Source organism: Mytilus edulis, chromosome 9 (genome assembly GCF_963676685.1).
Source record: "Mytilus edulis chromosome 9, xbMytEdul2.2, whole genome shotgun sequence".
Lineage (NCBI taxonomy): Eukaryota > Metazoa > Mollusca > Bivalvia > Mytilida > Mytilidae > Mytilus > Mytilus edulis.
In genome coordinates this window covers 50,479,367-50,551,455 of record NC_092352.1, presented here as the reverse complement: position 1 = coordinate 50,551,455, position 72,089 = coordinate 50,479,367, and the positions used below count along the sequence as shown (strand labels likewise).

The following is a 72,089-nucleotide window of genomic DNA, read 5'->3' as shown; positions in this document are numbered from 1 at the left end:
AAAAAAAACGTTTCAACTATACTTAGTAGACCATCGTTCTTCAATTCTTTCTTAAATTTAGAAATAGAGTCGACACTGCGAATTTTTGGGTCAAATTTATTCTACCCACGTATTGTAGAGCGATAAGCCGATTCAGTATCAAGGGAAAGTCAACAAAATGCAACAATAATAGCATGACAATTTCGCTACGGATAGTGGGTTGTACTTTGCACACATTGAGGTACAAGAGTTTTATTATTATTATTAATTTTAAGTGTATACAGTGTATTGATGGTTCAGTAATTACCACATTATATTGTTTTTTTAGAAACCAGAAGTCCTTTCTAGGAGGGAATATTTTTTATAAAATTTAAATCGATAATCTGCATATTACAAAATAGTTCCCAATTAACACATGAAGACATAGTCACTTTTTTTATAATCCTACAAAAATAATGTATAGAAAAGTAATAGTTGTTGTTCTTTTGAGATTTATCTACCAATTAATTTTCAATATTGTCGGGTATAGAACTGGCATCTATCTTACTTTTAAATCTATTTCGAATTGCAGTTAAAATATCATAAAACTCCACGATATAAATATTGATAAAAAATTTTTTTTAACTTATCATACATTCTATGAAAATTAGGCATGAATCAATATATTGTAATGGTAACATTTTGAAACTTTTCTAAAATGTTTGCTCGTTAGAATTACATTTGGCTCATTATACCTGTATTGGTGAAATTTTAAAATTGTTATAATGATAATTTAATCTTAATAATTTAAATAGAAAAATATTTGACATTGAAATAATGATATTTGAATTATTATATTTCAAGGTTGGGGTGGAAGAAGATATTATCGAGGAACCCGTTGGCCAACAGTAACCCCTGTCGCAAACCCTGCCGCAAACCCTGCCGCAGCTGCTGCCGCCTTCCTTAGTATGTTTATTAAAATGATATTCATATAATAATGTAGTGTTAACATTTTAAATTGTTAGAATAATTGTTCAATCTGTATTATTTTGATGGCAATTTATTTGCCCAATTAGAGTTTTGTTAGAAATATTATATTTTTTGGTAACATTTTGAAATTGCTAAAATAAGAGTTCAATCTTGATACAATCTTTACAGTTTAGTGAAATTATTTTGTCATTGTGAAAAAATTAATGGCATTTTTCTATTTCAAGGAAATGATAGAAGAAGAACTTTAGCTGCAGCCTGTGTCGCAGCCGCTACCGCTGCTCAAAGTATGATTAGTAAAATGATATCTAAATCGTAATATTTGTTTTAATAACATTTTAAAATTGGTACAATAATAGTTCAATCTTAATAACGTCAATGCTAAAACTTACACTCTACTAGAATTATTTTTGAAATTTAATATTTTTATAATGATAACATTTCGAAATTGTGTGAACATTAGTTTAATCTTCATAGATTTATTGACAACATTTTTGATATTGTAAGACTGATATTTAAAATTTTCTCTTTGAAGGTGTTTGTCTTCCAAATGCGTTGGCAGTTACCCCTGCCTGTGCCGCAGCCGATTTACGTGCTCAAAGTATGAATATTAAAATGATATTTGAATCGTAATGTTTCTTGTAATAACATTTTAAAATTGTTACAATAATAGTTCAATCTTTATAAATGCAATGATAACAGGTTTGCCCTATTAGAATTATGTTTGAAATGTTATATTTCTATTAGTAACATAATAAAATTGTTAGAAAAATAATTAAATCTTCATAAAATCTCTATAGATTTAATGAAAAATGATTGACATTGTAAGAATGATATTTGAAAATTTCTATTTGAAGCTGTTTGTGGAACAAGAATTTAAGCTGGTGTTCAAGGTATGTTTATTTAAATAATATTTGAATCGTACAATTGATAATGGAAATGGGGAATGTGTCAAAGAGACAACAACCCGACCAAAGAGCATAAGGCCGAAGGCCACCAACATACTTAACACAATGCATATGTCTGAGCAACACGAGACCTTCATCATGACTTTTAAACAAATAGTTTCATCTGTGCGAGAAGAATTTTATAATAAAAACTAACGATCAACAAAATTAGAAATATATTTCACATGAACAAATATCTTAAGACACATTCAAATCTCATATTTTTAAACATAGTTATATGCATACAGGAGGAGTTAGTTTGGGAGGTTAATTAGGAGGCGGTTTAGGATGAAGTCTTAAGGGAAATGCTGGAGGAATTTTACATAAAAAATGGGGGATGAAACATTAAAATTAAATTCATTTAATTTGTACAATTAAATAAAATATCCATATGAATACATTGTACAAGGATTCCCAATTACCAGTAATTACTATTACTTTTTGTAGAAAATAAGATGCACACACATGAAAGCAAGGTCCAAAATTTAGAAAATGACCTTGTCATTTGACCTTGACACCATTATTCTTTAGGTGGACCAATGACCCCAAATCAAAGTACCCTAGATGGATCGAATCCATAATGCACCAGCTGTGTTGATTATGAAAGTAGAGGACCATAGAATAAATTTGTAAAAAACTATGGAGTTATTAAATGTATAAAAAATATTAAATTTTCAAAGAACTTATTGTTTGAAAAAAGGGACTTTATACCGCGAGGAACCGCATCACAAAATGATTTTCGGGATGTGGTAATTTACAGAAAAATGAATCAAACTTCGTACCCCGAAAATTTAACCACACATGTGAAAATGTCTCAGCTTCGAAACGAGCTATCATACATATCCAAGTTTACAATATGGACTGAGCTACAGAAGAAAATGTTAACATTAACGCCTATGGAAAATTCATTAAGCCTACTGACCCAGATCTCGATCACTTACGCTTCATGGGTGTATATACCACTCATGTCAAATACTAAAGGGGAAATAACTGTCATATAGAGTCTCGTTATCGTTTCCACTAAAATTTGATAAAAACATTTTGAAGATTTAACGAACCATTTGTGAAAATAAATTTGTCGATTTCTTTAACGGTTACGAACTTAAACTGCCTTGTTGTTAACAAAACAAAACATGATCATACACCTTCTTTGAATACATCTATCCGACTTTGTTTTCTGTATGCATTTAAAGAGTAAGTCCAGTCCTTTACCAGTAACACTTAATATGTCCTAAAACTTAATATGTCCTAAAACTTAATTTGTTATTTTAAATTTATGAAAATTATAGCATCTCCATACAAATAACTCATATCTTATTTCGTTCATTGCAGGTTTGCCTAATCACCATGACGATAATGAAAAGACAAGAAGAACATATCGTTATAATAAATCTCAAACAAAAATGTATACTTGTAAAGCATTATTTTCTGCCAAATCCCATTTCATCCGAATCTTTGTCTACTGATTTTATCGGAACTAAATAATGAGGAGTTGGACAGGGGTAAGGGGACGTGGGAATGACGGGGAAGAATGTAAGAGATTGTAAAGAGGGGGTTTGAATATTCACAAACATGTCCAATCCTGCCTAGTTCGACATGTGGCTGTGAAAAAATCATTAGCATGATTTCATGCATGATTTCATGCTGCAATCAGGTTGTCGTTTTCTTGTTTTGTACTATATTTGCTTTTCGTTTATTTCATACATAAATCAATGACACGCCGTTGATTTGGTCGTTTGAGATTGTTTCCATTTGTCATGTCGGATCCTTTCATAGCTTTTAATGTGATATGAGTTTTTTCTTATAGTGAAATGCCATTGGTGTGATGTATATTTGCGTCTATGTCATTCATGTCTTTAGTGGATACTTACAACATTCGTTATAATACCACATCTTCTTATTTTGATTGTATAAGTATGTGACTGGCCATTTGTCTGGACCATGTCAATCATATTTAATAAAACTACAGTTTTTAATATTCACCAGCACTATTCACATGCATCGATCAACGTTCACTTATATACCATTTTTTTTTCAGAACATTATATGTAATAAAAACATTGGCATGAAGCTGTGGTTATTGGTTTTCTCAGATGTTAGTTCCTGTTCATTGACTTAAGGTCACCTTAATTTGTGGATTTTAATATAGCATATGTATGTAATACTTGTGTCTGTCTATTCAAAACAGCCTAAAAAATATGGTGAACACTTTTTAATAACCAGTATTCTAAATAAACTTTTATTAACACACTTTGATGATATTAATGTTTTAATATACTATACGTTTTGCAAATTGCACCCTCACAAGTCATGTTATTTGTTTTCAGATGCGTCTTAGACTCTTTATAGAATCATAGGTGTAACGGCTCAGGAGAAAGTTTAATTTATCAACCACATGCGGAAGGTCAGAAGTGGTTTTCCCAACTAAAAAGGCTAAGACTGATATTCATTATATAAATAAAATACCCTTGAAAGGAACGATAAATACAAAAAATAAAGAATAATATCAAACGGTAAATTATGACGTTGTGATTTGTTTAACGCATTCACGTGATGACCCTTCTATGGATCCGTTTAGTAAAGTTCATATATGGTTCATGCCGTCGCGTCTACTGATTATGGTGGCGTCATCTATTGATGCTGGTGTATTTCATAATTTGTTTTCTTCAAATCGCAGCAAAAAAGTCCGTCGTGCGATAAATTAGTTAAGGTAGCACTACAGTCTAACAGTAATTTTTTTAAGATATTTTTTTATCACATAATTTTAAAGTAAGTATTATTCTGCACAGTTTGTAAAAATCCTAAAATCATTATCATATCACAACAGGGAGTAAATTGATAATGAAATTATGTAAATAAGTTAAGGCACATGGTAATTAATCTAAATATATAGGCCTTTAGGAGGGGCTAATATGTCAATCATCTGTTGATGCCAGTGTCCAGCTGTTAATCACTGACCACAAGAAAAATAGTGTGGTCTTATCTCATTGTATCATGTGTATTGCAACAAAGGTAATTCATATAACTTTGAAGTAAACAGAGAAAAGGGAAAGTTATTAAAAAGGAGAAAATCTAAAGGGAAAAATATCTTACCAAAATGAACAAAACTATATATAGGATAAGAGTGTGAAAGTATCTTTGAAAGCCTCTGACAAACTTGAAACTTTTAAGGTTCTTACTACTAACAAAAAGTATATGTCTCTGAATCTGTCTTTTGTTAGGAGTTTCAGGCACTTTAACCAATTTTAAGTTTATTTGAAATTTTTAAATTCCATAACACTCAAGAATCATGTGAGGCAATCTATTTTCAGCAAGGGGATGGTCTTGATCTTTTTTTTAAACATTTCTTTTATTGCACAATTTTAATGTTCTAGCTAATTTCACAGTATATTTCTTTTTAAAATACAAATGAAATCATTCTTTATAGTGAATATAATGATGTTAAAAATTGTTTATATGTAGCTGGTCATTCCTGTTATTCTCTTATCTTAGACTGTCTGGATAGACGCGGAGCTTTGTCTATATTTAATTACTACATCACAGATGTTGGTCAAATCTGTGACGTCAAACTCCCGCCAAATGCTAAGTTAGTGTTGGTCAGTGCACATATAATTCAAAATTTACAGTATAAGAGCATCAAAGACACAAAGTGTGTGGTTATATTGATAAAATAATGGTGTCAGAACACTCCTGTGGTGTTCTCAGTGGAACTTTTGTATTAATGATGCATTTATAGGGGTTCTAAGGGGGATATTCAGTTTTTAGGTAATTTCTCTGAACAATTTTTCATGAGAATTGTTAGCAAAAAATGAAAATTGAAACTTCATTGGTACCCCTTTTGGTTTGACTTTGATATATGTGATTAAAGGGAGTATTTTCAACAACACCGTGTCCAAGTTTTTGGATAATTTGTTTCTAAATGAATTTATAGTTGTCCAAAGATGAAAGGTGAAATGAGGTTTGGTACCCAGCAGTTAAATCAATATATCTTCTTACTGGAGGCATATATAAAAAATAGACACGGTTTTGTTTATAGTGTATGGTTGATTAAAGCGATGACAACAAATTTTCACTACCATTTGACCTGAATGTGTCATTTTCATCCGAGTTGGATGACCACTTTTTAGGCAATAAAGAGCTATAATTTGAGATTTATCATATCAAAAATTAATTTATCTACAGATTAAGAAGAATAATATTTCACCTGTATAATGAGCTAAAGATTTTAAAAATCCATTGAGTAGTTTTGGAGAAATTAATCTTTAAAGAGTGTTGGTTGGAGTCAGAAAGTTCTGACTGTAGTGCTACCTTAAATGGTTCTCTTCTCAACTCATAAGGACCATAGAGGGTAAGTGAAATCCAAATGAGATTCGGCATTACGCTTTACCCCCTATTGATTTCCATAACCTCTATGGATCAGAACGGGGTCAGTAGCAAACCATAACACTTATAGTAGGTGGTATATTTTTTTTCTAGTGATGTGTATATAACATAATGTGAATATGGTTTTTTATCCAACGCAATCATAGGTTTGAACGTAGTTTTTAATTTAGACTCGTTTATATATTTTCGTTTGGGCTTGTATCATATTTTCCCTCCGGTTTATATGATCCGTTCATCCTATATTGACTCTTAAAATTCATGAGTCTATCTTAAATTAAGGGTACATTTTATATGGCCTTCCAAATACCGTTTCGATCCCCAACATCACTGAAGAGACATTTATTGTCGAAATCCGGATCTGGTGTACAAAAAAATGATTGACACCTTATCTTTGTGGCATAACATCGTGGCCACAAGTTAATTGTTTTCTGTTTAGTATTAAATTTACATTAATATCCATTTTGTTACATCTTGTGATGATCAATTTTATTTGGCAATCGCCTATGACAGTCAGCATGGTTAAAGAACATCAGTTGTTGGACCTGTTAGTCAAATGCGTTTTGTTTAAATATACTTTTTCACTATTTTTGTCTTGTTTTAGACCCTTCTACAACGAAATTTGTTTTACATGCACACGTATAAAAATTGCGGTTTTTATCCAACGCAATCATAGGTTTGAACGTAGTTTTCAATTTAGACTCGTTTATATTTTTTCGTTTGGGCTTGTATCATATTTTCCCTCCGGTTTATATGATCCGTTCATCCTATATTGACTCTTAAAATTCAAGAGTCTATCTTAAATTGAGGGTACATTTTATATGGCCTTCCAAATACCGTTTCGATCCCTAACATCAGTGAAGAGACATTTATTGTCGAAATCCGGATCTGGTGTACAAAAAAATTATTGACACCTTATAATTATCTTTGTGGCATAACATCGTGGCCACAAGTTAATTGTTTTCTGTTTAGTATTAAATTTACATTAATATCCATTTTGTTACATCTTGTGATCAATTTTATTTGGCAATCGCCAAGGGCAGTCAGCAGGGTTAAAGACCATCAGTTGTTTGACCTGTTAGTCAAATGCGTTTTGTTTAAATATACTTTTACACTTTTTTGGTCTTTTGGAAAATGTTGTTTGTGCTGTATTTAGACCCTTCTATAACCAAAATATTTTTGCATGCACATGTATAAAAATTGCAATTTTTATCCAACGCAATCATAGGTTTGAACGTAGTTTTTAGTTGAGACTCTTTTATATTTTTTCGTTTGGGCTTGTATCATATTTTCCCTCCGGTTTATATGATCCGTTCATCCTATATTGACTCTTAAAATTCAAGAGTCTATCTTAAATTGAGGGTACATTTTATATGGCCTTCCAAATACCGCTTCGATCCCTAACATCAGTGAAGAGACATTTATTGTCGAAATCCGGATCTGGTGTACAAAAAAATTATTGACACCTTATCTTTGTGGCATAACATCGTGGCCACAAGTTAATTGTTTTCTGTTTAGTATTAAATTTACATTAATATCCATTTTGTTACATCTTGTGATTAATTTTATTTGGCAATCGCCAATGGCAGTCAGCAGGGCTAAAGAGCATCAGTTGTTCGACCTGTTAGTCAAATGCGTTTTGTTTAAATATACTTTTTTCACTTTTTTGGTCTTTTGGAAAATGTTGTTTGTGCTGTATTTAGACCCTTCTATAACGAAATTTGTTTTACATGCACAGGTATAAAAATTGTGGTTTTTTATCCAACGCAATCATAGGTTTGAACGTAGTTTTTAATTTAGACTCGTTTATATATTTTCGTTTGGGCTTGTATCATATTTTCCCTCCGGTTTATATGATCCGTTCATCCTATATTGACTCTTAAAATTCATGAGTCTATCTTAAATTAAGGGTACATTTTATATGGCCTTCCAAATACCGTTTCGATCCCCAACATCACTGAAGAGACATTTATTGTCGAAATCCGGATCTGGTGTACATAAAAAATGATTGACACCTTATCTTTGTGGCATAACATCGTGGCCACAAGTTAATTGTTTTCTGTTTAGTATTAAATTTACATTAATATCCATTTTGTTACATCTTGTGATGATCAATTTTATTTGGCAATCGCCAATGGCAGTCAGCAGGGTTAAAGAACATCAGTTGTTCGACCTGTTAGTCAAATGCGTTTTGTTTACATATACTTTTCACTTTTTTGGTCTTTTGGAAAATGTTGTTTGTGCTGTATTTAGACCCTTCTACAACATATACATTGAGCTGCAAAATATTCAAGGCAGCTAAATTAAAGTGCAACATAGACATTGAGCCGCAAAATTATCTTATTTTTAAGGCAGCCAAGTGCAACATATACATTGAGCTGCAACAGTTTTTCATCATCAACATCCGATTTCACCTGGATAGATGCACGCTTGATAAAGCTAGTTGGTCTAGAGAAATATTGCGTTTAGTTTCATCATTTTGTAAATATTTTAATCATTCTTATATTTACATACTAATTAGTGTGTTAAAATTACGTTGTTAGGCAATCTATGATTTTATTTGTGTAATTGAATTAGTCTTTGTACTGATTAATCCACACTCCCATAGATTTGTATGTCATGTGCTGCTATTTATAGGCACTTATATATATATATATATATATATATATATATATATATATATATATTTGGATAAAAACACTGGTTGTCCTCCATCCAGATGGCATCAATAGAAAGAAATAATTAAATTTACAGTCTAGTGTTTATATTTATTATTATATTCAGGATTTTGGATTAAAATCAATCGACCAAAACTTACCTGTATTATTACTGATCTATGTTTACACCTGATACATTATATATCATTATTGTTAAAACTTTTGTCACCGAAGAAGGCCATTTGTTGAGCCGAAATATTTGCAATTATTGTATAATTTATATCATTATAGATCGCCATATTGAAATACACCCAAGCTTAATGCATATCGATCAGCAACACCCCAACTTAGCTAGAGATCATATAGTCTCTAAAGACATCGGTTAGCATCTCCACGGACAAACTCCAGAAATCCCGATTATTTCAGACAACGGTCACCTTCACCAGGATACGGAACAAATCAAAGTGCAACCCCAACAATAGAGTCTTTAAACACAAAGGGTCGGGCCAATAAGCCAACACACGATTCCAAAGTCTATTGGCCATAAAACATCACCTCGTCACAAAATCGAAAAGAGGCCCACGGCCTCGTCCGATATTGTCATCAGACGCACCATTTGAAAGAGCTTATCAGTACGAGGTACTATACATGACCAGAATGTGAGCATGATTGTGGACACTGCTGCAATGATAAATGAGAAATTAATTCCGGCGGAAAATGGAGATTTTAAGACCGTAACGCTACGTGGTTTGGGTTAAGTGCTTGTTATTGGGAAGATTATAAAGAACGACTCTCGACATTTACAGAGGAACATACAATGGGATGTGTGCAAATAGCCATTAACAGAAGATGTTATACTTAGGCTAGATATTCTGGACACACTGAGCGCAGCAATACACCAGAGTACTCCCACAAATACCATCAACAATAAAGTGATAAATGCGGCATTTGTTAACAGTGGAAACGAGATTTCAACTCAACAAGTTTGCATAAATGAATCATCAGAGTTCCGACAAACTCAGACATGACTGTTACCATTAAAACTATTAATTATTACTGTCCAGGAGTGAATTTTAGGACCGTGCTCGCTGAATAGTTGCGAATTGGTTTTGCACGTAGTTGGGAAAGGAAATAGTTGCCCATAACCATTTTAAATGATGGAAATCGTCTAATCCGCATGAAGACTGGTACACCTATAGATTACATAGAATAATTTGACGATGTAGTTGGTACGGCAGATGAAAACGCGACGAGTGACGTAAGGCGTGGCATTGAAGAGACACACAACAAGGTGCCCTCGGCACTGCCTCAAAGTTCAAATGAGTTACCTACTATTCCATCTCATTTAACCGACCTATCGACTCGTTTCAACCTATTTTATTCCAACCATTAAAACTGAAAGCGTTCAATAACATGTAACATACTGATTAACATTTTGAATTTAACTATTTGTTTTTGTATATATATGCTGCCATATTTGCAAATGTATGTGTTATAGAAATAACCAACTTATTTTGCTTATATTTTAAAATTAATTGATAACAAATTCAAGAACATGAAGTCCATTTTTAAAGAATCATTACTTTAATTTCCGAAATTATATAGATTACCTCGATATTTATACCGTTTTTCCGCCATCTTGAAAATGGTAGTCATATTGGATTTTTCAGAGTGGGTCCATAGCTGACATCAAAGGGTGTATAACCAAGAACTACTATGCAAAGTTTCGTGCTTTCCTCATCAAGTGAGCAATTCTGCTCTATATCTGCACCAATCGGTCGGACTATCAAGACAAAGCAACAAGAACCTCACCAAAAAACTTGGGGTGATCTCAGGTGCTCCGGAAGGGTAAGCAGATCCTGCTCTAGAATTGGCATCACACAGTTGAAAAAACAAGTGGATCGTGTTTGTGCATACACATTCAATAAAGACAACAGTAGTAGACCGCTGCTGCTTGTCATTAATTCACTCGTCAAAAATTTAACAGAAAGAAATAGATGGATCTATTCAAAGCATTATTTTGTATCTCTGCCCATGGCGACATGTACTTCTTGGACGAAATCAAAGAAAGGGCAACAAGGTTCATCAAAAGTAGTATAGATCCCCTTTTTATGTTCATGTGAGTTTTAGTTTACTATTCTGTCTGGTAAACGTATAAAGCAAACATGTAAAGTAACATTATTAGAACTATTCAGTGTTAATGCTAATCATAAAATCTGGCGTTATTGTGTAAACATTCTTCACCAGTTTATTAATTAGATCGAATTTTGTCGATTTAATATTTTGTGTATTACTATATTTCAATTTCATGTCACTGAAAGCTTATCGTAGGTTTAATCAGAGTTATCGAACTTTTTCATCAACCCATGTGATGACAAACTATCTCGGACAATTTATCTTGGAATTTCCATAAGCTTTGGCTGACCCAGGCGCGGATCCAGAGGGGGGGTTGCGAGGGTTGGAACAGCCCCTTTTTTTTGGACGATCAATGCATTTGAATGGGGACATGTAATTGGAACCCCCCCCCCTTTGTCCTGGGTTAGGAACCCCCCTTTTTAAAATGGCTGGATCCGCCCCTATGACCACAATGTAAGAACCTTTTTATTTACTATAATATGAGCTTATAATACTGTTCAAGTAATTTTTGATACAAGTTTAATGATTATTTTCTCGCATTTTGCAATGTTTATGTCGTTGTATGGTATGTCGGTTTGACAATCAAAATACATTGTTTTGTAAACAATACTTACCTGGTATGATACTTACGTGGTTAATACTTACCTTTTTTCCCTTTTTGTAATTCCCTTGACCTGATATTCCCATTTTTTCGGGTTTCCAGTTGTTTATTCTATACCCCCTTTTTTTCGTGTGAAAAATTGTATGGAACGCATTTCGTGTCATATTTGTAATTTATTATTTTTTGATAATTTCATATAACAACTCGATATGGCTGTTATGATCATGTTTTTGTATTATATTTTGTATTAACATTTTTTATAAGTAGTTATTACTTTCTTTGTAGCTCTTCACCACTCTATCTTGTTCAGTCTACATTGATGAATAAAATGGTTTAAACTGTCTGCATTAGTTACATTATTTATTGGCAGAACAGTGAAGAGATTCAATACAGCAATGAGTAACATGGATCCATTAGAACAGAAGAATGATCAGATGTCCTAGGATGGTCTCGAGTTAGATAAGGAAACCAGATTAAGGACATTAACCGAAAAAGCTCAAATTGAATATGACAAAACGGTTACAAACTACTTTTCAAAACTTTCAGTATTGAAAAGAAACGTGGATTATGAAATCGGAACTTATAAATCTGAAGATCAAACAAAAGAATCAATATCCGTGTGCCAAAAAAGGATAGAAATTTCACTTGACAAATACCTCAATATGGCAGAAGAAATCTCACAATATCTCAAAAGGAAAAACACGGCAGATAGCCTTCAAGAACTTGAAAATCACGAATCGGTGTATACTAATGTAGAACTATCCGCAGACGAAGTATTTCGAGATATACAAAGGATACAACAAAGGACTAAAACAAAATCTGTTAAATCAGTTAGATCAAATGGACGATCGTCAGTAGCATCATCAACCACGAAAATGAAAGCTAGAGCTGAAGCAGCAAAAGCATCATTAGAATTCGCAGCTAAGGAAACCGAACTTAAGAAGGCAGATGCAGAAATACAGCGAAAACAGATGGACATTCAAGCAGATCTAGAATTTCTTAGTAAGTAAAAGAAGCAGCTCTAGCATATGCAGAGTACAAAGCAGCTATGGAAGACGATGATTCACAGCATGATGCCAAGTCATTACAAGGAATACCTAAACAAGACGAGTTAGATCGAACTAGACAGTACGTCGAAAGTCATAGAAATGTTACATTTAACAGTCAGAACTTCCGTGATAATCCGGTTCACAGCAATACTCACTTGGGCGATCATACTAGTGCTCCATTTATCCCAAGTACCCACCAGGATCAAATGCCTGTATCGGGACCTGTTGAAACTCATGATACGAACAACCCTAGTTTGAGCGAATTTTCGCGATTTCTATTAAAGAAAGATCTTTTGATGTCGAGATTTAACCGTTTCAATGACCGTCCAGAATCGTATGCACTTTGGAAATCCGGTTTTAAAGCTATTACAAAGGAACTTGAAGTGACTGCTGTTGAGGAAAGTGAACTTTTAATTAAGTGGCTTGGACCCGATTCATCAAAGTTTGGGCAAAGCATCCAGACATCAAACTTAAGTGATCCGTCGATAGGATTACGAAAGATATGGCAAAGGCTAGAAGAACTTTTTGGTAGCCCGGAAATGATAGAAACGTCACTGAAGACAAAGATCAACGAATTTCCTAAAGTAACATTTAGAGAAGTGAAACGATTACAGGTTCTTTCGGAAATATTGTCAATTAAAGAGAATCCTGTATATGAGAAGCTTCTAAGTTACTTCGACTCTTCAGTAGGAATCAACCCGATAATGAGTAAATTGCCACAATCGCTACAATATAAGTGGAGGGATAAAGCAACAAACAACAAGAAGTCAAAGAATGTTCCGTATCCGCCATTTTTGTTTTTTGTTGAATTCATATCCGATCAGGCTAGTAAGTACAATGACCCAGGATTCAAATTTGAAAGTGATCAAAACAACAATTCACCACAAGCACGGGATAAAGAATCCGGACGTTCATCTCAGAGACCACGCTTGAGCGCGAGAAACATAAATGTTAGTAAGACAGAAATTGCTACTTCCACAGAGGGTATTAAACCAATTAAGCTTAAATGTGCTATTCGTAAGACTAATCATTCGTTAAATGATTGCAGGTCGTTTTTATCTAAGTCCATAGAGGACCGTCGTAAGATAATTAAGGAAAACAGTATATGCTTCAAGTGCATCAACTCGAAAGATCACCTCAGTCGCAATTGTCCTGAAAATGTTCAATGTAAGGAGTGTGACAGCTCTACTCATAGTTCAGGAATGCATATTTACGAACAACAGAAAATGCAACCTTTGGAACCCCATGGCGGGGAGCAATCTGAAGACACAAGTAAAGTTGTTAAGGCGTGTTGCATGGACATATGTAATGGTAAATTTTCTGGAAAGTCATGTGCGAAAATACTTCCGGTATTTGTTTCACATGCAGATGATCCATCCAAACGCATCAAGACTTACATTATATTAAACGAACAAAGCAATAGGTCTTTGGGTAGGAAAGAACTGTTTGACTCATTTGACATTGTATGTAAACCAGAGGAGTATACATTAATGAGTTGCTCGGGTCGGACAAGAATGAATGGTCGACGTGTGTCAGGATTGTTACTCGAATCTTTAGATGGGTCAACAAAAATGCAATTGCCAAAAGTCATAGAATGTAAGGAGATACCAAATAATCGCGATGAGATTCCGACTCCAGACGTAGCTAATTATCACGATCATCTTCGTAGCATTTTACATGAACTTGAACCTTTAGATGAAAATGCAGATATTCTTTTATTGATAGGACGAGACCTTCTAGAAGCTCATCACATAATTGAACAACGAATCGGACCAGCTCATTCTCCATATGCACAAAGATTAGCTCTGGGTTGGGTTATAATCGGAGATGTTTGTATTGGAAATAGACATGTCACAGACTCTGTCAAGTCTTACAAGACATACATTCAAGCAGGTGGACGCCCGTCAATCTTAAAACCGTGTCCAAATGTAATCAGTGTACGGGAATTGCTGAAAACTCAAAACAAACTTGATAATATTGACTTTGATGAAACAAAATTGGGAGACGGTGTATTTGATCGCACTGAGTTCGATGACACACCTGGAAAGTCTATAGAAGACAAAATATTTCTTGATATAATGGAGAAGGATTTCCACAAGAATGAACATGGAAATTGGTGCGCACCATTACCCTTTAAACCTAATAGAGAACGATTACCAAACAATTTTCCTATGGCTTTACGTCGTGCTAAAACACTTGATAGAAGTCTTCAGTCTAATAAAGAAAAACGTGAACACTTTTTAGAATTTATGCACAATCTTATACAAAACAATCATGCAGAAATAGCACCAAAACTTGATGAAGGAGCAGAATCTTGGTACCTACCTGTCTTTGGTATCTATCATCCAAAGAAACCTGGAAAGATCCGTTGTGTTTTTGATTCCTCTGCCAAATTTGGAGATGTGTCACTCAACAATGTATTGCTACAAGGACCAGATCTAAATAATTCTCTTCTGACTGTCCTCATGCGCTTCAGAAAGAATCGTATTGCTGCCTCAGCTGACGTTCAGCAGATGTTCTATTCGTTTTCTGTTGATGAGAAGCATAGAGACTTTCTTCGTTTCCTATGGCACGAAGACAATGACCTTGATAAACAACTAGTAGCCTTTAGAATGACCGTACACGTATTCGGGAATAGCCCCTCGCCAGCGGTTGCAACATATGGACTACGAAAGTGCTCAAATTTGGCTGAACCAGATGTTAAAAATTTTATTTAGAGACACTTTTATGTTGACGATGGCCTCATATCATTAGATAGCAGTCAGGACATGATAGATCTGCTAACACGAACTCAGAAAACCTTATTGGAGGAAGGAAATATACGCCTTCACAAGTTCGCATCAAATAGTGATGAAGTAATGTCCGCTCTTCCACATGAAGATCTTGCTCAAGACTTGAAGAGTATAACGTTGCGCACGCTGTTCCTACAAACCCTAGGATTTGTAACACAATCTTCGAAATTTCCTCCGCAAAACAAAATAAAAATGTTAGCAAACACGAACCACTATAAATCAAATTCAATATATGTTTTAAATTATGTTTTTATAGCTCTTGATCATATACTAAGTAATATCTAGTATATTTGAGGATTAAAATAATTAAAATTAAAACAAAGCTATGTGAAAAAAACGGATGTCCAACGTTACATTTATGAAAAACTGTTTTGACTCTTATGTATAGTGATCATATTTGTTATTCTCTGATCTTCCGGAAACTTGGCAGGAACAACGGTATGTGTCGGTTCTTTGTGGCGTTAAAGTCGTTATTTTGCCAAATTTCATTTGACTCGGTGGCCGCATATTAAGCTTGAATAAGAAAAATGTCCAACGACGTTTTTCGGTAACTTAACGACTGAAAGTGAATTTTATAAGTAGATATAGCGGAAAACGAATAAAAAGAGTAAGACAATAACAACATTTACCAAAAGTACAAATATTTACCTCATTGTTCGTGAGTTCAAATATTGCAGATTTTATAAAATCTTCTCTACACAGTCGTTTTTCAAGCGGTAGCCATTTTGTCCAAGTTGATATTTCATTTTTCAAAGCAGTTAACGCGTATTTTTTAACTGATATTTCAATAAGTTATTTATAATTGATCAAAACAAAAGTTAGATACACGAAGAGTACAAAATGCTAAAATTCTTTTCTTATTAACTACATATTTGGGTCTTTAAGGAATAAATTTTTTCAACACATTACAAAACGGTAGCCATTTTGTCCAAACGTCGAAAAACGTCGAAAAATCCGAAAAACGCTAATTTCCGACGTTACATGTCCTAAAGTTTCAATTAAATGTTCATGATAATTAAAACAAATCGTTTGGTGAAATTTGGAAAAAGATGTTGATGGCTGCCGAAAAAAAAAAGAATAGTGCATGTTGCTACATGTATAGACTCCGACCGGGACATAGATTCGACACAGGTTAAATTTTGCAATTGTTATTGATCGTTTATAGCTTTTATCGATTTATTTAAAAGAATCGTGAAAAGAGAAATTAAATCGCATTACATGAACTTCGTTCAACTTTTGCAAAGACAAATTGGAAACACCAAGACAATCCTCTAAATGTAAAATGCGAATTTTAATTTATGTTGCGGAAAGGACTTCGAAATAGATCTTTTAAAGTAGTCTCTTCAGTAAGGTGCATTCACCAATTATATTAATAGACTTAATACAAGTCCACGGAATGTTTTACCTTGCAATTTGTCCTGCTATTCATGTTATAACTGAAAGTTATTCCTGTACTACATGTACTAGCGAAGCCGGAACTTTTCGTCAATATTAACTTGTGCATGAAATTGATGTAATTGAAAGACAAATCCAAAACAGCGACGAAAACCGTTTCATTGAATTAATAAAACCCGGGATTATATTAGCCGTTTTTACGGACAATTCAAGAGTAGATTACGTTATCTTAAAATGTATATCAGAAGTTAAACAATTTAAGCAAGCAACTTTAGAAGACTTGGAAAATAATTCTCAAGCCAAGATTCAAGAAATTGAAGGGGTGTATTTCGACAAATTATGTGCCAAGAAAAATACAATTCTATTCAAATTAATCAAGGTTAAAAATGTTTCGATTTACTTGCAAAGTGTCAGATATATTTGTATTGGGGTTGAATTAAAATATAGAAATTTTACAATAACAGATTATATGCACCATGAAAGTTAAACATCCTATCATAAAAGTTTTGCACATTATTTATGAAAACCGTATACATGTACTTCCGTCCAATTTTTCCTTCCTACATTACTTGCGACAGTAAGCACTGCATTTAAAAAAATTAGGTGAAATAACTTAAAAGGTAAACATTATTAAATCGATTTCCACAACTTGAAGTAATTTATGATAAAATGATATCACAAAAAGAATAGAACCAGAATCAACCAACAACATATAAAAAAAACGAATAAAACTTGCAAAAATTAATCAAAGTCAAAAACCATCTTTAACGCCGCATTTTAGTGTAACGTCGTGTTGTAGGAACATCGTGCACAACGTTTATAGACTTTGATTCAGATAGTGTTCCGCTACAGAGGAGTTTAGGGTTGTACTGGGACCTAGCTACAGACTGTTTTACCTATCGAATTTCTGAAGAAAGCAAACCTTTTACACGCCGTGGTGTATTATCTACACTTAACAGTTTATTTGACCCGCTAGGCTTTGTCGCTCCAGTCATAATTAAGGTAAAATTATACTGCGTGAGCTTATGGCGCAATCTGTTGATTGGGACGAACCCCTGCCGGAACACAGCAGATCGGAATGGGAAACTTGGAGAAATTGGCTTAGTGCACTTCAGAACATTACAATTCCACGCATGTATGTAAGTTCTTCATTAAGTAAAAAACCTACCTTTGAACTTCATGTCTTTGCTGACGCATCTGAAAAGGCTATTGCAGCGGTATCATACTTACGAACAATAAAACCTGATGGCAACTTTGAAACTGGATTCATTTTAGGAAAGGCAAAAGTCGCACCTCACCATGGACACACTATACCGAGGTTAGAGCTGTGTGCAGCTGTTTTGGCGGTTGACGTAGCAAAGACAGTTGTTGAGAACTTTGATGAGACTTTCGATGTTGTTAAGTTTTACACCGACAGCAAGGTGGTCCTGGGATATATTTATAACCAGACACGTCGCTTTTATGTTTATGTGGAACATAGAATCGAACGCATACGTAAGTCTACGGTCCCAGAACAATGGAATTACGTTCCAACAGCAGTCAATCCTGCAGATCAAGCTACAAGGTCAGTTTCGTCAGAAGATATTGGTTCTAGTTGTTGGTTGCAAGGACCAACTAAGTTTCTATGTGGAGAACTACAAGCTTCTGCATCTACTGAAACTCTAACGACACTAGTCAATCCAGATTTAGATAAAGAAGTACGACCTATTGTGACAGTTACAAAGACTACAATTGAAGTCAGTCATTCTATTGGATCTGAACGATTTCAAAACTTTTCATCATGGAAGTCACTGGTAAATGGAATAGCCGTTCTACAAAGATTCATTCAGTCGAGATTCAAAAAGGTTACTTTACAAGACATCGATGTAGTTAAGTCGCTCAATGAGTCAGAAATATTTATAATTAAGACAATACAAAGTGAAGTTTATAGTTCAGAAATAGACTGCATAGTAAATGGACAAAATCTTAGGAAAAACAGTAGTATTATATCTTTAGATCCATTTCTGTATAGTGAAGGCATTTTGCGTGTTGGTGGAAGACTCAATAAATCAAATCTGCCATACCAAGAAAGAAATCCACTCATTCTTCCAGGAAAATGTCATGTGTCAAAATTACTAGTGCAACATTTTCATGCCCATGTCAAGCACCAAGGACGACATTTTACAGAAGGTGCTATTCGTGCAGAGGGTTACTGGATTACAGGCTCGAAACGACTCGTATCATCAGTTATACACCATTGCGTCCCGTGTCGTAAACTCAGAGGTTGTTTGGAGGTTCAAAAGATGGCTGACCTCCCTACAGACAGAATAGAACCCACTCCGCCATTTACTAATGTGGGGGTCGATGCATTTGGTCCCTGGTCTGTTATTCATCGCAGGACTCGTGGTGGTTGTTCAAATTCTAAGAGGTGGGCTATACTTTTTACATGTCTCACGACACGTGCAATACATATAGAAATAGTCGAAGAGATGTCTTCGAGAGCTTTCATCAACGCCTTACGCAGATTCATTGCAATCAGAGGAAAAGTGAGTGTGTTTAGATCGGATCGCGGTACTCATTTCATAGGTGCAGTGGATCCTTTACACATCGAGGCAATTAACGTTGAAGATGACAAAGTTAAAACATTCATGCATGAAACGAGAACGATTTGGATTTTCAACCCTCCCCACTCCTCTCACATGGGAGGAGCGTGGGAACGATTAATAGGCGTAACAAGAAGGATTTTGGACTCAATTCTTACAGATTCAAACATAAAATTTCTAACTCATGATGTTTTAGTATGATGCTGAAGTAGCGAGTATAGTGAATCATAGACCGATAGTTTCGGTTTCTTCTGACACTGATAATCCGTTTATACTTTCACCGGCAGTGCTTCTTACTCAGTAGACAAAATCTACAATCGAAACCGATTACATTGGAGAATTTGACACAAAGGATCTTCTCCGTGCCGAATGGAAGCGTGTAATTGTTCTTTCTGACATGTTTTGGTCAAGGTGGCGCAAAGAGTATCTGAACAATCTTCAATCAAGGAGAAAATGGCATAAGGATGTTCCAAACATAAAGGAAGGAGATGTCGTTTTATAAAGAGACAAAACTCTAATTCGTAATGAATGGCCTCTTGGACTTGTAATTCGTGCATTCGCGAGTGATGATGGAAAAGTAAGAAAAACAGAAATTCGTGTGATAAGAGATGGCAAACCAACAGTTTATGTGCGTCCAATTACAGTAACTTGTTCTTCTTGTCTCTGATCGAGAACAATGCGTTTGAACTTTAAATATAAATTGTATTTGTTCAAAGATTTATTTAGTTATAGTGATATTCAGAAGACTGATATCAGACGGGGAGTGTAAAGTAACATTATTAGAACTATTCAGTATATAATGCTAATCATAAAATCTGGCGTTATTGTGTAAACATTCTTCACCAGTTCATTAATTGGATCGAATTTTGTCGATTTAATATTTTGTGTATTACTATATTTCAATTTCATGTCACTGAAAGCTTATCATAGGTTTAATCAGAGTTATCGAACTTTTTCATCAACCATGTGATGACAAACTATCTCGGACAATTTATCTTGGAATTTCAATAAGCTTTGGCTGACCACAATGTAAGAACCTTTTTATTTACTATAATATGAGCTTATAATACTGTTCAAGTAATTTTTGATACAAGTTTAATGATTATTTTCTCGCATTTTGCAATGTTTATGTCGTTGTATGGTATGTCGGTTTGACAATCAAAATACATTGTTTTGTAAACAATACTTACCTGGTATGATACTTACGTGGTTAATACTTACCTGTTTTCCCTTTTTGTAATTCCCTTGACCTGATATTCCCATTTTTTCGGGTTTCCAGTTGTTTATTCTATACCCACTTTTTTTCGTGTGAAAAATTGTATGGAACGCATTTCGTGTCATATTTGTAATTTATTATTTTTTGATAATTTCATATAACAACTCGTTATGGCTGTTATGATCATGTTTTTGTATTATATTTTGTATTAACATTTTTTATAAGTAGTTTTTACTTTCTTTGTAGCTCTTCACCACTTGTTCAGTCTACATTGATGAATAGAATGGTTTAAATGTAAACTGTCTGCATTAGTTACATTACTTAGTGGCAGAACAAAACATATTCGGTACATCATCGCGGCTAAGATTCTATAAATTGTATATATTAAAACTATAAGTTGACTTCATTACATCAAAAATTCACCGGTCTAAAATAGTAAATATACCTTCCTAATGAGTCATAATAACAGAGTAGTAGTGTTCGGATAACTAATTATGTTTACCAAAAGTTTTGATTACTGACTTTAAAAGCGGATTTTAAAAGTATAATATAAACTTTAGATATAAATAAACTCATCATAGATACCAGGACTAAATTTAGTATATACGCCAGACGCGCGTTTCGTCTACAAAAGACTCAGTGACGCTGGAATCCAAAAAAGTTTAAAAGGCCAAATAAAGTACAAAGTTGAAGAGCATTGAATATGTAAGTTATCTGTTTTTATAGTCTTCAATCCATTATAATGTTTAAGTTGAACTTCTATGAAATGTTTGATAAGGTGTTTTTTAATATTTTTCACTCTGACAACTATTCGAAAAAAAGTTTTAAGTTGCCTCAATGCAAAAAAGAATATTGAATTGATGCAGTGTTGATACATTTAACGGTTTTCAATAGGTAAATTGGTACCTTGTCATCCCTACAACGGCTTTCATTTTTTACGATTTTAAAAATTAGCTGTCGTAATGGGGAAATATTATTAACGAGATTGATACCCGACTGTGATCGCATAACCCAGCATACGAACCAACACAGTTTCAACATATGACAATCAGGAATGTGCCATTAGACGTACGGCACATACGAATCCATAAATTAACATAGAGAAAATATATAATAGTTTTCCTGGGATAAAATATATGCTGTGGAAATAATATCTTAAAATACATACACCTAAAGTCCAATAGAGGAACCGATTTCCTTAGTTATGGAACAAACCAGTTGCAATTGTAATTACCTACAATTAAATTGTGGTATCAAATGCCAGAATATTTGGCAAAATGTGTAAGAGCCGTGCGACAAAAATTGCTTCTTACTGTGAATTTAGGACGTTTATATTATCAACCTACATGTATCTGGTACATTGAATGACTCTACTGTTCAAATCTGTATACCTTCCTATTTTGATAACATAGAACAACCTATTATTTCATAAACCTACACAAAAAATAGCAGAGGTTTAATTTGTATTTATACGTCGATTACATCAAACGTGAATGTAGAACATAATACTCCCTTAACTTGAAATAACGACTCGTCGAAGTTTAGATATATTCCCTATGGCCATGTTATTACAGGGGACCTCAATATCGTCCAGGACAGAGAGGTTACAAAAGTTTTGAAAAAGGACCAAAATATCGTCCTCCATCTAAAATAGCTTGATAAGAGTGTCGTCAAGTCACCAAATATGCTCTTTCCCCGGTTTGTAAAATAGGTGTAAATGGAAAAATCTGATAAAAAAAATCTCTTGATTTTTATTTAAATAAATGCAAGAATGTTATAGATAATAGAATATCACATTTTGAAAATAATTTAGAAGTAAATAAAAGAATACATAATACGGTTTGTGTTTGTCCCGGCCGACAAAACAGAAAACAATGTGGTGGTGGTATGCCATAAATACTACACGGACGTTCTTAGGAATGAATGATTTCAATCCATCTACATTCAAGTCCATGCGCTTCACTGAGAGTCATATAGTCAACAAACATGTCATAATCACGTCAAGGCTTAAGGCTTCTTCTTAACATTTGAAGGTCCCTTCTATGTATTAGTTACTTCGACTACACACAAAAAAACATTTAAATATCGTTTCATCGCGGCCTCTAGTAAGTTTCTACAACTAATCCTTCAGTGCTTTCAACTACTACCAAAGAGCTTATAATAAACTATTGTTATAAAATATATGAACATAGTGAAATTAAATATTTTTGAAGTGTAAAATATTCTTACGATGTTTTAGATAAATAAAGTGCTTTTTTGGAGTTCTTTTGATTCTGTTGACAGTTTTATTTTTCTACTTTTTACACTACACTTTCACACTATCTTATCAAACAAAAGTTTTCCTATCTAATTGAATGATCGTTTGGTAAATCTGAAAGCAAATATATTTGCTGCAACTCATTTAAATAGATATAGGAAGATGTGGTGTGAGTGCCAATGAGACAACTCTCCATACAAATAACAATTTAAAAAGTAAACCATTATAGGTTGAAGTACGGCCTTCAACACGGAGCCTTGGCTCACACCGAACAACAAGCTATAAAAGGCCCCAAAATTACTGGTGTAAAACCATTCAAACGGGAAAACCAACGGTCTAATCTATATAAACAAAACGAGAAACGAGAAACACGTATATATTACATAAACAAACGACAACTACTGTACATCAGATTCCTGACTTAGGACAGGTGCAAACATTTGGAGCGGAATTAAACGTTTTAATGGATCCAAACCTTCTCCCTTTTTCTGAAACAATAGCATAACATTACAACAAAGAAAAACATACGATAAAATATCAATTGGCAGACTTAACTCAATCAAAAAACGTATGATTAAACAATAAACAAAGCCTTCTTCTCTAATGAGAAAGGCAAATATGCTAGATATATTTACTATAGCTGTGATGAGATGATTAAAGCTTTTAATTTTCTCCTTGATAATATTTATTTACGTGAGGGCAATAATGTGTATCGACAGGTTGTAGGTATCCCTATGGGCACTTATTGTGTCCTTTAAATAGCAAACTTGTTTTTGTACAGTTATGAACCACAGTTTATGACCAAACTCAGTAAAGACCTGTCGAAATAACATTTAATTGATAAATGCAACAACACTTACTATATTATCTTGATGATATTTTTTCTTTAAACAATCAAGAATTCTCTCAATATAATGCTGAAATTTACCAAAAGGAACTTACCTAAAATAAATCAAATTAAACGGTAATAACTGTCGTTCCCTATTGTTAATTTTCCAATTTTTCTTCGTAACTTGTGATATTCCTTTGGCACAATCTTACGTTGTTTATATTTCACAGCTCATTCGCTATATATATATATATATATAGCTATGCCCGTATCTTCTGTAACGTTTTTTTTTTTGTTTTTTTTTTTTTTTTAACGAACGTTATCTATGTATTACTGGTAAATTATTAAGCTAGGGATTTCGATACCATAAATTACTTTAAACGTTTACTAATCTTTCCATATATATAAATATTTAGTTTTGAGGTTTAGTTGTACCTGTAAAAACTTATTTTTAACGGGATAGCACACCCTTTTCTGAAATGTTGTTAACCAAGCCCGAAAATTTAGAAACAATCCTTGTAAACTTGTCGATCCTTTAAATAAACTTAATTTTCTAAAAGGTGACCAATTCAACACTGTAATAAGATCATTACATATGGTTTTTATTCTTATAAATATTGATTTTGTTATCAGTTAATTACAAGCTAACTAGATATTACGTGTATGTTACATACATATAAACATTCATGGATCTGCAATCTGTCGATACATATATCATGGCATTGCATAAAGTCATTTTTTCTCTGACTGTTGATGACGTTTTTACACGAAATCAATTGTTGGATGTTTAGTCTACGCATGATTTTTTAATTAGTTGTTAGGGCTTTGAACTAGCTGTAAGTTAACTGCGAGTACTTTCAGATCTGTACCTAGTGTCTTTGTGTTGTTGGGATGTACAAGGACCCGTCTACGTCCACTTGTATTTGTATCTACCGGATGAGTAAAGCCTTTTTCAACTGATTTTTAAAGTTAGGTTAGGGGAGGGTTAGGATCCAGATAACTTGTTTAACCCCGCCACATTTTCGATGTATGTACCTGTCTCAAGTCAGGAGCCTGTAAGTCAGTCGCTGTCGTTTGTTTATGTGTTACATATTTGTATTTCGTTCATTTTTTATACTTAAATTAAGCCGTAAGTTTTCTCGTTTGAGTTGTTTTACGTTGTAATTTAGGGGCCTTTTATAGCTTATAATGCGGTATGGGTTTTGCTCATTGTCGAAGACCGTACGGTTACCATAATTGTTAATTTCTGTGTCATTTTGGTGTCTTGTGGAGAGTTGTCGCATTGGCAATCATACCAATATATAAAAAAAGTAGATGTGGTATGATTGCCAATGAGACAACTATCCACAAAAGACCAAAATGACCCAGACATTAACAACTATAGGTCACCGTACGGACTTCAACAATGAGCAAAGCCCATACCGCATAGTCAGCTATAAAAGGCCCCGATAAGACAATGTAAAACAATTCAAACGAGAAAACAAACGGCCTTATTTATGTAAAAAAATGAAAGAAAAACAAATATGTAACACATAAACAAACGACAACCACTGAATATGCAGGCTCCTGACTTGGGACAGGCACATACATAAATAATGTGGCGGGGTTAAACGGGTTAGCGGGATTCAAACCCTCCCCCTAACCTGGGACAGTGGTAAAACAGTACAACATAAGAACGAACTATAAAAATCAGTTGAAAAAGGCTTAACTCATCAGATGGACAAACATATAAGTGGAATCTTTTTCATATTGCTATTTACACGAAATATAAAGGCAAGTTATTTTAATAACTTATTTTATGCAAACGACGAAAACCATTAATTTATTTCTTTTTGATTATTTTCATAATCCTTTGGGGAACCCCTGCATTACGCTCTTTTGACTGGATGCCCATTGGTTAGTTTCTTCACTATGTATCTTATTACACTTTCTTGCTTATCTACAGATCGATAGTTTTGTAAACAAGATTTTTATTTTGAGATTTTATAAACTTTCCCACCCTCCTTCCCCTTTTCAACACCTTTAGCTTTTTATTTAAGATATTGGTTAGATGTTCATATATATTTTTGGTCGATTACAAATGTATTTTGGTAATAACGCCAGTTTATTAAGTTTGTTGGCTACCATCTTCATTTTTGTATGCTTATGTAGCATGTGTTACATTTATCATTTTATATCTATATATTTTTAATCATAAAACTCTTCGACTGTTTTGTTCTTATGCATTGTTCATCCTATAGGATGTAAGACAATGGAAAGTCCAGACAAAAAATAAAGTTTTCGAAGGCAAATTAAGATAAATTTAATACAATTCGAAATTGATATGGTTAAACCAGCATTTGTTATAAGCGCATTTGTTTGATGAAATTAAGTTTATCATAGCATCATTCCAAAATATATTTTAGCCATAAGGACACCTTTGTATAAAACATCTTGCAAAAAATAACCAGACTATATGTTAACTCTAAATGTTTTATATAAAAAAAAAACCATGTTTTTATATTTAAAGATATATTTTTACTGACTTTTTTATGTTGTTATTTTAACTTTATTATTTTAGCAGAAATACAAGAAATGGGTAGAAGAATTTCATTGAAGGCGATTGACAATATCAAGCATTTGACAAGATTTTTTTTCTTGTCAGTTTACAGTTGATAGATGTAATTTTATATTGAAACATAATGAATAAAAAAAAACACCTAAAAGGAATCGATTACGCATCCTTAATACGAAAGAACCATCTTCCAACAAAACAAAATGGTTTGCTTTAGTATTGCATTTTTTTTTGTATAAGAGAGCTTATTTCTAAGTTTTGATGATCCAAAATTTTCCTTTATATTTCAATAAACTCGTGATGCTTGTTAAAGAGATTTAAAACAATTTAAAAACATCAGCAACCTTTTAATTTCAAAAAATATATATTTTTAACAGAAATTGTAATCAGCTTTTGGTTCAGTTTGTTGATATTGAGGTTAATAGATATAGGAAGATGTGATGTGAGTGCCAATGAGACAACTCTCCATCCAAATAACAATTTTAAAAGAGTAAACCATTATAGGTTAATGTACGGCCTTCAACACGGAGCCTTGGCTCACACCAAACAACAAGCTATAAAAGGCCCCAAAATTACTAGTGTAAAACCATTCAAACGGGAAAACCAACGGTCTAATCTATATGAAATAAAAAAAACGAGAAACGAGAAACACGTAAAAATTACATAAACAAACGACAACTACTGTACATCAGATTCCTGATTTAGGACAGGTGCAAACAATTCCACTATATTTATAGTTATCAAAGGTATCAGGATTTTATTTAATACGCCAGACGCGCGTTTCGTCTACTCATCAGTGACGCTCAGATCAAAATAGTTATAAAGCCAAACAAGTACAAAGTTGAAGAGGATTGACGATCCAAAATTCCAAAAAGTTGTGCCAAATACGGCTAAAGTTATCTATTTCTGGGATAATACATCCTTAGTTTTTGAAAAATATCAACGTTTTAGTACAGTAAATTTATAAAATGACCATATAATTGATATTCATATCAACTCTGATTTTAATTTGTAATTTAATTAATGTTTACTGCCAATTTATACCTTTGTGTGACATTAACCTTAAGATAAACAAAACTAGATGGTTAGACTTATATTTTCGAACAAGAAATCAAAGAAACAACAGACACTTCCGGTGCATCATAATTTTAAGACTTCCCCACCTTTGTAGCAATATCAAATAACTTCATCTGCATTTTGGAAATTTTCCCCAAATCATTCGGTATTCAAGAGTTTGCTGATGCTTTTCAGAATTTGTAAAACGCCATGAGTGTATCAGAGGAAAGTTGATGAAACAGTGGTCTCGTACTGTTTTTTAAGGATGTGCATCGCAAGATATTTTAAAAAACCTTGTTCATGTTGTTGACAAATAGTCTGTATCATATTCACGAATAATACACGATGGTGTTGAAGATTTTGTTCTAGGTACTGACGTTGTTCATCATCTTCATAGCGTGTTTTTGTATTCTTTTATTTATATTATTTGTCTTTATTTTGTAAATTGTTGCTTTTACTGTTTAGTCTAGTTTTGGTTATAAGCATAATATGTTATGGTTCGGTAATCATACGTGTTATGGTAATTTTTGTATTCTTCTTCTTCGTTTTTGCTTATGTTGTTTTTCTACATATGCATTTTTTAGTTTTTCTTCTTATTTATTATTCTATGACAGTTATTTTTATTTACATTTTGTCTTGTATTTCTGTTTCTGTTTGCTCACACATCGTTTTCAACATACTAGACTATTATTGGACTGGTATATGTGTGAGAGATTTAGCTAGCTATCAAGCCATGTTTTACCACCATTTTTGCATGCACCAAGTCGGGAATATGTTATCAATTTGTTTGATATGCTTGAGCATCTGATTTTACCATTTGCTTATGTACTTTCCATCTACAATTGGTTTTTTTTTTTGCCTTCAATACGGAGCCTATGTTAATGCGAACTACAAGCTATAAAAGGCTCTACAAATGACTATTGTCAAGTTATGCAATGTCTGCATTGTATGAGGATTTAACGCGAGCTTTTGTCATCAAGGTTTGTAAACATTCGACCGTTTATCATTTAGTAAATTCACTTCGAGTTCAAAATTGATATTCCCTCATTGATATTTAATAGTGTGGGAATAATCTATACAATGTATGCATCACATGTATTTGTAGTATTTGTATTTTTATCATTCTAATGAGTTAAACCTTTTTCAATTGGTGTTTATGGTTTGTTCTTATGTTGTACTGGTACACCACTATCCAAGGTTAGGAGAGGGTTCGAATCCCGCTATTTTTTTATGTTTAAACCGCTACATTCTGAATATATGTGCCTGTCCCAAGCCAGGAGCCTGTAATTCAGTGGTTGTTGTTTGTTGATGTATTACATATTTAGTTTTCGTACATTTTTTGTACATAATGTAATCCATTAGTTATCTCGTTTGAATTGTTGTACATTTGTCAGTTCGGGGACTGTTATAGCTGACTATGCGATTTGGATTTGCTTATTGTTGAAGACTGTACGGTCACCTTCAGTTGTTGATTGCTGGGTCATTTTGTCTCTTGTTGAGAGTTGTCTCATTGGCAATAGTATGTTATGTTTTATATGTACATAAATGTCTTAGTTTTTGTTTGCTTCATCCATGTCATTATAAAAGAAATTAACTTCACATACATGTATTTTATTGTATAATTTGGTACGTCGAAATGTTGAATAAAACCGTTTTAATGACGTCATAACGTTAATGTTTGATATGTAGGAATATAAATAAATGAGTTTTTTTTCTTCTGTATTTGTTAAATAGATATTTTTATATGATTTTAACATGTTAAGATCGACAAAAACAAAGAGAAAAATAAACACATAATGATCCAAAGAGTATGGTTTTGGAAAAGACATGCATTATTATAGCATATAACTCAAGTTTAGAAAAAAATCAATTTCAGTATTCTTGAAATGAAAAATCAAAATTAAACATTGTAACGAAAGAAATGTATAGATACACGTACCTTAACCAACATTGATGGTAGTTGGCATATACGGTAAATGTTTGATATTTACTTCTTGTCGAAAAATCAAAAACAGCCCGTTAGTTAAGTCACTAAGACTATTGCAAAATTAATGTATGGCACAATGATAAAATATAAGATGAAGCAATGTCATGAATGAAAAGTTCGATTTGAAGAGCAATTAAAGACTTCAAAATGATGAAATAACTATAGAAATCTTAATTGTTGTTGAATATTGTATAGGGTTTGCTTCTCCATTAGTTCAATTTATACATTTGTAAATCTTCTTCCACATACACTCAAGTGTCTGCATCTTAGAAAGTGGTAATACTTGGCAAATATTTTTTCAATATTCATATGCAGTTTAAAGACTTCAGAAATATAAAACATTTTAGTAAAACCATATACTTCTCGTAATTACTTTTTACATATAAAATAAAAACAATAGACTTTTTGTGTCAAGCGTTCTTTTCATTTTGCCGGAGGAACAGCTACTGTTGCCATGTTGTAGTATTCTTGTGATTCAATCTGGTCGTAAGTGTGGTCAGATAATCGCGACAAAACATGAGTACGTTCATAGAAACAAGTCCTTTGAAATCTACCCGTTACTCCATTTCTTGTGAGAGAATCGTTTTCCTTCCTCTGCAAATTAATGTATACAGACCCGCAACTCAATTCTGTAGATTCAAGCGGGTCGTTATAGTGGTCAGACAATCTCAAAGCAACATTTGTAAATTCATATGAACCCGTTTCTTGAATTATAACCTTTTCTTCTTTTTGGGTGATAGATGTTGTATTTTCCTTGTGGCAATTTTTGCTTATAGGCCTGCAACAGGACAGTTTATACAGTATGTATTTTGATTAGCATATTTGATGCATATTAGTGCAAATGACATTTAAGCCATACACGTTCGTAATATTGCAAAAAAAAAGGTATATTATTAGCTAAATACAGCAGTTTTACAAAATTGTTAAAATGAAAACATTAAGCCATTTATATTGGCTATTTTTGACAATACAATGCACACATATCGGGAGCTAGCGTCATTAATTCATGCTAAATTTCTGAAATGTTCACAATTTTAGCATTTAGCTATATTTGAAACGGTTTCTGTCTTAAATGGAAGTGACCGCTTTTGCGTTCATTCTTAATATTTAAATGAAAGTTGTATGATGCGGCCATTTTCGTTTTTGACAAAAGCCATCTGAAAAGAGGCATACTATGGAATATTTAAAAAATATATATAATAAAGCTTGAATTTGAGCGTATTAAATGACTAAATCAATTCAAATATTTCGCATAAACTAATTGGATCAACTGAAGTAGACACTTAAGTGATTACAGAGGATTCAAAATCTTTCCTCAGATGATTCTGAAATGGAGGCCAAAATCGGCCATTACCGGACCTACTCCTTTGAACGTTGATCCTTGCAGAACCGATACTTTATAAAAAAAAATTGTGTATGGTACATCTGTTGCCGTTTTAATAAAGTAAAAGTTTAGTTGGGATTATGTTACTAATGAAATATAAAGTGTCCCAAAGTATTTATTCGTTCCTTTCGAGGTACAATATATTCAAAACAAATTTCTGGAAAAAAAAGAATTTATTTTGAAAACAGATACAGGTGTTTTTCTTAAATAATAATGCATTTGTGCAACCTTTTTCAATGATGTCAAGGGAAACATCTGTTAATAAAATAACTAACATTCATCAATTAAATGAAGATGGATAAAGATAATAAAAAATACATGTGTAACACGCCAGAAAAATTAACGTGACTATACAAATTTTCAATCCTCTGAAATCGGTGTTCAATAATTCGATGATATATATATGTTTATGACATATATTTGAATTTTTTAAATCTTGACTTATTGTTCTGACATTTTTCTTATCGTTTAATACTCAATCACGTCTTCATAAATGATTTTGTAATTTTTTTTTTTTTTGTTTTTTTTTTTTATTCCTGTCGCTAGAGATTGAATTTCACACCTCCTTTTTAAAGTCGTAATAAGTGAACTTTTATTTTCTTATGGTACCTATATTGCATCCCGATCGAAATTTTATGTTTTATCTATATTATTAAATGAGAAAACCTAATTGTGGGTGCCGCTTCTCTTCCTTCCACGATAAAATGATTGTAATGCCTCAGTGTCCTATGCATAGTTGCATTTGTCATCTTCACTTTTGATTACTCCGGTGTTTTTTTTTAAGGAGAAACACATCAATAAAGACTTTCGGATATTGTTTCTGTCATCGGATATGATTGTGTATGTCATAGACAAGACTTACGTCTAAGAATGTTTAAAATTTATACGCATAATTTGCATAGCTTTTTGGGGTACATTACTCTGTATATAATTCGATCAGTAGCCACCGTGCATAGCAAACTTGGAATTGGTAGTAAATAGCAAGTACACGTTATTTATAGTGTATGCATATGTTGATAGTTCACAGAAAACACCAACATAATTGAAATTAATACCAAAAACATTACAGATTTGGGCCAAAAAGGGGGAGGATTGAAATAAAATTGTGTTCTTTCCCCAAGAACATACGACTTGAACATCTTTCAATAAATTCTCCAGTCAAAAACTGTTTTACAAAAACTCCTACTACAACAGTGTATAAACTTTCAATAACTCCCCAAATGCCTGCGATTTCGAGAATGTGTTCTAGTAATAAAATTAAGATTTAAAGAACAAAGAATTTTATCAAACTATGATATGTTCTCTTTCCATACCTTCGGCGGATAAATACAATCATGACAACGATGACACAAATCACTACTACAATAGCTGCAGGTATACCTACAATCACTCCTTGAGAAGAACAAAAAAGAAAATATTTTTGTCGGTTGCAGTTGTTATTAAGATAATTGCAAGCAATGCATTAAAATCAAAATACAAATAAATGCGTATTTTTGTTTTGTTCACACATCAATGTCAATATAATGGAAATGTATGCGACTGTCATACAAACTAGCTTTGAAGCCAGGTTTGATGCAACATTTTCTGCATAAGAATATGTCTGTACCAGTTCAGGAATGTGACAGTTGTTATTCATATATTTCATGTGTTTGGGCTTTTTGTTGAATGAAAAACAAACTGGATATGGATTTTTATCTAGAAGAATACGATAAATGTACAATAAATCCCATTTGTATATAATACACATATTTCTTGTATCTACAAAAATTAATTTAAACTGCGTACAACCAACTGATAAGTGCCTGAAACATAGCTAAAATTTAAATTCGAATCCAACATATTGTTATTCTTACGTAGAAAGAGTACACCGTGATGATATAAAAGTAGAAAGATCCTTGATATTAAAATAAATTAAAAAAAACTCGAATTCGAAGTTCATCTTAAACTTGACAATTGTCTTGTTCTTAGCTATAGGCAACACTAATTGATATAACGTATTACACACCTAAATTTGAGGATTTTGATTTAACCTTGTCAACATCATCAGTAGGAACATTCGTTGCATATTTTCCATGCATGTCTGTGTCTGTTAAATAAAATGGATAACACTATGTACAGTTAATTTAAATACTAAGGACTATCTCAATGCAGTCGAAATATAATGTAAAGATAAGTATAACAAAATATAACTGATCAACACACAGAGACTAATATCATATGGATAAAAAATGTAATTGTGATTGAAATGCATTCACTTTATCATGTTTATTGCAAGACACACCACTGCAGTATCATTTTCATCTTATTCAGCATGGCGAAGTAGATACAGTTTTTATATAAGGGGTCTGAAAGATAACTACTCAGTGATCAAATGCGAGGCTGATTTAAGACATTTCATCATTACAGACAGTGTTTGTTAAGCATGCAATGTTTCCACCGTGCACGGATTTCCTTTAAGTTTAAAGATATTTATTTATAGTGGATTGGAAAACACTTTGTTGCGACTTATATTTATCATTCTCCACTTTTCAGGTGCGAGTGCTGCCTTGTAGTGGCATTAGCCTACTCTTTTTCGAAATCTACGAGGCTGTCTTTTACGTGAAAGAGATAAGGCTGTCTCTTAACGCGAGTCAGCCATTCATGCAGATTCCCTGTATAATTTCCCATGAAAATGTACATATTCTAAAATTAACAGATAATATTTAGTATTATGCATTCTTTTATTCGGTTAGTGTTAGTATCATACGGTTTTCAACAATTTAATAAAAAAAAATGCCAAAATTGATGTCGCTCTTACAACTAAGCTCTATTAACCCTTTTAATGGTAATCAAATACCATTATTACACTTTAAATTATATAGCAGTTACTTGATTGGCTCATACGGAATCACGTGTCATAGTTTAGTTTCGATGTTTTTCCCTAAATTTGACATTAGTAATGAATAACACTAATAAATTGAAGCCTTAATCGAACAACCCTAGTATTTCCCGGTTAATAACCCTTGTGGTACGCTACGACCACGAGTTGACTGCCTTTAAAGTATGAAGTCACTTAACGACAATTAAACAAAACAAATATGGAAACAGCCAGGTTAGAAGTCCACCAAGTGACGAAGAATTAAGACCATACAAAACTTTCGTTTTGACAATCCGTGCAGTATTTTACTCTTGATAAAACAATTATGGACATGCATACTATTCAATCAATGCCTACACTAGTCCACTACGGTTTTATTAGCACTTTTAGTGCACGGATAGTTATTATCTGTTAAACATGATATAATGTTGTTCCTTTCTCTCTGTACATGATAGTCATATTAACATGATTAGCATGACATATTTTAATTTTCTTTCATCTAATCTGTATATTGTTTACTCATACAGATTGCATGAAAATTTTTATATATATATATACTGACTGTCAGACGTTATTTCGTAAACAGCGAGAGCAGTTGTTACAAGCTCATTATCTGAAAAATAAAACAAAGATACACGAATAATAAAATATGTTTATCGTTGTTTATTTGATATACCGTAATACAGGTGGTGTGTAAAAGAGAAAAAAAAATACAGGAAAAGTGTAAAATACAGTTATTCCAAAATACAAAATTACATCTTTATATATGACTTTTAAAAATTAAGAAATAACAAATCTAGACTGCCTAAAATTATTCTATAATGGTTATGTCTTACCATTAATAGATTATTGTTGAATATTGTGGAGTAGTTATAGCAGTGATGGTTTAAATAGGATATCAAATTACAAAAAAAAAGATCAGCTAGAAAAATACTAAAAGCACACACCCTTCGCTCCTTCCGAGACCTTATTCAAAATCTTAAACTGGATGACAGTTGAACATTGAAAAAAATATCATATATTTGTGATGATATTGTTCAAGTGCATCAGAAATGATGCCCAATCATGTCTTACTAGCTAGTTTCAATATGCTTCAGACAGAAACCCATACCCATTGACAATTACTGTTCAAGGAAACCTCATACCCCTTTATCAAAAAGAGAATCGTTAAAGAACTGTTTTCTGTATTCCGGACCATTTGTGTGGAATAATTTGATAATATCGATTATAAATATTATAAATATTATTTCTTTCAAATTCAAAATAGCAGATCATTTATTTAAATCAACGAGTTGAAAAAAAAACATTTCATCCGGTTTATTTATTCATAACATTATTTTATCAAGTTGTAATGGACATCATACTTGGCCTTTTACTAATGTATGTCATGTATATGTGAAGTAAGGATTTGTATTTTGTAGCTTTTCCGTTTCCATAACGGTTGCGTCTATGTTTACAAATAAATGTCCAAAGACATACTGGTACATGTATCTAGTGATTCCTCATTTCCTGATGAGAAAAAAACCCCTTCATTGAATGAGAAATCACCGGTCTCTTACCATGTTATCTACGGCACCTCCTATATAGATATATACATGTAATATATATGTTACAGTAAATATATGAAATTAGGAATTAAATGTTAGGCGTTCCTGGGTTATCTTTCATCAGGGACGCTCAAATCCGAAATGAAGCCAAGGATGTATAAGGACCAAAATGTTGAAGAGCTGTAAACAAAAAGGAACTAAATAGAATAGCAAAACCTTCTAAGGATATCTTTGCCTAAAGGAGTTGAAAGTAAAGGTCTGACTTGAGTGTTAAGATTTCAAAGGTCCTTTAAACTTGCATTCTCTTTTGTACACTTTGTGTTTAGAAACCGGAAAATAGCTGTTTTGTGATTTTTGAAACTATAGGAATTCTCGATCGCATCAAATTATTTAGTCACGAGAGACAAAATACAAAATAAGACTATCATTTGTGTTTCCCAGAGCAGTTCACTACAGTTTGCTAAATGCACAAGGACGTATTTTCTCCAATACATGTTTCATTATATATGAATTTGTTTGAAACGGAATTTATAAGAAATGGTTATTCGATGTATGAAGTCTTTATGCGGATGGTATGATTGTTTTTATGATTCTTTTAAAGCCGGTTCAAGTATAATAAAGAAGACCCATCGGTGGCCATCGGCTGTCAATTTCTTTTTACTCATTGGACGGGTTGTGGTCTCTTTGTCATATTCCCCGTTTCTTATTTCAATTATATTCGACACAATTTTATAGTACATTCGTAAATGGGATTTAACAATCGTAACACACAAATTATGTTATTTAGAAAAGGTGGTTATGTGAGGGTAGAATTTGTATATTACATATATGAGTAGTATTTCATGCTATGGCAATAAGATATAGGGCTTTCAAAAAGATCCTCATATTGACAAATATTATGGGCATCAAACAATTTATCACACATGCAATTATTTTAGGAACATGAACCCCAAAACAGTATGTGGGTGACCGTGAAAAGGTTAGCAGACCCTGTTGTACTAGTGCCACCTACTTTATAGGACCATCTACTCTTACATTGTCTATATAGAATCTGTAACAAATGAAGAATATTGTGACCAGGGAAAAAGCAGCTTCGTTTATTATTTTGGACTTTAATACAAAATTCTCAATTGTGATATTTTAGACTTTAATTCTCTGTGTTTTATAATTCATTTTATTTTATAATTTCGTTTCTATTTACATTTCGTATCCAGGACTTAAAATCAACATGCTTTTTAATTCTTAGTTTGGACATTGAGTGACATGTTTCAATCTGTTACCTAATTAGTGACATTTTACCTTATTCATAATGTATGTTCTTAATTGTCATAATCAGATTATCATTTAATATCTATTCTTCAAGTTCTAAAAATAGTTTAACCTTTGTCAGTGAACAATATCACTCAAATTAATTGTTATTTGTTATGTCTATTCTTGTCATTTCAATTGTGTATAAATACTTGCTTATAATTTCAATAAGCAAGATTTGGACTCAGGACTTTACACTGAACACAGTCCATCTGTAATAAAAGTATTAGTATTCCATGCTGAATTATTGGTTTATTCATCGCTAGTTCCAAAGTCTCAGTAGTTAGTTTTCACCAGAGTTTCAGAGTTCAGAGTTCTCATTGCTATTCACAGCAATCATTCGTTGTGTGATCAGGTGCATCACACAGTTTCAGTAACAAGAGGCCATTCAGTCAGGCACTTGTTACAAGTTACAAAGGACAGCAAAAGTAAATCAGTTAGTGTGAAATCCAGAAAACAGAAAGAGCGCGATACAGCTAGGATAAACAGCTATATTCAGTGTAAAAATATTATCCGTGCTTTACCATTCTCTGGTATGCGTAATTCACCGTTCATTCAATTTTTGGATATTTCAAATGTGCTCAAAACAGAATTAAAAAGTGTGAAGCAGAAAATTTTCAAGGAAAAGAATACAAATATAGAACAGCAAAAGTGCATCGAGGCACTCAAAATTCAATTAAAGAATAAGCAAATCATCGAATCAGAGAGAGACCAGTTCAAGCAAGAACTTGAAAACCTTCGTCAACAGAAAGAAGAAAGTGCTTCGCGCATAAACGTACAGGAATATGTGGATCAAATTCAAGAATTAAAGGACCAAGTAATCGAAAAAGACGGGACTGTTAAAATGGTGCAAGATCTTTACTATATGCGTTCTACCGAATTTACGGATGAAATCCAATCATTGAAAAATGAAAAACAAGCATTAGAAAAAGAAAAAGCAGACCTATGTTCAAAGGTAAATTTTCAAGCGGACTCGATTTCTCAATTGACTTTTCAACTTCAGGACCTTAACCACGAACTCCATCTTGTATCCCGTCAAAACCAACAGCGTCCCAATAACAACAACAGACACTATAACAACCGCAGAGGAGGCCGATTTAGATAGTGCTAAGTCCGAGGACGGACTTAATTGGGAGGAGAGGCATATGTGACCAGGGAAAAAGCAGCTTCGTTTATTATTTTGGGCTTTAATACAAAATTCTCAATTGTGATATTTTAGACTTTAATTCTCTGTGTTTTATAATTCATTTTATTTTATAATTTCGTTTCTATTTACATTTCGTATCCAGGACTTAAAATCAACATGCTTTTTAATTCTTAGTTTGGACATTGAGTGACATGTTTCAATCTGTTACCTAATTAGTGACATTTTACCTTATTTATAATGTATGTTCTTAATTGTCATAATTAGATTATCATTTAATATCTATTCTTCAAGTTCTAAAAATAGTTTAACCTTTGTCAGTGAACAATATCACTCAAATTAATTGTTATTTGTTATGTCTATTCTTGTCATTTCAATTGTGTATAAATACTTGCTTATAATTTCAATAAGCAAGATTTGGACTCAGGACTTTACACTGAACACAGTCCATCTGTAATAAAAGTATTAGTATTCCATGCTGAATTATTGGTTTATTCATCGCTAGTTCCAAAGTCTCAGTAGTTAGTTTTCACCAGAGTTTCAGAGTTCAGAGTTCTCATTGCTATTCACAGCAATCATTCGTTGTGTGATCAGGTGCATCACACAGTTTCAGTAACAAGAGGCCATTCAGTCAGGCACTTGTTACAAGTTACAAAGGACAGCAAAAGTAAATCAGTTAGTGTGAAATCCAGAAAACAGAAAGAGCGCGATACAGCTAGGATAAACAGCTATATTCAGTGTAAAAATATTATCCGTGCTTTACCATTCTCTGGTATGCGTAATTCACCGTTCATTCAATTTTTGGATATTTCAAATGTGCTCAAAACAGAATTAAAAAGTGTGAAGCAGAAAATTTTCAAGGAAAAGAATACAAATATAGAACAGCAAAAGTGCATCGAGGCACTCAAAATTCAATTAAAGAATAAGCAAATCATCGAATCAGAGAGAGACCAGTTCAAGCAAGAACTTGAAAACCTTCGTCAACAGAAAGAAGAAAGTGCTTCGCGCATAAACGTACAGGAATATGTGGATCAAATTCAAGAATTAAAGGACCAAGTAATCGAAAAAGACGGGACTGTTAAAATGGTGCAAGATCTTTACTATATGCGTTCTACCGAATTTACGGATGAAATCCAATCATTGAAAAATGAAAAACAAGCATTAGAAAAAGAAAAAGCAGACCTATGTTCAAAGGTAAATTTTCAAGCGGACTCGATTTCTCAATTGACTTTTCAACTTCAGGACCTTAACCACGAACTCCATCTTGTATCCCGTCAAAACCAACAGCGTCCCAATAACAACAACAGACACTATAACAACCGCAGAGGAGGCCGATTTAGATAGTGCTAAGTCCGAGGACGGACTTAATTGGGAGGAGAGGCATATGTGACCAGGGAAAAAGCAGCTTCGTTTATTATTTTGGACTTTAATACAAAATTCTCAATTGTGATATTTTAGACTTTAATTCTCTGTGTTTTATAATTCATTTTATTTTATAATTTCGTTTCTATTTACATTTCGTATCCAGGACTTAAAATCAACATGCTTTTTAATTCTTAGTTTGGACATTGAGTGACATGTTTCAATCTGTTACCTAATTAGTGACATTTTACCTTATTCATAATGTATGTTCTTAATTGTCATAATCAGATTATCATTTAATATCTATTCTTCAAGTTCTAAAAATAGTTTAACCTTTGTCAGTGAACAATATCACTCAAATTAATTGTTATTTGTTATGTCTATTCTTGTCATTTCAATTGTGTATAAATACTTGCTTATAATTTCAATAAGCAAGATTTGGACTCAGGACTTTACACTGAACACAGTCCATCTGTAATAAAAGTATTAGTATTCCATGCTGAATTATTGGTTTATTCATCGCTAGTTCCAAAGTCTCAGTAGTTAGTTTTCACCAGAGTTTCAGAGTTCAGAGTTCTCATTGCTATTCACAGCAATCATTCGTTGTGTGATCAGGTGCATCACACAGTTTCAGTAACAAGAGGCCATTCAGTCAGGCTCTTGTTACACAACTCGACAAGACACCAAGTTTTCCCCGGTGACAATATGATGAGTTGTTAATGTGTTTCAGCCATTGAATTTACCAGTTGGTAAAGGCTTTCCGTTTCAAATTCTCCATGTAGTTCAGTATTTTGTGCATTTTACCGGTAATTTTGAAAAAAAGATAGGCCACCATTTGTAATGTCAAAAGAAACAAAATTGCACTTAATTTTTAATATTTAAACCTACTTCATCCAAATTTTGAAACTAAATGAAATATATAATAATGGATTAAAATAAAAGATACTGTTTTATTCCAGTTTGTCTTTAATATGCATAGGAAGATGTGGTATGAGTGCCAATCGGACAACTCTCCATTTAAGGCACACATTTTAAAAGTAAACCTATTGGTCAAAGAACGGCCTTCAACACGAAGCTTTGGCTCACAAAATGTTACAATTTGGAAATCTTTTAGGATATAAGTATAGGTCTCCTATTGGATAGCTCCAATCCTGGCAATTTTTAAGTTATTGTTAGGTGTTTTTTTAAGATCCATCATTCTTTGTGTTAGGTTGTGAATTCTCAAAAAACATTTGCTCACTTATAAAACTAAAGATCACTTCTAATTCAGTTCAGTTAATTGACACAGTTCATATTTTCAAAAAAAGATTTTTGTATATCAAATGTACAGAAAACATGGTATATCGTATATTACAAAAATAAAACATTTCCAAAAAAAAATCAATTATTATTTTCAAATATGTTGATATTTTAAGCAAGGTTACTTGCTGTTTGTGTTTTTTTTTTGGTTTTTTTTTAAACTGATATTATTGAATCACATATTATTGGGATGATAAGCACTCTTTGTAAGTAAGGAAAGAGATTGTCAGCGAAACAATATTTTAGGGATGTGCATATATTTACAATATTCTGTGTGTCTTTCTGACTTCCTCTGGTCCAAATTTGATTAGGTTATTATCATATAAAAGGATTCAGCACATGCTTATACTCTGAAAGGTGTGAGCTTATCAATTGTGTGTGTTTGTATTTCCTAATTTCTAATAATATGACTGTAATTGTCAGTATGTGAAAATCTGAAAGAGATATTGTATTTTCTTTTTTCTTACGTTTTCTTTAGCTTTTAACGTATACCGTTAGAAAATTCGGACAACTATTAATGGCCCTTTCAAATAAAAGGCTGTATCTAACGATTCTATTGTTAAAAAATGAGCATAGTGTGTTTTTTTGTTGTTGTTTGTTTTTTCTTAATTTTAAAATTCATCATGTTTATTTTGTTTCATTACATATCAAAGAGACTCAAAAATGATATATCAGAATGTGTTTATCATGTTTAATAGTATGGTGAAGCTTTTAATTGAAAAGCAAATGCACTGATATATAATAATTGATTTCACACATTGGTCCATATATACTTTATGCAGTTAAACTTAAGAATGGAATCCATTCCTAAAATAAGTCTATAATCATTTTATACCACACATGTTTAGAATAAAAAGGTTAGGAAAGATAACCTATACATGTGGTTCAAGCAAAATTACGAAATTAAGTTTATATCTTTCCTCCATCTTTCCGAACACTTGCGGATATAATAACTCGAGTTTAAAGAATCAAATAAATCGCAAACTGCATCATACACATTACAAACCTGATGACGTGCTTGGTATGCTTGTTGTGGCTAGAGGATCTGTTTGTCCTAAAAGGAAAAGTTAAATAATTAACTTTTTCTTTTCTTCATCAAAGAACTATTAAGCAGAAATGACACAGATGAATTGATCGGACGTTACACCAACTAAAACAATATATACATTGCAGCTTAAAAAAACACACAACATATCATAATCAAATGTATAAAGGTTTAATTGAACAAAGAACTGTATGCCTACGATCTATGATAGTACCATCAATTAGATTTTAAGGACATAAACAAAAATACAGGTATGTTCTCCAAACTGACCATTGGTGTAATGGATTTATATGAATATGAATATGGTTTTGTGTTGAAGATATAATAGAATGATTTCTTGGTTGTAATTCGTTAATACACAATGTTTAAAACACGGTTCTTTCTTTTTCAAATGTTTTATCCTAGACTAAATTGTAAAAGTGGGTTGGCGAATTAACATGCTTAGTCAATATAAAAGGATAGTAAAATGCTTACTGCGACACGAAAACTGAATGTTGGCGAATCTTTGATGAAAAAGGCATGATGTTTTAGTTGTGTCGTGTATGCATCTGCGATTCTCATTGCATAATCTTTTAAGAGTATTCGTAAAACAGTTAGTGTCCATGCTATCACAGTCACTCTGGGTCCCCTCACTTTGTGACCATATATTTCTAATATGAATGTGGTATCTTGAAGGACACATCACCTCTCGTAACGAATTCGCACATGTATTAACAGGTGCAGGGTGTTTCTCTCGCCACCAAAAACCTCCTAGAGACAGACAAAAATGTGATCAGCTAATTTCATGACATCTACTTAGACAAAAAAAAAGGGATCATAAAGACATGAATGTAATTGAAATTGCGATAACATTTATGATGTACTAGTATCCTGTTGAAATCAAAGTCTGACAATTAACATACATAAATATTTTAATATTTCATTGTGTAAGATATACCTGCATTCGTTCGAAAATACCTCGTCTCATTTGAAAAATAATTCCGAAAAAGTGTAATATTTGCTTTTAACTGATAACACAGATTACCTTATTTCTGATATATCGATCGTAAATTGTGATATAGATTAAACTTAGTGCAACAGGTTTAAATAAAAACGTTCGGGAATTTTGAAAAATACATTGCATGATGTGAAAACGTTAATTTGTATTCAAAAGATAAGTATGCATAATTTGAATCGATTGGGTTACATGTATATTTCTTTATTTACGGACGATGAAAATGTTATAAAATAATTTAGAATTCTACATTTCAAAACTGATCGATGTATTGAGAAACATGATAAAGTGTTAATTTAAAACATTTAAGTTACTTTTCATATCTGGAAATATATACCCATATGCCATGTATGTAGTTACGTGATATCTTATTTCATTCGTATTTTCAGAATAGAACATGCAATCACACGGTTACACTACATGTTATAGCATGTATATAAGAACTACGATATCAACCGAAAATGCGATTTTCGAACATACATACAATGTATGCTTCAAATGGTTCATTTATATTTCGCATAGTTCGAGATTGACTTATAAAAACATTATCTGAAACTGCATTCATCAAGACCCTTGTGGTTTTTTTTTGGTTTTTTTTTTTTATATTAACAACATAGTAGCCGCCTTAAATTGCTAGCCGTGTTTTGAACAATTAATGGGCTTTTGGTTTCGTTGCAGTGGAGCTGGATCTGCTCTTCTTTCGGGAGGACCTGCGTTCATCTCAGTTTAAAAGAATTCCAAGTTCGATGTCAGACTACATAGGTCACAAAAGAAACTTAGCAAAATGACAATTATACATAAATCGACAAAGTGTGTTTAAAGTAACAAGGTAAATTCCGGAATTTGCTGACACTTTCCTAAATATAAATATACACAATCGTTTTCACTTTTCATCTACATGTATAATATTCTAGTTTAATTCATTCAATATAATTAAAATAACAATGTAAATTAAATTTACAATGTCAACAAAAAGTCTATTGTATTTATAATTTCGTACTATTCGCAACAAACAGGACTACTTGCAGTTAGTACGATGCCGGCTCCAGACCTCACTTAAACTGTTTGAAAGATTGAAAGTTTATTGTTTACGTTGATATATATACATTCTACATTATAATTATGACTGTTAAAATACAGCATTTTTTGGCAAGGTATGGTTTGGGTTATGAACTTTCCTCATTGTTGAAGGCCGTACGGTGACCTATAGGTGTTAATGTCTGTGTCATTTTGGTCTCTTGTAGATAGTTGTCTCATTGGTAATCATACCACATCTTCTTTTTCATATTTGAAATTTAATAATACTCACTGTTACATTCAAAGAGTACTTTCAAACGTCTAGGTGGTCTTTGGCAGCTATTCTTAGACAAAATGTCGATTGGGAGGGTACAATTATTTTTTCCAAGGCAATGGTCATTGAAGTATGCATTCACGTTTTTGATAAACATATATCTTGGTTGTTGTTATCCTGACATGATGATCCACCATACACAATCGATTTCCAACTTATTGTTTGGTTTTGAGGACAGACAACACTTTTATATTCTTGAACAGAGTCTTCACATAAAGTCAGTTTAAAAGTATCTACAATTAAAAATATTAATTAAAGTACAACTCTATAAGTAGGTATATTCATTATTATAATCATGTATACATTTGTCATGTAAATTATTTGTTGCTCCCTTCTCACTTCCGTGAAGTACAGCAAATATATTTAATTTTTGCATGAAATTTTTCTTATCCCTACTTATCAAAGGAGAAGGTATGATAAGGGGCATTTCTGCCCCCCCCCCCCCTCTTCAAATGACTTCATATTCAATCCATCATTAGTCTATGCATAGTGACTTAAAACATTTTTTTTGTGTTTATGTGATTATTTAGTTGCCTAGCAACGGGTTTTATAAAACGAACTATCCCAGTCGGCACTCAACGTTGTGACAACGTTGAAATTTGGTTGAAATATGGTCGTGACGTTGATCGACCTAAATTCAACGTTGATCTAACGTCATGGTATTCAACGTTGACTTCACAACGTAGTTTCAACGTTGAATTTACGTCGTTAAAATCAACGTTTAAACAACAACATTAATTCAACGTTGGGTTAACGTCAGTCAATCACGACAGAAAAATCATATTGTCAAAATTGAAGGGTACAGATATATTGGATGAGCAGATCGAACAAGGAGCAGTGCCGCAGTATTATAAACGATTGGATAATAAGTGTCTAATCTAGAATTTATAATACTTATAAGGGGGTCCACTGACTGTCATAAGCGTTAGGAGGTTTCCTCCTGTCATGCTTCCATGATCTCTATATAATCAATCATTTTTTTCCCACAAAAAAGGGGGTAGACCGAATTGCATTGTTTATGCATGGAAAGCAGTTTTGGACAAGGACAAGTGGTCAGGAGACATCACCAATAACAAATCGGCTTTTTCAAATTAATTTTGTTTTGTGTTTATTTTTTAAGTATCTTTAAAAAAATCAATCCTAACCAATTATTAAGAAAATCTAATTTTGGTTTGATAATTCTCTATATTTAGATGCGGATTTCTTCCGTAAACCATCTGTAAACTTTCTGCAACTGAAATATTTACGGAACCTTCGTGAATAAGGTCCCTGTTCATGCTATTTTAATTATATGTATATTTGTATAAATATGATATATTTTAGTTTATATTTTTTAAATCAAATCGATTTTTTTTAATTGCTTTCATTCAATTAAATAAATAGGTGAAATTATTCGGTATATTTATTTAATTATCTTTACCGATTGATATTTAATATATAAACTTAAAATATTATCGATGTACAATGTAATCATAATAATTGAGAAGTTTTTAAATTTTCGCGGTTTTTCAACTGGAGTTCCGAATATTTACATTTGGATGCGCACGCAGGCACGCGCACCTCTTTTTAACATCCGTTTAGAAAAATTTGAAAATCATCCTCGAGAAATTACCGCACCAGACTGATCAACAATTAGTGAACAACTGCGTCTAAGGAATATAAAGAAGATAGAAGACTTTTCTGTATAAACCTCTTGATATTAGCGTAAGTCTATTTTACAGTTAAATTAACGAAGAATCATAATACACCTTATCGCTATTCCCGGCTGACCCGTCCGCTTGAACTTTTGACGTCAACAACAATCACTTTTCCATTGTGGCGTCAGACATTTTGTTTTATGACGTCAAAATTTTACGGGAACCTGTGTGATTTCCAGCAATGGCGGACAAATAGCGATAAGGTGTATATAAACAAACACATTCAAATTATTTATCAGATTATCTGCATGTTTACCTTCACAGAAATTATGACAAGGTCTTATCTTACTGAATCTGATTCAGTGTCACTTCAAAACAGTTTAATGATTTGATTGCATATATCCTCTAATTAGCAAACTAACATAAAACATATCTAGCCATGCACAGAGTCAGTAAATTAATATCAGAAAAAGGGGGGAGGGGGTGTCATCGAAAACTAGCCATTCGTTCCAATACAACTCGATATGGTGTGTCTGACACACATAGAAATGGTCTGCTCTTAAACACTGTTTTGGTCTTTTAGATTTTTTCGTTAAATATCTCTCATCTTTGATAGTTTTATCTGTATATGAACATTATGTTTATTGCAAAACATAGATCTGGTTTATAAGATTCATGCTTTGTCTTGTTATTGATGCAAGCTGGTACAATTGTTTCAATGAACATGTTGTTTTCTATGATTTAAAATAATTGTTTTATAATTGGTAGAATTTGATAACATTTCAGGCTTGTAAAAGTACACAACTTTATTTATGTAATTCAAATTTATGTTATTTCTTTTCAACGCTTTCAGATGCTGTTCTAGTCTGCCACAAAGAGACACCAGAATCCAAAATATTCGAGCAGTGATCAGGACATTTGAAGTGTGTCCCCACAGAGAGCAGAAGGAGTTTCTAGGCCAAAAGAATAAATCATTAAAACAAAATAAATTTTTCATTTTAAAAACCTCTTTTTTTAATTTCTATAGTTAATTTAGTGCCAGTAAAAAAAAGGCAGTGAAATTTAGAAATACGTTATTTGGTGCATCTTTTTTTTCCGGATTACTCAATTGTATTGGGTGTATAGATAGTGATTGAATGAGTAAACAGCTTGGTGATGGTATGGTTTGTTCCAAATGCCTTCAAGATAAATTAAAAAAAAACATACGGTATACCCTCAAAAAATCAAATTTCAGATCAATAAGTGTCAATAAAAAAAAAAAAAAAGACAATAAATAAGAAGTAAATACATGAAATATCGGATTACAAAAACTTAAAATGAGAACATTTTTTTTAATGTTCCTGCTATGTTTTCACATAAAACAAAGGAGGCATTCTGTGTCACCGTGTCAAATTTGCTGCATTTACATGATTTTGTATGTTGGAAAACTTGATCAACCAGAATCAAACCAGTGTGCTGTAATTAGTTTTTCTTTTTTCATTTGCTTTGAGAAATTGATGTGCTAGAAAAGTAAGCTTTGTCAATATTGATATATTTGGTTTCAAATAAAATTTCGATATTGTAACTGTCTCTTCTCTTTGTTTCTGATTGTTATTGTCTACTATTCTCTTTTGGAGTCCCTTGTTGAGAAAGGAACTGTTGATGGGCACTCTAACTTGAAAGTGGCTTTTTCATGTCATAATTCAGGTATCTTGTTATTGTATTTGAACACGCGCCAATAAGGATTAATGTACACCCCAAAATCATCACTTCATCCAACCTACAAATGACCCAACTACAACCTAACTCGACCTGATTTCAACCTAAACCAGACCTGATTTCAACCTAAACCAGACCTGATTTCAACCTAACTCGACCTGATTTCAACCTAAACCCGACCTGATTTCAACCTAAACCCGACCTGATTTCAACGTCACTGGACCCGATTTCAACATGTTATCAACGTCAATACAACGTTGAAACTGCAACGTTGATTCAACGTCAGAATTTCAACGTCAGTACAACTTTCAAAACTAACCCAAGTTTCAACGTTGTAACAACGTTGAAGACTGACATTGGATCAACGTTGATACAACGTTTTGTGCCTGCTGGGATAATATCCATCTTTATTGCATTGCCGAAGGAAAAGACTTCTGAATCTATTAAAATAAATGGTAATGTGTTACTAAACACTTGAATATTTACTATTGTTGGGTCTATCATTTTAAAAAGTTCTTAATAGTAACCTAGCAACCACAATGTTGCCTAGTGACCACACAAAAGTACTTTTTTATCCAATGTTATCTATACAAAAAAATGAAAAATTCAAATGTTTTCATACAACTCATATTAAGTCGACTCCTATATTGACATATTAAGAAACAATGTTTCAATGAAAAAACAAGTTGATTTTGTATCTATATAATCCGTCAAATCAACCCGAGTTTTCCTTAGCAACGCATAGTTAGTTTTAAGTTAACAGTTGAAGAACATTTAAAAAGATGTTTAGTATCACTGAGTGAAAGTTTTAAGCTTGAAACGTGGAACTAAAAGATATTTATGAGTACCTTTAGTGCAGATGTTCAATTCTAATATAATTCTTAATTCAGTGTTTCCATGGTTACACAGGAACGTATCCATAATATAATATCTTGCCTAGCAACCATCGCAAATCATACATATTTTTTTTAGTTTTGCATACTGTATAATAATATAATATTCTTTGCTGCTAACAACAGCCTCATGACATGAACCCCCCCCCCCCCCCCCCCCCCCACCTTTCCCCCGTTTTCACAATGTTTATTTTTTCTCTATTGTTATTTTCAAAACAAAATCAATTGTGCATGATCTGATGAAAAGACAATGTTATTTACTCTAGAACTTTAAAAGTTACGCTTCTAAAATTTGAACTTAAACTGAGTTTTGTGGCAATAATCATTGTATATGCATTTCATAACATTGAATTGAGACAAACTCAAGTTAGAGATCGGAAACAAAATATAATTTTTTTTTCATTTGTAAAGGAGTATAACCCTAGAACAGAAAAAAGAAATCACCAAAGTTCATACTGGGTCTGTGTTTTGTGGTAATAAGCATTGTTTATAAGTTTCATAACATTTGGTTGAAGCAAACTAAAGTTAGAGAACGGAAACGAACAATTTAGCAATTTTGTCTTTAGTACAGAGGCGTTACTCTTGAACTGGAAAAGTGGCGCCATCAACATTCAAACTCCATCCGTGTTTGTGATAATGAACAGTGTGTATAAGTTTCATATCATTTGGTAGAGACAAACTAAAGTTAAGGAGAATAACTCTGGTATCAAGTGACGCCAGCGATATCGAACTTGACCTGTGTATTGTGGTGATAAGCATTGTGCATAAGTTTCTTAACATTTGGTTGAGGCAAACTAAACTCAGAGATCGGAAACCAATTTTGGAACGTACAGACGGACGGACCTACAATGTATGTATGTACGTATTTATAGACGGACAAGGGAACAACTTAATGCTCGCTGCGGTACTGAGAGGACGTATGCATGCTCTTTACTACATACGTGGAGCACAAAAAAATTAGTTGAGAATTATAAGAGTAGAAATTATTGATGTGTAAACTTGTCTGCTGTCTTTCAAAATTTACATAAACGTCCATTTTTTTTTTAAACCTTTCAGTTGTAAAAAAAATTTTATGCAGTAGAAAGTAGTACCAATCATATTATTTAGAACATTGAGTAAATTGGTGCATGATACTGTACACTGTGATTGTTAAATTGATCTACACATTGATATTTTTCAACTGGGGCCGAGAGAATAGGGTCGATGACTTTGGGTTCTTTTACGGTTTTATTTTTAATCTAAGACAAAAGATGAATTATGACATATCATGAAAAAATAGAATAATAACATATCTATCTTTGGGCAATCCGGAAAATGATAGGAGTCTAGTGGTTTTAGTCATTTTGTTCAATGCGTTTATTATAAATAAGAAGATGTGGTATGGTTGAGTATGGGACAACTCTCCACTCAAAAGACCAAAATGACACAGAAATTAACGACGTTGATACAAAGTATACTTAAAATCTTGTACAGATGTTTGTTTGTTCATTTTGTTCCTAATTTTGACATACATTTTACACATATATATATCCTGGTCCCTTTAGTGAGTAAAATAAACGTGAATTTAAACTGTAACATAAGGTAATAAAATGAAGGCGTTTTATTTTCATTCTGCAATTCAGTATTCATGCAAAGCAGCCAACATGTTCTTCTATTATGAATTAATTTTGTCTTTGTCTGCCCACCGTCTGAAATACTCTATTTTCTCATAAAGCGGAAAAAATAAGCAACATTGGAAATTGCAACAATACAGATTTTATATTTTTTTAATTTAAGTTTTCCATTATAACGTTCTTTGGTGAACATAAAGGAAATTATTTGTAATAATCAAACTATATTTTAAAATTGCCAAAATACGACAATAAATATGACTACCGAAATCATTTTGCAACATCCTGAGCAAAAGGTTCGAAAATTTAGACACGGGAACCTATACTTAAGTTATATTTGCATATGATAAATTATAGTATACAACGTAAGCTAAAGATGATACACCATTCCAAGACTACTTGAACCAAACACTTCAATGGATATATAGCAGTTTGACAAACACTAATAGTTATGATTTAGAATTCGAAGCTTTATATTTCTTTAAAAATCGGATGTGAATAAACATTTCAGCTGATTTTTATAGGGTTATCCCTATGTAATATTTATACCACCTAAATGTAATAACTACAGGATACAAACGCCGTACAGTTGATTCCGAAAATGGAAAAAAAATATGCGAGATGTTCATGATCTAACGTTGTATAATCGCATTCATGATTTCAAGCACACAATATAATGACACAACAACATCCGATAAAGATGTTTTCACTTAATATAAGGGTAACTGCACATCGTATACGGATATGTGCACATCATATAATTATATTTTACTTGTTTGTATACTTTAATCTTTACGGTTTAGTTCATTTGACGTAGATACTGTTGGTGTGGCTATGTATTTATTCATCTCGCTGTTGCGTTCTTGTGCTGTGGTCATTTTTGTATTCTTGTCTTTCATTTTTGCTTAATATGTCTATTGAGTGTCTATTATCAGACATTTTGTTTTTATTTTGTTAAAATAGTTATTTGTCTGTATAGTGATTAAATTTAAAACACAAATACGACTGATGTACCCTAGTTTTGACATTTATGCATTTTATGTCTGTTAGGTTTGCTCATACCTTGTTGTCAATATACAGGAATTATATATATATATTATAAAATATCATACACGTGAGAAAATTAGCTAGCTAAAAATCAAGTTTTAATCCACTATTTATTTTGCTACACAAGGAAATTCGTGTACCAAGTCAGGAATAAGGAATAGTACAGTTGTTTTCAATTCGTTTGGTGAGTTTGACCTATAGATTTTGCCACTTGATAAGAGACTTTCCGTTTTGAACTCCGTATTATGTTATCTTACGTGTTACCACTCAAAACTGAGTTGGCATCTTTTTGGGTCTTTTTGTTAGCTTTTTTTTTTAAAGTACACACAATACATAAATTACAAAAAGAAAACAACATTATGTGTACGAATGATGACAGTTGTTCATACATTTGAATTCAATAAACATGGTTACTTGTTGCGCTAATCACGACGTCATTGACAATTGACAATAGTACTGACAAATGTTAGTAAATAATCAAACGTTGACATAATATTACACATTTATATTATTATATGTATCAATAATTTAACATTTACAGTAAAAAAATGTGTAGGACTCACCTATGGCTTCAGCTAAAAACAACATGTTTCATACAATATATATCAGTATTTTGACCATTTTAGCAGTAGGCGTATCTTATTGTCATAGTTCCAACAACGAAGTTTTTATAGCGCATATAAATATATATATATGTTTGCATCAATAGGAAATGAATACACTTTTGAGTATGAACCTATGACTGGGTCCATCCGTTTTAATATTTCAAGTGTTAATAGTGAAAAAAAGTGATTGTTGTAGTTAGATTAATATTTTTTTTTAAATTTACTGTAACAATGCACACTATTGAAGACCAACGTTAAAGATACTGGTAATGCCATTTTTTTTTTTTCTTTTTTTTTTTAAAGTAATTCATTAAGATGCTTCTTTCTAAAACATTATCTGTTTTCAAAATTATAGATTACATTAGAATGATTTGTTTATCTTGCAATACAATGTGGGTAAGCGTATTGCACCTGAACACTCTGAAGCTTGGCCTTCGTGAAATAGTAGATTTTTTTTGTAGCAAATTGTGTTGTACTGGCGACTTTAATCACAAAACATAGCGATTACGGATTGATAGTATTATACATTTAACTGTTCCAGACTGTCTTAAATTTTGTATCGTAAGACAAATCAATACTGTTATAGACAAGCCTGCCAATTGATATTTTACCGTGTGTTTTTCTATGTTGTGATGTTATGCTATTGTTTCAGAAAACGGGAAACGGTTGGATCCATTAAAACGTTTAATCCCGCTGCAAATGTTTGCACCTGTCCTATTAAAGTCAGGAATCTGATGTACAGTAGTTGTCGTATGTTTATGTAATTTATATGTGTTTCTGGTTTCTGTTTTATTTTTATTTTATGTAGATTATACCGTTGGTTTTCCCGTTTGAATGGTTTTCCACTAGTCATTTTTGGGGGCCCTTTATAGCTTGCTGTTCGGTGTGAGCAAAGGCTCCGTGTTGAAGACCGTACTTTGACCTATAATGGTTTACATTTACAAATTACGACTTGGATGGAGATATGTTTACCGGCACTCATACTACATCTTCTTATATCTATATACAAGGTAAACCAGACGTTTCTCAGACTGCGTTCTTTTTCTTAATAAATCCTTTGCCTGATACATCGCTGTCCCATATTAGGGAAAAGATTGAGATCCCGCTAACATGTTTAACCCCGCCACATTCTATATCTATGTTCTTGTCTCAAGTCAGGAGCCTGTGATTCAGTGGTTGCCGTTTTTTGCTTTGTTATGCATATTTTTGTTTCTTTCATTTAATTGTTCATTTATTCGGCCGTTAGTTTTCTCGTTTGAATTATTTTAGATTTGTGATTTCAGGGCCTTTTATAACTGACTACGCGGTGTAGGCTTTGTCAAAGGCCGTAGGGTGACTTATAACTGTTGATTTCTATTCCACTTGGTCTTTTGTGTAGAGTTGTCTCATTTGCAATCATACCACATCTTTGTTTTTATATCAACCCTGCCATATTCGTTATTTGCCTGTCCCAGGTCAGGAGCTTGTAGGTTATTGGTTGCTGTTGGTTCCTGTCTCGACTCATATTTGATATTTTGTTAATTGTTTTGTTATGTATAATTAGGCTGTTAGTTCTTTCGTCTGAATTGTTCACACTTTTAATGTTGGTTCTTTTATAGACGACTTTACAGTATTAAGATTTTGTCTTTGTTGAAGGTCTTACGATGGTCTATAATTAATTACATCCACTTTACATTTGAACTCCAGTGGATATAGTTACCTTATTAGCAATCTTATTCTATTTCTTCGCTTTTATATTATATACCTAACCTCTTAAACTCGTGTTTTCCTGAACAAGCATGACCTATTTGTCACTGGACGTTAAAACTAGCAACACTCAATCAATCAATTTAAACTTGTGTTGAATAAGAGGAAAACCATTTGATATCTATTTATTTGTTCGGGTGGTGGACAGAAGGATTTCATATATCAATATAGTCGCCTGGTAATAGCTGAAAATAGACATGATTAGCGACAGATTGAAATGAATGATAATGCCCTCTTTTCCCTACCCCATCATTCATCTATAAATTTAAACTGACCACCACGGAACAGCCCAATAATGAAAAAAGAAGCGATAAACACTAATCAATCAAAACCCCTTCTCTAGAATATCAAATAATCGTCCATTAACTGTTATTCTCCATGTAGTTCTTATATTTATCCAGTGTATCGTCCCACATGGATGTCCTACTAAGGCTGTCATACCATTAAGAGGTTTACAAAACAGCTCACATTCTAATATATATGCATTCATAAATTTATTAATAGTCCCCTGCCTATTTCAGCAGAATGCTAAGAATATCGACCACATCCGACGCGATCACTGCAACGATCTCACCAAGGAACAGTACAGTTTGACGCTCTGTGTAAGCATTGCTGGTCCAAGCCCTATGGATTTGTAACCATCGATTTTACAAGCACCAAGCTTAAGGCAAATGGAAAATATGCAAATTAAATGAGTTCTTTGAGGTATAAGATAACATAAATAGATAATATCTGGACACAGAGGAACCCCAGCCCTGCAAGTTCGAATGGCCCTGCAAATGCAATTTTGAGTGGGTTCCATGTTGAAAATGTAGTTGCGTGATCCTTCGAACGATCTAAAGCGGTGGAGGTGATTTCAATGCATGGAACTCCACCATTATGGTAAGGTGTAGCGATTTTCTCAACCCCAATGCCCTGCAAAGACGCGTTGAGGCCACCAGTGCACATACACATGACACTTGAATCTTTCGAAGAAACTGGATCCGTATCAGCTGTGTAATACCTTCATGCGCAACTCATTGATTAGGGCCGTTCACACCAACGCTTAGGGGCGTTCAACAGCATTCGATCCTATTAGATAAATGACATTTATCAAGATTATCGACCCTAAGCCGCGTTAGGCACTTGTCAGGGAGTTGCAAGACACCAAACGGAAGATCCAAGCCAGTAATATGCAACATCGCCTCTACAAGATTGAACTTAGCCGGGACCTTTACAAGGTGTTCAAGCCTGTGGTTGAGGCTTAGCGAGAGGCAGCTTCACAGATCACCAAAAAGATCGCAGACCTTCCTGCAACAGTGCCAGTACTCCCTCCTCCACCGCCCAAGTTTTCCGACCCACTACTAATTGCACCACCTACAGAAACCGTCCTTGGAGCTCGAGCACAGCAGCATTTGCAGCTCAGTATGATTACTTCCGCCGACCACACCTTTTGATTGCGATCTGAAAACGATGGTATCTTCATCAGAAGCTGACCAGTTACTTTTGACGGCGATAATTTGTTCATGGATAGTGTTAAATACAAAGGAACCCTTGGCCTCTGGGAAGTTATGGTGAAAGAGAAACCATAATCGTTCGAGCACGACGACCTTGACGACTATGCAGAGATCCTGAAAAGTTCCGGTGATATGTATAAAGGCAATTCCATCTTTTCAAGAACCCCGAAAGTGAATAAGAATTACAAGTGGATGGGAATCGTGTCCCACATCTACCAGAAATATAAGTTTGGCAGTGAGCTGCAAACCGTGTTTTTTTCCAACTTCAAGCAGCTTCTCGATCGCTTGGAACTGTGTGCTGCAGCATACCGAGCAGGAAATAATGGTGTACGCAACGAAATTGTGTCGATTATCCATGCTATGAAAAAGGGTAGATATATCAGCATCGAAGAATATATGGCGCTTCATCATAGTATCCTATAATAAATGTTGCAAATCAAGAAAGGTTACGCCTGAAAGTAGGCATACAGTGGTAGAGGACTGTTTGGCACAATTACCAGTTTGGCTGGACGCATGTTTACTTCCACCAAAACCATAGGAAGTAAGGCCGTGAGTGCAAACACCAATGCAGCCTTGAGAGGTGTTGAAAAAGGGGCCCCAAAGCTGTCGACCATGTGGTTGATAAAGTGACCCGCCCCCGAAAACGCAGAATGTCACGAATACGAACCTCAAGCTGGTGCCAACCTGAATAATTCAGGTGAAATCCGAATCAACATCGAAACCCAAGACTTGTTCTTCCATCCCGCTGAAAGTTATCTCTTGGTAGAGGGGCGACTGTAAAAGAACCACGATAGTGCATATGCTAATGCAGATCTAGTGTCTCTCATTCACAATGGAATCATGTATCATGACCCAGTCGTTGACATCACTATGCTGGGAATGTTGATTTATCCCAACAATTTCTCCAAATCCCAAGGCCTTAACTAGCTGTGGTACAAAGATTCATCTACCGAAGCCGAGGCCGAAAACACAGGCTTTGCAGCACGTCATGGGTATATTATCACCAAGCCCGCCAATAAAGGATCGTTTTCATTCACCATACCCCTGAGACATATTTTCGGCTTTGCAGACGATTACAACAAGATTGTGTATGGATTCAAGCACGAATTGTCACTCGGACGACAATGCCATCCTGCTGCTGCCGTCAACGACGTGGCGAAAATCAACCTGAGTAAGATATCTTGGTTTGTTCCTCACGTCCTTCCTTCCTTCCGATAAAAAAAAACTGCGGTTGTAAAAGACCATCCAAAGCAACTGCAACATTAACCCCTCCGATTTTAACGATCTGTATCTACTGTTTGTCATTGATGTGAGTCACCAGTTCATTTGAATCCGATAGTCAGAAGATGAACGTCGTGTAAAAAAAGTACAAAAATGGATAAAATTCACCTACAAGTAACTCCTCTTTGCCAGCCGCCCTGCCGAAGTCTATGCGATCGTTGTGATCAACAACTGAGGTGTATGACGGTATCGAAGAGTGGAAGTAAAAATATGTGACAATGGTGTATCATAAATAAATGGATAACACATGGTTTCAGCAATTGCTAAAATCACCAACCCCAAGCATGGATTTTCCTTCATCGTTTCTGGAAACGATAGCCAAATTCTTACCCGGTTCAACCTCCACTGCAACTCAAGGAATCAAAGACCTACGAGATGGCATTGGTAAATCTGAAAACCAATAATTCCACCCCTAACATTCATATGTATACAGGTAACCATTCCTTCCGCTACTCTCCCGATGATGGTGCCAACTGGTTTTCCATCGCACTGAGCACAGGTTCCTATGACATCGAAGACATCAACAATGAAATCCACCGAAAGCTACGGCTCAACAAACACAAAACGAAGATCCTCATCGATGCCAAACAGGCAACCCTAAAGCAACGCTGACCCTCGCCAAACTCTATCAAGTAGACTTCAAAGTTGTCAATAACATCAACACCGTCTTGGGATCCAAGTGGCAGATTTACACGTTCGGTATGATCACAAACGGTTATACAGAAGGGGAGCACATTGTAAATATCATCAGAATCAACAGCATTCTGGTGAATGATGATATCAACCATGAAGTTATGTAAATGGTACACAACAGTCTTCAATCTACAGCTTTTTTTTTCCCGCAGACGGTCCTGGTATGGAAATCATTCAAACCCCCAAGCACCTTTTGGTAGTATACTTGCTAGTGATCTTGCGAACCAGCAATCGCATGCAAACATATCTCAACGATCAAAACGGTAGGCTTATCGATCTCAGAGGTGAACATCTCACTATCCGTTTTCATCTTCTTGCGTTTACACAGTGAATTCCAGTGGCAACGGTCTCTACCTCAAATCCCCAAACGCCCGGATTACCTATGGGTATGGACTCTACTTGGAGCGTGGTCAGCAATTCCATGACGGAGCCGTTCTGATCTTATATTTAGATGCTTACAGTCCCTTCAAAAACATTCTCCTCCTCGGTATGCTCCTATAAAATAAATGAACGATTTAGATTCTTGGTACCGACAATGTGTGTCGAATCAACTCGATGCAGAAATTTGAAGGTATCAAACTACCTTGAATGCCTATAAACGTCTGGACAAAGCTGTATCTGTAGCACTGGGTGCTTGTTCTGTGGTTAGTTTGGTGTTAACCAGCAGTACCCTGGGTTCAGCTTTGATCGGTACAGGTCTTATAGCCACCCTTCCTCTGGGGTTTCTAGCATGCTTGAATGCTACCACTGTAATGGATCTCACACTAATTGCTAGGCATGTAACAAAAAAAAAAAGAAACACCACGATACCTTGCGATTGCCCCAGTCCAAAGAGTCCTTGGTTGAGCAATGTATCAGATCTGTTTTAGCTAATGATGAACAGATCTATATGATGCCGAGTTTGGGAAAGTGAAAGTCGTCACCTGTCTCAAAAACTCAATTCAATGGTTTTAGACCCGATTTTCAGGCTTAAACAACATATCCTAACACTTCCAATCATACCGTCCTTATCAAAAATATAAAAGCTGTGGTAATCATAGTCGGTGCGCCTGTTTTTTTTCCATCCCCAAGCTCACGATTTGCACTGCTGTTTGTTTAGTCTTTCACATCCCCGGATATTTTTCCCTTTCCAGCACAAGGTTATGATTTTTGCGAACCCACATTTCGTGTCAACTTCGTGTCAACATCTGTAATGTCTTTGACAATCCAGGGTGAGTACTGACTAACTTCTCGCCATTTGAGGGTTTCCTCAGCAGTATTTTCCAAAATTTCGACCTCTTGCGCCATATTCTCTCTCTGATCAGACATATTTGTAATCTCACAATCCATTGTGTTTATTATCTGTGGATTTTTCTTGGTGTGTTTTCGTTCTTCCACAAAGATACATTTCCCCACGACTCCAGCGTGCAAGATTTTCGAATTTTTCAGTCCGGTCCCAGCAGAAATTCCCCTCAAAATGTTCAAGCATATTTCGATATTTAAGTCCTTCGTTACTCCGCGGAATAAATTGACTATATACCATTTGTTCCTCTCTTTATAAGCTTCCGAATGAGGTATAAGGTAGATCTGTAATAAAAGGCTGAAGGGTCACAGTATTCTATTCCATTATTCAAAATATCCATTTCATTATTCAAAATTGGCTATTTCTTAATTTTCACGCGTATTTTGGCCTTTAAGTCCCCCGTAACCCCTCAATGGTCATTGCGGTACATATTGGTTTTTTTTCTCAATTTATTCATCTATTATTTCGACATTTAAGTCCGTCGTTACTCCTCTAATATGCGTTGCCAAACATATTGACTATATACCTTTTGTTCCTCTCGTAATAAGCTTTCGAATAAAGTATACAGTATATATAAATTAGGGGATAAATGGTCGCAGCATTCCATTCCATTATTCAAAATACCTAATCATTATTCAAAATTTGCTATTTCTTAATTTTCAAGCGTAATTTGGCATTTAGGTCCTCTGTAATCCCTGTAATGGTCATTGCGGCACATAATGTTTATTTTCAGTTTATTCTTCTATTAATAAGCTTTAATTTGGTGTAAAAAAAAATCCTGAATAAGAGGCGACGGGTTGCAGCAGTCCATTCCATTATTCAAAATATCCATTTCATTATTCAAAATTGGCTATTTTTCAATGTTCACGCGTAATTCGATCTTTAAGTCCTTCGTTACTCCTCTAATATGCAATGCGGAACAAATTGACTATATACCTTTTGTTCCTCTTTTAAAAAGGTTTCAATTGAGGTATAATATATATCTGTAATTAGGGGTTAAAGGGTCCTGCCAGTCCATTCCATTATTCAAAATACCCATTTCATTATTCAAAATTGGCTATTTCTCAATGTTCAGGTGTATTTCGATATTTAAGTCCGTCGTTACTCCTCTAATATGCGTTGCGGAACATATTGACTATACACCTTTTGTTCCTCTCTGAATAAGCTTTCGATTGAGGTATAATATATATCTGTAATTAGTGGCTGTAGGGTCCTGCCAGTCCATTCCATTATTCAAAATATCCATTTCATTATTCAAAATTGTCTATTTCTTAATGTTCATGCGTAATTCGATCTTTAAGTCCTTCGTTACTTCTCTAGTATGCGTTGCGGAACATATTGACTATATACCTTTTGTTCCTCTCTTGATAAAGTTTCGATTGAGGTAAAATATATATATGTAATTAGGGGCTGAAGGGTCCTGCCAGTCCATTCCAATATTCAAAATATCCGTTTCATTATTCAAAATTGGCTATTTCTTAATTTTCACGCGTATTTTGGTATTTAGCTCTTCTAATATTCGTTGCGGAACATATTGACTATAAGCATGGTGTTCCTCTTGTAATCAGCTTTCGAATGAGGTATAAGGTTTAAATATAATTAGGGACTAAAGGGTCGCAGCAGTCCATTCCATTATTCAAAATATCCATTTCATTATTCAAAATTGGCTATTTCTTAATTTTCACGCGTATTTTGGCATTTAGCTCTTCTAATTTTCGTTACGGAACATATTGACTTGATACATTTTGTTCCTCTTGTAATCAGCTTTCGAATGAGGTATAGGGTTTATATATAATTAGGGGCTAAAGGGTCGCTGCACTCCATTCCATTATTCAAAATATCCATTTCATTATTCAAAATTGACTTTTTCTTAATTTTCACGCGTATTTTGGCAAGTAGGTCTTCTAATATTCGTTGCGGAACATATTGACTATATTAATTTTGTTCCTCTTGTAATCAGCTTTCGAATGAGGTATAAGATTTCTCTATAATTAGGGGCTAAAGGGTCGCCGCAGTCCATTCCATTATTCAAAATATCCATTTCATTATTCAAAATTGACTTTTTCATAATTTTCACGCGTATTTTGACAATTAGGTCTTCTAATATTCGTTGCGGAACATATTAACTATATACATTTTGTTCCTCTTGTAATCAGCTTTCGAATGAGGTATAAGGTTTATCTATAATTAGGGGCTAAAGGGTTGCCGCACTCCATTCCATTATTCAAAATATCCATTTCATTATTCAAAATTAGCTATTTCTTAATTTTCACGCGTATTTTGGCATTTTGGTCTTCTAATATTCGTTGCGGAACATATTGACTATATACATTTTATTCCTCTTGTAATCAGCTTTCAAATGAGGTATAAAGTTTATCCATAATAGGGGCTAAAGAGTCGTCGCAGTCTATTCCATTATTCAAAATATCCATTTCATTATTCAAAATTGACTTTTTCTTAATTTTCACGCGTATTTTGGTAATCAGGTCTTCTAATATTCGTTGCGGAACATTTTGACTATATACATTTTGTTCGTCTTGTAATCAGCTTTCGAATGAGGTATACGGTTTATCTATAATAGGGGCTAAAGGGTCGCTGCACTCCATTACATTATTCAAAATATCCATTTCATTATTCAAAATTGGCTATTTCTTTATTTTCACGCGTATTTTGGCCATTAGGTCTTCTAATTTTCGTTACGGGACATATTGACTATATACATTTTGTTCCTCTTGTAATCAGCTTTCGAATGAGGTATAAGGTTTATCTATAATTAGGGGCTAAAGGGTCGCCGCAGTCCATTCCATTATTCAAAATATCCATTTCATTATTCAAAATTGGCTATTTATTAATGTTCACGCGTATTTTGGCATTTAGGTCTTCTAATATTCGTTGCGGAACATATTGACTATATACATTTTGTTCCTCTTGTAATCAGCTTTCGAATGAGGTATAAGATTTATCTATAATTAGGGGCTAAAGGGTCGCCGCAGTCCATTCCATTATTCAAAATATCCACTTCATTATTCAAAATTGGCTATTTATTAATTTTCACGCGTATTTTGGCATTTAGGTCTTCTAATATTCGTTGCGGAACCTTAAATAGCTGACTATGCGGTATGGGCTTTGCTCATTGTTGAAGGCTGTACGGTGAGCTATAGTTGTAAATGTCTGTGTCATTGTGGTCTTTCTGGATATTTGTCTCATTGGCAATCATACCACATCTTCTTTTTTATATTTCCTCATTTTTATGCATATTGTGGCATTTAGGTCCTCCGTAAACCGTATTATGGTCATTTCGAATCAAAATATAGCTATATTGTCACAGTAAATTTTTTTTATATTCTTTTACTATTCACCGCTTCAATTTGAATAATGAAACATAAACCATTTCATTATTCATTATTCATTTTTCAATATTGAATAGTGAATAGTGAACTATTTCATTGTTCATTATTGAATAATGAATAATGAACTATGAATAATGGACGTACTTCAGCGCGGTCGTAAAACGTCAAATTTTGACGTTACCAATTGGGACGCAATATCGTGCCTAACGTCATACGAGCTACATGCTCATGATTTTAGACATGCATATAAAGAATATGGCGGGGTTAAATATGTTGGTGAGCGCTCAACTCTCCTCTAACCAGGGATAGTCACTGTGGTTTAATGTTGCTTGTGTAAAATGAACCAGGATTTAAAACTCCATGGCCGAAAATAATATGATAAGCCGATTAGTTTCAAATTTTTATCATGTTCTACGTATCTGTCATTTGTTAAATAGAGGCTGGGTTTAAACCTGCTACATTATATATATATGTATGTGCCTTTCAAAGTCAAGAGCCTGTCAGTGTAATTCAGTGGCTGTCGTGTGTTTGTCGTATATCATAGTTGTTGTTAGTTAAAACAATTATCACAAATCAGGCCGTTACTTTTCTCGTTTGAATTGTTAGAATATATTCATTATTTCGGGGCCTTCGATAGCTGAGCTATATCTAGAAATTTATATATCATTATGTTTCTTGTAGAGAGTTGTTTCATTGGCAATCATACCACATCTTCTGAATTTTATATTGTAATAATTTTGTTTTACATGTTACTGCAACGGATATTCATTGGTATGGCTGAGTTATGGAACGCCATGACTGTCTTCTGATGTTGATTGTTTAATATGTTCGATGCTTTATGCATTATGTTCAGTAGTATGTATATTATGTTCAGTAGTATGTATATTATGTTCAGTAGATATCCTATTATGTTCAGTAGTTATTACATTATGTTTAGTAGTTTTTACATTATATTCGGTGCTTTGGTAATTATGTTCAGTTGTTTCATTATTATATGCAGTGGTATTTAAATTATGTTCGGTACTTCTGACGTTATATTCAGTACATTTTTCATTATGTTCAGTACTTTCGACATTATGTTCAGTAGATTCAATATTATTTGCAGTACATCATGTAATACCTTCAGTAGTCCCGCTTTCTTTATATTCAGTAGATTATTCATTATGTTCAGTAAAAGCATCTGTATTATATTCGGTTCGTTCAACTTTATGTTCAGTAGTTGTATCATTACGATGATGTAGTAAAAGTGGTTGTATCATTATGATGATGTAGTAAAAGTGGTTGTATCATTATGATGATGTAGTAAAAGTCGGGAAGTCAATAACGGAAATTGTCGGAAAAAAACGAACGCGGATATTTTTGACGGACGTTTTATTCATGAACACCTTTACGTGATTAAATGAAAATGAAAGAAATGGAAGCAGTTTTAAATCAATGTGGTTTACGTTCCCCGGTTGGCATTTTTCACAAGGAAAAAAACTCCTGACTTAATTTGTAAGTTGTCGCTACAAGATTTCGCATATTTAGGTATGATCTAGTGGAGAAAAATAATGGAATAAAGAATAGCTTGTGTTCATTTCAGCAGCAATATTTTGACTAAGATAGCTCGAACAAATGCCTAACGGATTACTTTTTTTCAATCCGTTCATGTCCGCTAGACGTCCGTTCTTATCTGTTAGACGTCCGTCCATATCCGTTGCATGTAAGTTTAGCGTACGTGTAATCCGTCGACGTCCGTTCTGTCTGGTGGAAAATTTTGAGCATGTTCAAAACTTTGAACTGACGTCCATTGGATGAAATGTCCGTTGAACGTCCGGTAGGCGTCTGTTTTGTACGGTACTCGTCCGTTTCGCTTCCGTTTTGTATTCGTAACGTGTCCATTATACATCCGTTTGAGGTCTGTCGGGCAGATAAATTCACCAACGGACTTCTAACGGACGTCTAACGGATAAAACGGATGTTGAACGAATGTGAAACAGACTTCTACCGGACGTATAACGGATTAAACGGATGATGAATCCATCTTAAACGGATAAATTCCAATTGAAAATTTCGCGTCTGAAATGTCAATTACTAGTAGCCTTTCTTAAGATTAATGAATTTTTATTATTCATAATCGATCTTAGAGTAAGGGCACGTCTTCACAATCAAGCAGCTTTTATTCAGTCCAGACACCGCCCTTTGGCGGCACTAGCTTGTGGTATAACGGATAAAATTGATGTTGAACGAATGTGAAACGGACTTCTACCGGACGTATAACGGATAAAATGGATGATGAACGGATCTGAAACGGATAAATGCCAATTGATAATTTCGTGTCAGGATTGTCAATTATGGGTACGTCAGATTTCTTGAGGTTCATGAATTCCTATTATTCATAATCGATCTTAGAGTAAGGGCACGTCTTCACTATCAAGCAGCTCTTATTCAGGCAAGACACTGCCCTTTAGTGGTAGTTTGAAGAACAAACCAAAAACCTTAATTGGCTTAAATTTAGAGGGGGATACAAAAGATTTTAAGTTTTCATGCAAAGAAATGAGGAGTCGCAAAGCACCCATCACCTTTAACCGGTAAAAAAATGAGAAGTCTCTTGCGTAATTGTCTCTTTTTATTTTGTTATTCATTGGAACGCTTTATATCAAAGGGGAAAGGGGAGGGTAAACACACAATTGATCATGCCAAGAAATTGCCTCCGTTGAAATTCTGCAAACATCCCATAGATCAAATGACATGGATGATTAATATTGACCATTTGGTATATAGCTGTGTTCTAAATGATACGTACAAGAAGGTCCTAAATTAATTTGTTGAATGAAATCAAATCTTTAAATACTAATGGGTGCCGTAGGAGGTCGACCGGAATTTTTAGCTCGGATTTCTTGGCATGTAACAGATAGAAAACTCAGGATTAGAATTCATAGAACAAAAAAGGGGCAGTGGCAAGTATTTCATGTATATTTTGAACACAGAGAGAATTACCCCGGCACCCTTTGCCGTAAAACTTTCTTTTTCTTATTTGTGCCTTCGGACTTAGGCTATTTCTTTCTTTGCGGGCGTATACTCCAAGCAAACAACATGCATGTGTATAACGACACTTTAGATTTTCATATTAAATAAAGAAAGTTGCCGGTCCGGTGCATGAACAGATTGGTTAGAAAGCAAGGTTTTAATTTTAATTAGATTGGAAAGCTTAATTCGAGGGTTGAAAATAGAGAGCACAAAAAGGGGGGAGGGTAGTCCACAGGGAATGTTTTTAAAACAGTTAAATCGATTTCAAGAGGGATTCCAGTGCTTCTTTGGGAATGAAAAACTTGTTATTACTCTTAGTCAAAATATTGCTAACACAAGCTATTCTCAATTCCATTATTTTTCTCCTGTCGTTCATACCTAATATGCGAAATCTTGTAGCGACAACTTACAAATTAAGTCGGGAGTTATTTTTTCCTTGTGAAAAATGCCAACTGGGGAACGTAAACCACACCGATTTAAAACTGCTTCCATTTCTTCCATTGTAATTCAATCACGTAAAGGTGTTCATGAATAAAACGTCCGTTAAAAATATCCGCGTTCGTTTTTTTCCGACAATTTCCGTTATTGACTTCCCGACTTTTACTAAATCATCATAATGATAAAACCACTGAACATAAAGTTGAACGAACCGAATATAATACCAATGCTTTTACTGAACATAATGAATAATCTACTGAATATAAAGAAAGCGGGACTACTGAAGGTATTACATAATGTACTGCAAATAATATTGAATCTCAGTACTGAACATAGTGTCGAAAGTACTGAACATAATGAAAAATGTACTGAATATAACGTCAGAAGTACCGAACATAATTTAAATACCACTGCATATAATAATGAAACGACTGAACATAATAACCAAAGCACCGAACATAATGTCAAAACTACTGAACATAATGTAATAACTACTGAACATAATGTAATAACTACTGAACATAATATACATACTACTGAACATAATGCATAAAGCACCGAACATATTAAACAATCAACATCAGAAGACAGTCATGGCGTTCCGTACTGAGTGGTATAAGTAGTTCAGTTACAGTGCAATATCCTGTTTAAACTGAGATTGTGAGCTCGAACTATCTTCACTTTTGTGGCAGATGCGTACGACTCTGCTCTTATTTCACAATTGTCAATGTTCCTGCTGAGGGTCGGAGATTCTCTTTCCTCTACCTACTGTATAATGTCTATATATAGAAACTGGTCGCCATAGTATAGCCAAGTGTGTTGCAAGTGGTGTTAAAACACCAGCAATTAGTCAAACGGAAAAAAAAAATACAATGAAAGCGGAGATAAAAAGGAGACACACAAACAGTGTACAATTAAGAAATAATTCATGGAAGCCATAGATTTGTTGGAAATTTACACATGGCCTGGGCCGTGATATTCGAATTTTATCCTAAGCTTTAAATGACATTTTCAGAACCAGTTTATTTCCGTATTTTTCGATTAAAAATGTGCCACTTTGAGCATCTTGTCCGCAATGTCAAGCAATGCTTGAATAAATATATAGTAATTCCTGTAGGTTATTTCTTTTTCCCTTATTGTCACTTATCACAGCTTCAGAATGAACCCATTCTTATTGATTTACGATGAAGAATATCTACTCCAAAAATGTTATAACATTGCCAAACTTTTTAACAAAATTGCACAAATCCTCAATTTTCAGCCTCAGTTATCTCGAAAACAAGAACAGTGACGTATGTTTTTTGTTGTGTTTTTTTCTTATAACTCGCCAAGGCCTACAACAAATTTCAAAATTATAAAAATGACATTATATCGAGAACCTGTATCCTCATATTCTCTATTCGTTATATGTAAGCACTTTTTTTTGTATTCAATATTCTTGTAAGCCTATTTTCCCTATTTTTTTACATAAATAAGGCCGTTAGTTTTCTCGTTTGAATTGTTTTACATTGTCTTATCGGGGCCTTTTATAGCTGACTATGCGGTATGGGAATTGCTCATTGTTGAAGGCCGTACGGTTACCTATAGTTGTTAATGTCTGTGTCATTTTGGTCTTTTGTGGATAGTTGTCTCATTGGCAATCATACCACATCTTCTTTTTTATATTTATTATTTTTTTCTAATTCTTATTCTTTCTAAGTTAACTACAATGTACATCCAGTACCTATCTAAAGAAATAATGTATCAGGGACCTTATAAATGATAAAACCACTTATCGATGGACATGTAGAAAAATCCATCCGTTCGGAAAAAGTCTTAACTTAAGTTTATGCATGCGGGTCCAGCCTTTCCGATGAAAACCAAATACTTTTAAAATAATACTGCATCTGTTAACTCTTTTTCTTCAACTAAATTTTTTGTACTATTAGAAAATGATTAGAATTTCAAATTAAACAAGCATGACTTACAGACTGGTTTACACGGTGGTCATACTCAGAGATTGCTCATGCATGCGTTAAACGTCGTCCATTAAATGCTGACTAACGCAAATTAAAACCTACAGGACTTTTTTCAGCTTCAATTATCATGAATAGTATTTAAAAAAAGTATCTAAGTAACTTTAAACGTGATTTAATTTCAAATGCATGTTCTAAATGAACTATATTTATCTTTTATATTTATTTATTTATTTTGCTCACCTGGCCCAAAGGCTAATGTGAACTATTGGAATATCTTGCTGTCTTTTCAAAACCTCTACAACTTGTTAAATAAGGAAAAGAAAAAAAAACTTAGATATCTTGTTTATATAAATGTGTTCCACAACACCACCTATACATGGTGATTCACAACCACACTCAGGCCAAACATATAACTAAAGGATAATATTGAAGTTTTGTCTTGGCTAATGTTATCCCTAATAGAAAGAGAAACTCTGATGAGGCGGAGGCACAAATGTTCACGTTTCGTGTTTTAAGTTTTTATTTCCAAAGACCCTTAACCAAAGTATGTAAATTAACATGATATAACTTAATACCAACTACATTTACTCATTATGATGAAAAATTATATACGACGCCGTACAGGAGTTATTGCCCTTAGAATGTTTAATGATCTTTTTAAACGTCAAATGATCAACAAAATCAGATCTACGACTACGTCACAATGACTTAATTCCATAGTCAACATTATTAGCCAATGAATGACAATTTTATAAAAGATTTATTGGAATTTTTTGGCCAAATAATTTTGGAGTATTTCTATTTCGTTATTTCAAATTGATTGGGAAATTTGCCAGGTGTGCGATATACATGTACCTATTGGTACTTATGTATTTACGTCTGTTTATCGATGTTTATTGCGCTAAACGTATTAAATTATAGATATGTAATCCAGCTAAGTCGATGCCATTTCATGTGCACTGTGCATGTATGAGGGTATGTATGGAGTTTATAGAAAGGAGAACTAAATGATTAATGAACAAAAACTGCAAAAATTAAGGTCTAAAAAATAAAACAAAAGAGAGAAATTATAGGCTTATATATAAAGAACAGTCAAATATAGGAAGCCAAATATAGAAAATAGAGGAAATGGGAAGCAAAATATGCAGAATAGTGAATAATAACCAAAATTAATAGAGAATAATGAGCAAAGAAATAAAAAAATAATAAGCAAAATATATACAGATTAGTGAATAATGAGCAAACTAGGGAGAGAGAAAAGAGAATATTGAGCCAAATAAAGAGAAAAAAGAAAATAATGAGCAAAATAGAGAATAATGAATAAATTAAAATGGTATAGAGAATAATGAGGGGAAAATACATAATATATAGGGAAAATTAATAAAAAAAATAAACAAAAATACAAATGTAAGGGACCCTCGTCCAAACCCTCACGTATAAATTAGGTATTGAAACATACGTAATATGAAAATCTTTAATAATTCGATCAAATGTTCTTGAGTGTGGATGCATTTTTTTAATACCTTTTAATAATTGATGCAGCTGATGAAAATTTTTTTTTTTTTTTACAAAAACTGTCTATTTCACCATATAATTATGAAAGTTGTTTCGTGCATATGTTAATAGATGATGAACAAAAAATCGACATGACAAGGATCACGATCAGGTAAATAATTGTAAATAAAGGAGCTAAATCTACCATCTGATTTTTGTGGGGGAACGGGGAGCTACTTATTTAAAACAGCCTTTTAAGAAGCTTATTGTTTTGAAACATAGTAACGAATATCAAAAGAGCGTTTTTTCTTAACCTGATTTTTGAATTTCTATGATTTGTAAAAATGTAATTGGTGAAGAAAAAAATCATATTATGGTGCGCTTCTTTTTATGCTACGGCACTATTAAAGTACCTAATTTTGATAATTAATTTTACCTTTTTGTCATCATTTTTTATCCATTTTTGGGGCTATTATCGTGAAAAAATCATAGTTCCACAATTAAACATTTTCATACTTTCAATAAAGAAGAACTGGACCAATGAGAATAAATTTAACTTTAAAAAAAACAATGAAACGTCGCTACTGGTGTTATTTTGGTGAAATCGTGGACAAGACAGATTCATGTCATTAATTTATAAACATTAAAATTGATATTCTAAAGTGTTAAATATCATTTTAAAGCTTTTAAAATCTTCTTTCCGAATAATGCAATTTTGTATACGTAACAGACTATTTTCACTAAGTAAAAACCAATAAAACCTTCATTTTTGAATATTATTTCCTTGTCCCGCGTTACACTTTAAGTTTTTGGAAATTCTGAATATCTTAAAAACATATATAAAATTCCACCAACCGATATAAATGTTTTGTCTAGAACAAGCATGTCATAAATGGTCGATGATGTCAGTCGGTTTCTTTCTTTACTTGTACATATATTTGTGCAGAACTCAATGACACTTCCATTCTTAATACATGTATATCGTAGTCCATTCTCCTCGACATTCTGGATTGTATAAATGAGTTCATTTGCAGTGCGTACAAACTGTAGTTTTATTAAAACGGAATATATGATTGCTTTTGTAATGAAAATTTTTATTATTCAAATGATCCAATTCCATTTACATTTTAATTCTTAATTTGTTAATAAAAAGATTAGCATCTATTATCTAAGAAAAGTATGTATCTAAATTTCAAGGAATTTCACTCATAAAATCCGTTAAAATTTATCTTAGAAAGCCATCTTAAGGTGGTACCCAACACTTTAACTAAAATTAATTTGGCTCGTTTAATTATCTTAAAATTTTGACAAAGTATTTACTTTGACCCTTTTATAAAAATATAAAAATTTCAAAAAAATTGAACCAACCGTTTTATCAGAAAAATTACACTGGTTATAAAGCAGTTTGACAATCACTTATTTTGATCATTGAGAACCCTAGTATTCCCTAATGCGGGGTTCACACATTGCCGATTATTGCTCCCGTTTGAGATCAGACAGCGATACGACACGAAAATTGAAAAAGTCGGATTAGTATCCTCAATTATCTGGAATGTCCTATTATTGTCTGAACGCAGTCGTTTTAGTTCGTAACAGATTCCTACTTGTCGGGAAGGGTCCGAATAGTTCGGCAAAGCACCCGACAGTTAGGTGCGTCCCGTAACATTCGGGGAAACTCAGCCGATTTTGTCTAGTCGGATTACAATCGTGCCTATGTCGTGACGGATTCTGCTGTATCGGATCGAATTCCTAACAATGTTCTGTGTATTCGGGACGGTGTCCTATGGAACGGGAATGATCTGGAGAAGTCCCGACAATAACAGAATACAATACGACTGAGACCAGACAAAGCCGTTTGCAATGCGATAGAGCGGACCGTGATAGGATTACGTTCCGACATTACCTGATCATCCCGATTATGCCGACAGTATTCGAACGGATAACTTCCGTCAGCGTCGGTTCACTGTCTTGTCACTATCTGATCTCTGTCGGATTACATTCGGTAGAATCGGGACGCAGTCGTGACAGACTCGGTCGAATTTTACCTGGCGAAAGATACAAATCGAATTTCCATCCACGATTCACAGGATCTTGATCAGACTTTTGACAAATTTTAATCGGGAATGGTCCTGTCAAGGACGGCAGTAAAAATCGTGAATGTGTGACCCCAGCTTTAACTACACAACGATATTAAAACGTTTAGCTGATTTTATAGAGTTATCTCCCTGTAGTGTTAGGCACCACCTTGAAAATGTGCATTCTAAAGTGGCAGAAACCAGTTATTTTACAAATAAGTCTTTAAAATTTCATGGATTTATAATTTTGTTTTCTTGAAAATTCATTCAAGTTTATATACAATTAAAATGTATGGTTTCAAGGAACTACGATGTGTGCGTGCTTATATAAATATATAGAAAACCTTTAAATTTGGGTGTCTGACCAGCATGGAGATTTTAAAATGTATAATAAGGCAAAAACTGTGATGGTCTGATACCAATCAGTATATTAAATCCTCACCTAAAATGGTCAGTTGACCCCTAAAGGAGTTATTGCCCTTAATAGTAATTTTTTACCAATTTTTCGTAATTTTTTTCAAACCTTTTACAAAAATCTTCCCTTCTTAAAATACTGGTCCAAATTTAACCATACTTGACCATAATCATCTTGAGGTATCTTGTTTAAAAAATGTGTTCGGTGACCCTGCCAACCAACCAAGATGGCCGCCACAGCTAAAATATAACATAGGGGTAAAATGTAGATTTTGGCTTATAACTCTGAAACCAAAGCATTAAGAGAAATTCAGACATAGGGGATAAATTGTTTTGCAAGTCCAGATCTATCTGCCCTGAAATTTTCAGATGAATCCGACAACTAGTTGTTTGGTTGCTGCCCCTGCATTGGAAATTTTTAAGGAAATTTTGCTGTTTTTGGTTACTATCTTGAATATTATTATAGATAGAGATAAACTGTAAACAGCAATAATGTTCATCAAAGTAAGATCCACAAATATGTCAACATGATCAAAAAGGTCAGTTAACCCCTTAATAGTCAATTTTAAATAATTTTGTAAATTTTGTAAATTTTTGTAAATTTTAACAAAATATTTTCCTCTGTAATTAATGGGACAAGTTCATTATAAATTGAGATAATTGTAAGAAGTAAGAATGTTCAGTAAAGTAAGATCAACAAACACATCACCATCACCAAAACACAATTTTGTCATGAATCCATCTGTGTCCTTTGTTTAAAATGCACATAGACCAAGGTGAACGACACAGGCTCTTAAGAGCCTTTAGTTTATAGTTTTCAAGCAAAAAAAAACATTATCACTTGTAAAAATCGTCATTTGAGAACGAAAATTCCAATAAGGAGTCTAAAGATGTTTCGAAAAAAAGTTTTTATAAATTATTTGTCGTTCTTTTCTTACTGATCAAGTTTGCTCCCTAAACAATTGTTTCTTTGTCTTTAATAGTTCTATAGAAAGTATTACATGTAAAAAAAAAAACCCGGTTAAGATCGTCATCTAAGGGCAATAACTTCTACAATGTATAAGAAGTATTGGTGTATCAAACAGTAGATATATTTCAACAGTTTGACCGTTTTGCTCCTACATGTATCAGACCTTCTCTATTCATAGCGGTTTTCAAGATAATAGGCTAAACTTTTATTTCATCCATATCTTCTATCTACATGTATGTGTAGCTATTATTGGTCATGTTGAAATGCGGGATTATAGGACGCATTTGTTAAAATAAATCAGCAATGTTGATGATAAACCAATTTGGTCAAATAATTTAAGAGGTGGAGATTTTTGTTAAAGTTAAGAATGATGACGATGAACGACAGCGGACGACGGGCGCCAAGAGTTCAAAAAACCCACTTTGTCATTCGAACTATATGAGCTAAAACAATATAGGTATTTAGAAAATGGCACACAAACTTTAAACCATACTTTGACCTACATGTACGTAATGGTTTTTTCTTTTACAAATTGAGACTTTAAGTTAGTTTAAACAATGTTTATTCAGATAAATCAACATTAAACGATATTATACAAATGAAATGAAACGAAATGAAACAAGCAATTTGTTTTTACCAATCTGTTATAAAAACAATACACTTATTGAACAATGCATAGATATAAATACTGGCATGCTCTGTAATAAATATAGGAATAT

The 72,089-nt window shown here is 33.4% G+C and overlaps 4 protein-coding genes and 1 long non-coding RNA gene across 6 annotated transcripts in view; 4 read left to right on the top strand and 1 right to left on the bottom strand.

The window, feature by feature from the left end:
• Positions 1 to 3,296, top strand: part of LOC139490354 (uncharacterized) — a 5,699-nt gene extending 2,403 nt beyond the window's left edge. The window contains exons 2-6 of the mRNA XM_071277166.1: positions 823 to 924; positions 1,173 to 1,232; positions 1,481 to 1,546; positions 1,803 to 1,838; positions 3,225 to 3,296. Of these exons, the coding sequence (XP_071133267.1) occupies positions 823 to 924; positions 1,173 to 1,232; positions 1,481 to 1,546; positions 1,803 to 1,825 (251 nt within the window). The 3' untranslated portion in view covers positions 1,826 to 1,838; positions 3,225 to 3,296. The remainder of the gene's footprint in view (positions 1 to 822; positions 925 to 1,172; positions 1,233 to 1,480; positions 1,547 to 1,802; positions 1,839 to 3,224) is intronic.
• Positions 3,297 to 12,714: 9,418 nt separating this feature from the next.
• Positions 12,715 to 15,432, top strand: LOC139490019 (uncharacterized). The gene has a single exon (XM_071276872.1). It carries the CDS (start codon positions 12,715 to 12,717, stop codon positions 15,430 to 15,432), a length of 2,718 nt encoding a protein of 905 aa, XP_071132973.1.
• A 2,495-nt stretch (positions 15,433 to 17,927) lies between these two features.
• Positions 17,928 to 19,685, top strand: LOC139490018 (uncharacterized). Its single transcript, XM_071276871.1, has one exon. It carries the CDS (start codon positions 17,928 to 17,930, stop codon positions 19,683 to 19,685), a length of 1,758 nt encoding a protein of 585 aa, XP_071132972.1.
• Positions 19,686 to 28,994: 9,309 nt separating this feature from the next.
• On the bottom strand, positions 28,995 to 51,236 carry LOC139488534 (uncharacterized). 2 transcript variants are annotated; one of them, XM_071274237.1, is made up of 8 exons: positions 51,123 to 51,217; positions 43,633 to 43,907; positions 41,804 to 42,079; positions 41,291 to 41,338; positions 34,187 to 34,237; positions 32,773 to 32,853; positions 32,081 to 32,159; positions 28,995 to 30,161 (listed from the first exon to the last, which is right to left on the bottom strand). In XM_071274237.1, exons 2-8 carry the CDS (start codon positions 43,769 to 43,771, stop codon positions 29,807 to 29,809), a joined length of 1,029 nt encoding a protein of 342 aa, XP_071130338.1. In that variant the 5' UTR covers positions 43,772 to 43,907; positions 51,123 to 51,217; the 3' UTR covers positions 28,995 to 29,806. The 2 variants fall into 2 exon arrangements, with proteins under 2 accessions (XP_071130338.1, XP_071130340.1); XM_071274239.1 differs by lacking the exon at positions 32,081 to 32,159 and having other exon boundaries at positions 30,110 to 30,161; positions 51,123 to 51,236.
• On the top strand, positions 45,040 to 46,316 carry LOC139490353 (uncharacterized). The gene is made up of 2 exons (XR_011656298.1): positions 45,040 to 45,378; positions 46,165 to 46,316. It is a non-coding gene; the product is annotated as an uncharacterized lncRNA (long non-coding RNA).
• Positions 51,237 to 72,089: the final 20,853 nt, after the last annotated feature.

Bases quoted from the DNA above. Each gene is read 5' to 3' on its own strand.
- LOC139488534 (XM_071274237.1), bottom strand. From the start codon at position 43,771: ATGTTTATCAAAAACGTGAATGCATACTTCAATGACCATTGCCTTGGA. The intron at 42,080-43,632 runs GTGAGTATTATT...GTCTGTCTCTAG, and splicing joins AGTACTCTTTGAATGTAACA to GAGGTTTTTGGTGGCGAGAG. The intron at 32,160-32,772 runs GTGTGTAATACG...GTTCTTCTCAAG, and splicing joins ATCAAAATCCTCAAATTTAG to GAGTGATTGTAGGTATACCT.
- LOC139490018 (XM_071276871.1), top strand. From the start codon at position 17,928: ATGGCGCAATCTGTTGATTGGGACGAACCCCTGCCGGAACACAGCAGA.
- LOC139490019 (XM_071276872.1), top strand. From the start codon at position 12,715: ATGGAAGACGATGATTCACAGCATGATGCCAAGTCATTACAAGGAATA.